The sequence below is a fragment of the Beta vulgaris genome, chromosome 8 (genome assembly GCF_026745355.1).
Source record: "Beta vulgaris subsp. vulgaris cultivar EL10 chromosome 8, EL10.2, whole genome shotgun sequence".
Classification (NCBI taxonomy): Eukaryota; Viridiplantae; Streptophyta; class Magnoliopsida; order Caryophyllales; family Amaranthaceae; genus Beta; species Beta vulgaris.
Window position 1 is genome coordinate 61,858,075 of NC_079209.1, and position 72,089 is coordinate 61,930,163.

Below are 72,089 nucleotides of genomic sequence, written 5' to 3' on the forward strand. Positions count from 1 at the left end.
TGGTTTAAAACTATCAACAGAGGTTGGTGATGTTCTTGAAGATCCTGATGTATATAGGAGATTAGTTGGCAGGTTGTTATATCTGGGAATCACTAGACCCGATCTTTCTTATGCTGTGCAACACCTCAGTCAATTCATGCACACACCAAGAAGTCCACATTTGAGGGCTGTCATGCATGTGATAAGGTATCTTAAAGGTACAATTGATCAAGGCCTGTTCTATTCTGCTAGATCAGATTTCAATATTAATGCTTATAGTGATTCTGATTGGGGTGCATGCCAATTCAGTAGTAGATCACTAAGTTCATATGCAGTATTTCTTGGCTCTAATCTTGTGTCTTGGAAGACAAAGAAACAACAAACAGTGAGCAAATCATCAACTGAAGCAGAATATAGGAGCATGTCATCTGCTGCTTCTGAACTTGTCTGGGTTCATGGTCTTCTTGAAGACTTACAAGTCACTGTTGCTCTTCCTATATCATTACATTGTGATAATAAATCTGCAGAACACTTGGCCAAGAATCCTATGTTTCATGAAAAGACCAAGCATCTTAAGAGGGATATGCATTACATAAGGGAGCAAGTAGAGGCTGGATTTATACAAACATTTCATGTGTCTAGTGCTGATCAACTTGCTGATATCTTAACAAAGGCCCTGAATTCTCAACAGCATCATTCTCTTAGTCTCAAGCTTGGACTTACATCTTTGGTCCAGCTTGAAGGGGGTGTATAAGTTATATCTTGTAAATATAATAAATAGAAGTTAGTTAGTTATAACTAACTATAAATACTCTATTCTCTCTCTCTCTATTCTGTATTGTAAACTCATATTGTTAGAGTTTCATTCTCTCTCTATGAATAAGATTTATCTTCCTTCTCTCTAACTAATAGCAATATTGCTTAGCTGATTAGTTTCTTCAACTATTTTATTACAATTACCAAACTTTAATCAACATGTAACTGCGGTAGGGTAAAATTCAACATTATAATAACTCACGGCCAAGGATTGAACGTCCACAACTCGACACCATCTTCAGTTCCTGTCTAGAATCTTATGTTGAAATCACTCCCATCTTATCCAATATATGCAGCAATCTTTTATTGATTGCATTTGCATATCATGAAAACACAGCTTAACTCGACACTCGACAGGTAGAACTGAAACGAAAAGCAACCGTTTTATCATCACTCATACACCTCAATCATACACTTGTTTTACAAGTTTTCAAACTTTTCAACATCTCATCCCAGATATCCCTCTAAGCTTCGCCTTGTTAGCCCAGAAATCAGCAGGGAAACATATTACACTGGCAGAATAATTAACATTTACAGCTAAACATTGTTACAGAATACAGCTACCACATCTCTAATTAGATTACAACTTCTAACAATGCTTTACAAATATTTTGATTCACAAGAGAAAATTTTGGAACAAATACCAAACTTCAGGGTTGTAGTAGTTATTCATCACGAATCATTAGGGACTGAAATGGCACCCGCTTGATCTCCACAAATGTCGAGTATTCCTTATCAAGGGGCTGTTTCCAGGGCTCCCCATCCATCTGCATAAATGACTGTCTCCAGTCCCCACCTCTTACTTCAAACCTTATTGCAGCGGCCTGAAACACAACAATCAATCTCTTGAATGGAAGGCGCAGAAATTTTCTTTCTAGGGAGTGGATGCAATTTTTCGTTTTATAATCATATTTCCAAGCACTAAGCATATGTATTATACTCCCTCCGTTACACAAAAATTTACACGTCTTTTTTCCTATTTTGGGACATGAGGCCCACCATAATTTTTTACTCTATTGCTCACATCTCCTTTAAAATCTTCTCTCTATTTACCTCCACCTTCTTCAAAAATCTCCCATCAACTTTTCCCATATTTTCTTGGTTCTTGTGAAAAGAGAAGAGTAGCTATTTTTCGGAATCGTAGGAAGTCTCAACAAAGAAAAAGGAAATAGATTTGTAATCCAAAATTCTCAAGCTAAGTTGAAGTCTGCAGGTTGGTAAGCTTTGACCTGAGCCCAAGACTATATGCACGATTAGACTAAGCTCAGCTTAGTTACACCCTTGACTAGTAGAGGCTAAAGCAAATCTTCAAAGTGAATCAACCAATCAAATTGGATTAATGAAACATATCCGATATGGCTGTAATATACTAACAGAAAAAGAAAAATAACTACTGACCTGAGCAATGTGCTTGGCAGATATCAGTTCTACCATCACGAAAGAGGCGTGCCATCCATGCTTTAGACCAAAAACTTCTAGAAGACCATCATCAGCATTGGCCTCCACAAAACCTCTCTGCAGAAATAATGCAGCATGTGCAAGTGAGACAAGACGAGATTCAAAAACCTCGCTCCATGTCGTAAGATGCAAACAGCCACGTAAGATACTAGTTCATAGACGGAAGGGTGAAAGATATATAGACTATCACCTTTTCCAAGTATTCTGGTCTCAAATTACCCCATGGATGTCTTCCACTCGCATAACTATGAAGATTCAATGCAACTATTGATCTTACGCTGTAAAAAAAAAGCCAACAAGTATGAGCACAGACTAGAACTTGTATATACAAATGGATAACAGAGAGCCTCATGCTTTCAAATATGGCAGAAGGATATTAGCATATTGCAGTACAGAAAAAAGGCTTGACAAACAGCAAGATTGTCAAGCAAATTTCTCAAGGTTACAATATTTTAAAAGAGAACCATAGTCAAATTATTAATTACTTTGATGGGACCCGTATTTGCTCCCATTCTGAGCAATTGACCTTCTTGATATGAATCCTCAAGATGTTATTGAGTCCCCTGTCGACAGACAAATAATCTTCCAGATTAGAAAATTCTGCATGAAAGTTTTATATGTCCAGGCAACTTGAAGGATTGATATTCTAATAAAAATAAGAAATAAAAACAAATTAGAGACAAATTAGTCAAGGATTGAAAAGGTAAAAGTTGGTATTAGGCAAATCTAAACAGATAACTGGCATTAAAATCATATATATTGCAATGGTGTGGAATTACGTGGGCAATAGAAACACACATTCTATGGATTGTGAAGTTGGATGAAGAGGACTAGGCGTATGATCATGATCCTACTTAATAAGTAATATTATAGAGGTTCACGGAATAAACAGAGATCGTACCATAATCGTTCCAATAGCAGAAGTAAAATGTTGTCAATGCCTCATATTAAAGATCATAGAATCATAAAGGTTAAAAAGGGGGTGTAAAAAGTAAAAACCATGCAATCATTTTCATTTGCTAAGTAGAAGCTGGTCATATAATGCCTACAGATTACATAGCGTGTAACATAAAAGTATTAGAGCACATTTCTCTGGTTGGGCAGTGCAATCATAAGGATCCGATATATAATCAAAATCTAGAAGGGTTTTAAGCATCCTAAAGAAATCAGATCCTGTCACAATCCTACGAAGGAAAGTTGTGGTATGATATCAACCTGTCTAATGACCTGTGTAGGGCTCACGATTCCACCAACAACTCCACCATTAGTACGATATTCTCCGCTTTGGGTCAAGCCGCACGGATTTGTTTTTGGACTCCTTCCCAAAAGGCCTTATACTAATGTAGTTGGTGAACTCTTTAAACTGGGTAACTCCTTTCTATCTCCACGATATGGGACTGAAGATGTATAACCAACAATCCTCCCTTCAGACCAAGACCCACAAGTCTTCCCTCTTGCGATAATTCGTCTAATCATCTTGTACTGTCGCCAACCTGCGAAACCACCACAATATCAAGAAGACTTTCGACACAAGGCACCAAGCACAAATTTCCCATCACGAGATCACACTGAGACCTTCCACATCTCCTCATATCTCCTGCACCACCATAACATGTTTCCGCCCCATGCTTCCAGGGGGGGGGGGTTTGACATTCCTGCTCTACAACTGCTTGTCCATGCATTAACTGAGTCAACCATCTTCGAGAACCATACAAAATACTACAAAGACTTGCACCCATGCCCTAGAACTACATGCTCTAGCAAGCTAACCACGGGGTCCACCATTCTATGCGTGTTCTCCCAACGAAATTGTTCCGCCGCGTATCTCATGCTTCGTGATACCATTTGTAAGGCCCATGAATCCACTTACAGCTCCACCATTAGTATGCTATCGTCCGCTTTGGGCCAAGCTCGCATGGATTTGTTTTTGGGCTCCTTCCCAAAATGCCTCATATTAATGTTGTTGGTGAACTCTTATAAACTAGGTAACTCCTTTCTCATCTCATCCACCAAAAAGGTAGTAATAGAAAGTATATAGCGTATACTTGTTCATGATAATCTATAACATTTTATGTGCATTTCAAAAGTTGTAGAGAAGAATCTTTAAGAGGCGAGCACATAATCAATATCCTAATTAAGATCCAATAATTTTTGAATTATAACCTTCCATGATTTTCATGCTCCCTTTCTTAATTTTTGCTCCTCCACCTTACAACACCTATCTATGACCCCTCTCCCAATGTCACCTATCATGTACTCGCAACCTATATATCTCTCACCTCTCCCTACAAAGCCAAAATTCAAGCCAACGACTCGACGACATCTCTTTTGCCGACTTTACCATTTATTGAAGGATATGACTTCAATGGAGTATAAACAGAGGTAGCACGACCAAAGTGTGGATGAGTTAGAATAGTTATGAATTGGTTGTAGGACATATTGATAACAACAATGAGGATAACACATGGGTAGAACAAAAATAGCAAGAGCACGAAGAGAATGAGAAGAAGCAGATGTAAGGCATTTATGATTAGATTAGCATAATTATGATAATTAATGGGGAAACAAACGAGGATTCTAGATGGTGCTAGCTTAGATCATCAGTAAGGCTATTTTGCATGGGATAGAATTCGCCTAACGGTTATCCCAGATAACCCAAAACCAAATGGTCATTTTGGGAACTTCGTTGAGTTTCACGATTATTATAGATAATAATTAGATATGATAAAGTTATTAAGAAATATGATAATAATAGTAGTAGAATTATGATAAATAATGGGGAACAAAAGGAGGATTGAGGACAATGCTAGCTTGGATCATCATTAAGGCTATTTTGCATGGGATAAAATTAGCCTAAGAGTTATCCTAAGAAATCCCAAAACACAAATGGTCATTTTCAGAACTTGATCTAGTTAGAGTTCTGGATGTTCCCACTCAAAAAAGAGGAAGTCAAATCCAGTTCATCCATCTAGGTGAAGGGCAAAGGAAGCTAGCTCAGGATATGGTTTATCCAGGTCTTTGTCAGAGTTTCCTTCAAGCCAGGCAGTATCATTCCAGTTTATGGCTATCCAATGTAAGTCTCTTTCTCCCTCAAGTTATGTTACATCGCCTTCCATTCCTTCTCCGGGGAATCCTTCTTAGCTAGAGATTAAGTAAGGGGCTCTGGCTCTTCTAATGAATAGTGCTCTATCTAGGCATCTTAGCTTGATTTTAGGATAGCAGATTCGTTTTCACGCCTTTACTTTCCCCTATCTAATAAAGATAGTATCTAAGTTTCAAGTTACTATAGATAATAATTAGATTTGATAAAGCAATTAAATAATACAATAATAATAATAATAATAATAATAATAATAATAATAATAATAATAATAATAATAATAATTAATAATAATAATAATAATAATAATAACAATAATAATACCCTTTCGTCCTCCACTTATAGTTATGTATACCTTCACAAGTCCATAAATAATTAGCCTATTACCTTAAATGAAATTTTTACTCCACCCAACGCACTCATATGATGTAATTCCCTCTACTAACTATCTTTGTTTCACACTTTGTTCATATTTAAGTGATGTCGATTGTTTGGCCCTCCACTAACTCTCTATCATTTTTTATTCTTACTTTTACTTTTTGCCACCAAAAAGTCCTATACTCCCCTACTAGTTACTCTTAATATGCGAGTGCAAACCTTAGATGAGCACTACTTGATTACAGAGGGGTAATAAATAAACAAATAACTACCAGCATCAAGAGTTGGGTGCTTAATTTAATTTTAAGCAATAGACATGTATGATCATAAAAGTTGGAAGAGTATCTCAACAACCAAGTCCTTTATCAGCTTCCAAGCAACAATAATACTGACGTTAAACTCGGTCATTGTCTACCTATGCAACTAATATGGAATGGAAGAAGTATTAGGAAAGGCTAAACTAAATTGTATCAAATTTAGTTTGGAAGCTTCAAAATAACAGCAATATATTAATAATGATAAATAGCAACATAATCGAAGTCTTACCTTAAGCTTGGATCACTTACACAAGGTGTGAAGAACCAACCCTGCGTACAGCTGTATCCAGAATAGATCAGCTGCAGCGTAGAGAATTCTTGTCAAGCAAAAGACAAAGGGCCGAACCCTGCTAACCTTTATCTAAATTACAGCAGCCAAGGAAACTTGAACGTATATGCTGTAGGTATTAAATGAAGCAACTATGCAGATCTGACCACATAATGGCTGGATATCAAATTCTCAGTTTTAGATTACCATTTTACAGACCATAGGTGAAGTCTTAGCTAACTCGGTTTTGTTAAATGCATATGTAAGTTTCAAAAAAATATCGGGTTCCTCTGATTTGATATGAAGCAATGACGAGATCAGATCAAGATCAACTTACATGATAATTATTTAACACATACTCTATGTAAGCAGGAAATGATCCCAGTTAAAAAATAGTTTGTATACATTTCTTTTATAAAAGAAAAGTTAGGCACACACAAGTGACATATTATGAAGAAAACAGCCATATGAAGATATCTAACAGAACTGGCAAAGAAAAAGCACCTGAGTGAAGAGTTCAAATAAAGTATGCTGTCTTTCAAAATGTCAGGGCTTTGTATTGGCAAGGTACAGCTGAGAAAGATAAATCAAACAGAAAGATCTATAGCCTCAAATAGTCTGGCCTTGCATATATCATTAAGATTAAGCAGGACCATGGCTGGGTGAAGAATTAAAATAAAGTATTCAACGTCAAGCTGGGTGCTCGTTCCAAGTGCATAAGAGTTAAGACAACTTCAATCTTGAATCTGTAAGTTACCTGGACTCGTTAAAATAAGTCAGGCTCAGATTTGGTTTCCAGCACAGATATGTCTAATATTTCCTAGGTCTTAGCCATTTTTGTATCACATCCATGACTGGCACATGTGTGAAATGTGTAAAACATTAATACAATGAGGCCGGTGGAGGATCCGAGTAACATAGTTTACTACATCAATAAAAAGCACAAGTGGACATAATGAGGCCAGACAAACAGCTAGGTCAAATATATAAGCATTGGTCCAAAACTTGAGATGAGAGATCGAACAGGAAAATATGAGCAAACATGGTGATCTAACACCGCCATATATATGAGCATACATAGAAGAGACAGCGGAGATAAAATTGAGAAGGAAAATAACAGGGAGAAATCCAAAATTACGCCATCAACGCACTAGCCAGACCTTATTTGCAATTGGACCTTGTGCAAGGTACGGCTTTTCATTCCGCAAGTTATGGAAGCCATATGCAACTTGTGCATCCATGCCTGTAGAGCCAAACAAGAAAGATTAAGGTTCTAAATAACTGAAAATCTTTCACAAACTTCCTCAATAAAATGCAAGAAAATATTTGGAACTTAAGACCTAGCCAAGTTCATGATTCATGCAAGCTAAGCCATAGTTGTGGATTCTCCACAGCAGCTTTAGATATATAACTGGCGTCCTCCAGATGAAAATAGTAACTTTACCATGTCCATTATATACTTTAGAAGATGATAACTTTACAAAATGGTAAACAAAGTCTTGTGTGAACATTTTGGACTGCATTTGGACTCGATATAATTTGGACTGGATGGATTTGTGAAAAGTTTTGGAACTTTGGACAAGATTGGGACTCAAATTGTCGAGTAAAAAATATTTTGGGCTATAATTTGCAAGTTTTGAAGTCCAACGCAGTCCATCTGATTTAACTAGACTTGATATTCTATTGATTACGCCTGAAACAAGAAGCATTCTTACACCACTTAAGCAAGGAACCTAACAGCAAAATTTGCACATCTAGGACAAAGCTCTTCTAGCAGCCTCACATTCAGAATGGTTTTCTCTTGAAAAAACATAGTGAAGAATATGAAGCTATGAGGGGAGAAGGGAAAGAAAAAAAAAAGGAAGAGGAGACCAAAACCATAATTGCACATGCAGAACAAATTGCAACTGCTCAAATCATAGCCAAAGGCCCAAAAGAGGTATTTACCAATACTAAAATAATTGTAGAACACTCCGTCGTAGCAAGTCACTTTCTCAGGAAGTCGGCCAGCAAGCAGAAAGCCCTGCAATTTTCCAAACTTCCAGTTGAGAAAGATATGACTAACTCTGCCAGAAAAATAGTATAATAGAAATCTATGCATGTACTCCGGTAATATTTTATTCAGAAACCAGCAGTATAGCAGTTGAAGAGCAACTTGGCACCATAATTATAGCAAAACTGGAAAAATTGCAGCTTCATTCACTTCAGAAGATTGTCCAAGGGAATATCAAAGAAAAATATGTGATGCCATTGCATTTTAAAATTTCCCTTTCCATCATGTATTCTTTTCTTGGGGGGAGGTGGACTTTGAGTGTGTTGACTGCCGAGGAATAGGGAAAGCCAAAATAACAATCAAAACTGACATTAAAAGAAGCACGCAATCCCTGTGATACAAAGATGGTTTAAAAACCTGATCAAGAGTGCATTCTCCTGTTGACTTCAATGAATGAGGTAGCTCCATAACTTCTCCAGCTGGCATTGTTATTGATACATGCCAACTATAGGGAAAAAGGAGAAAAATAATAAGTAAAAAAAATATATAAGAAAGAATAGCAAAATAGAAACCAAAATACCTATTGAAGTATTGAACAATTGAAAGAGAAAATGCAAGTCCAGAGAGATTTCTTGTTTAAACAGATAAAAAAGCCACCAAAAATATCATAGCTTTATCACAAATTAAAGGATCGCAAAAGATTACAGGTAACAAGGCCATTATTTCAAACCCATTACTCAAATTCACCCATTTTCCTGGAGCAGTAGCTATCCCAGCAGAGGTGCACATTGGTCCCTTATTTCAGGTACATCCATTATCCAAAAGATGATAAGATCCTAAATTTCAAACAGCAATTTACCAGTTGTCTATTCTTTTGTCGACTCACTAAACACTAGATAGATAAAGGCCTAACAATCAATTCGTCCAAAATTTTTATTCAAATCCTCAATAATAGTATCTTTGTACCTTAGTAATAGATGTTCCTCAAGAACCGATCAACTTTGTAGCATTTAATTGCAGAAGAGCTAAGATGCAGGTTCTCAGATAATTATTTGGAACATATGACAATGATCATCTCAGAATAGCATATTAATGGCATTCCAAGCTTACCAGCAGAAAGTACTTCAGTACAATAATAGATGGTACATAATGTCTTATTCAGTAATTTTTGATTTGTGGATTCTGAACGGCTACATGTAGTCTAATTCAACAATAAACACTCACAGGGAGCTAAAGTTTTCACTTTCATGTTTAAACTAGGTTGCAGACAGGATCAGGCGAAACTAAAAGCTGGATCCAAGCAAAGGCTGACAACCAAATACAGGGAAGTACTCTACTTGTTAACGACAACCTTGTGACAGAAGTGGAAATCACAAATAATTAAAACCCAACACAATGATGGAGCCAAAAAAAAAATCACAAAAAAAAAACAAATCTCCCTTGGCCATTCTTCAAAAAAAATGATGATCTTCCTTATGTATCACATATACAAATAATATAAATACAATAAAAGGCACATGACAGCCAGAAAGATGGCTGAGCAAGTTCATCAAGAAAACATCTGAAAAGATAATAACTTATAAGTAGGGAAAAGTATAGAAAAATGAGAGAGAGTGAGGTGCAGAAGGCATGCATAACTGATTGATATTAAACCATATGCGAGCAATTCAAAGTGGAAAAACAATTACCTATCTAAACGACATATAGAGCCCGTACTAGCCTTATGAAGAGACCTTTTGATAGCTGACTTCCAAGCAAATGGAAAGGAGCCACCCTGTTAGCAGTCGATTCAAAACCACAAAAAAGGAAAAAAAAAAACGTGGGTAAAGTTGATAAGGTCCTGTTCTTACTAGTATTGAATTATTTAAAAATTATTATGTAAATAGATTGGTGCAACCACAAACAACAAGAAAATGAAAAAGAAGAGAGAATCTACCCAGCCAAAACTCCTGGACAAATCATTCCCTGTGCCAAGGGGAATGATTGCTACAGGAGGCACCGGAGTTCTAGCATCTTTATGAAGTTCACCCAGACATCCAAGTACCCAACCAACTGTACCATCTCCCCCAGCAACCTGCCAAACAACCAAACTCAGATGAGCAACCAAAGCTACAAAAATGCAAGCATGTGGCGTCCATGAGTTACTTTCAACAAAAGAAACGTGGCCATAAAAACAACGCCCCTCCCAAATTTGTGTACACACATTTAAACGAATCTGTCATTTCATAGGCTATTAGTTTCAGATGATGAAAAACACACTTTATTTGGTAACATTTGTCCATGACCCTCCCCCCCCCCCCCCCCTCCCCCCCAATAGCTCCAACTCTGAGCAACACTGGAATCACTCTAGTACAGAGTAGAGATAGTAAAAGAGTCTACATATCCAAGGAAGGCAAGGAAATTGAGATGAGGAAAGCTTTGAGGGTAAACATACCACTACTCTCATTCTATCCCGAATCTCTTTCGCACAAAGATCACCCGAAGTGGCCAACTGCTCAAGGCAAGCCAATCCATACTGGACAAACTCATTAGGCTTCACATCTGAAAGATCAAATACCTGAGGTAACCAAAAGACAGTAAAAAGAAAAGGGGTTACTTTTATTAAAAGTCTTAATCAGCACAATAAAATACCAACGAAAAATGCAAACCACATGTAAAACATAACAAGCTTCGCTAGAATTGGATTCTAGCATATTGAAACAAATGTTTTGAATATACATTAGACAGTAGGCTGCAATGATTGATTCAAGTTTGAATCTAAACACAGCGTAGGAAGAACAAGTTGTTTTTAGTTTTTACAGCATGAGACTGGTGACGTATCTTACTGAAAGCCAAGCATATGTAAGAAGTATGTCATTAATTAAAAGGCCACAAAAGGTAGGTAGATAGTAGTTCACCAAATATACTCTCGTGAAGAATTAGAATTAGAATTAGAATTTGAATGACCATAAGACTATAAATTCCTCTGGAAAAAATTGATTGAGAAATGAAAAAAGCCCTAAATAATAAATATGCATGTTGGGTGAGCTGACCTGTTCTTCACCCATTAATTGTTGAAGCCTTAATTTGAGTTCAGGGCCATGTCTTCCACCACTCCTGGAATTAATAAAAACAACCATGGGAGAAATAGGCGGTAAATGCACCTCCTCTGGAGTTTCAGCAGCTAAAAGATCCGTTGAATGAACATCTTTAGAATTTATAGCACGGCGCATAGCCAGGCGTAGATATTGTGGGATGGATATACGAGTGCGGAGGTCCTCTTTATCAATCCTAATCCCTGATAATCCGCAACCTCGTAATGAATCAATCATCGATGATCTTGCTGTTGTCGATGTTGATGTTGATGTTCTGCTTGAATCTACGGTTGATCCATCACCGGAAACCACCGAGGTTGATGCTGTGGACGACGTCGCCTCCATTTTAATATACCCGGGCTGTTATCGGGTTCAATCAAAATGGGTTAACAGCCCGGTGAAAGATAAGAGATAAGAGATGATTTATGCCTTATTGGTAATGCAATGGAGGTTTCACTTTCAGTTTTAATTTTTGATTTTCTGATTTCTGATTTGGCCGTTGGTGGTTGGATATTTAATTTATGAGGTAGAATCCAGCTATACATACACTCAGGGAGGGTATGGGCCGTGCGCCACTGGGCCCTGCATGCTCAAATTTCTTAGTTGTGAAATTCTCTAAAAATACTTGTTTGGAATTGTACCTTGTTTGGACATCAAGTTTCACAAGTCATCATTGCTGTAATGCTGTATAATGTATTGCCTCTTTTGTCTTTAACTTCATTGCAAGGAGGACTTTAACTCAACTAGTCAGAGCTCCGACTTTATAGCTCCCTTAATCTTCCTTGGGTATAATAATTAGTACTAGCAGTCTAGCACTAGTTCGTAAAATATTTACCTATTTCTAAATATGTGAATATTTAACCCAATTTCTGTCATTGATGGGCCGCTTCACAATGATCATGTACGTTTTTATGTCTTTTTTCAAGTCCAATTCCTTTCATATAAATAAATTCATATAACGTTTTTATTATTTTGCAAATACGGTGCAATGAGAAGGATTGTGATGGCCCTTGGAACCATTTTTAGGAAATACTCTCTCCGTCCTTTATTAGTTTACCACTTTCTTTGAGGCACATTTGCCGAGATACTAATTTGAACCTTAATATCTCTAATTTCCGATAAGCAAAAATTACAAAAAGTTGATATTTGTATAATACACATTGAGACGAATCCAACAAGATCTCACATGACTATATTTTTCCTTAAATACAAATTACAAGAGATAGTCAAAGTCATGTATGTGAATCGTGTCAAAAGTCAGAAGGAGGACGGAGGAGTATTGTTTTAAAAAAAGTCAACATTTACATAGTCTTCTCATTTTAAGTCTACATGTTGATTATCCCTGATTAAATTAGGCTTATGTATATTTTCTTTTATTGAGTTTTTTAACCTGTTTGTGACTTGTTTAATAGTTTACATGATACGTGTTACACCTCCATCCTCGCTTGTTTTAGAAGAAGAGACATTGTAACAATATAACATTTACTATTCTGGACCTACCCACATCCAAGAAAGTTCACTTCCACTTATACGCCCTTTTGTTCTTTTTGGTAAGACGGTCCACCGACAATTTTTTTTTTGGGGGGGGGGGGGGGAAGGGTTGTTTCAACCTACCACCCCAAAGTTTATGAACAAACTCTTCCACATTAATGCAGCGAGAAACTATTTTGCTTTGAACAAGGATTTTTATATTTTCTAGACTTGCAAATTAAGGGTGTGTTCTATTCAACTTATTGGCCCTGAACTTATTGGACCTTATCTGAACTGAACTTATTGAACCTGAACTGAACTTATTGGAACTTATTAAACCTGATTGGACCTGATTCAACTTATTGGACTTAATTGAACCTGATTGGAACTTATTGGACCTTATTGGAACTTATTGACCTTATTGAAACTTATTAGACCTTATTGGACCTGATTGAAACTTATTAGACCTTATTAGACCTGATTGAAAATTATTAGACCTTATTGGACCTGATTGAAACTTATTTGACCTTATTAGACAAAAACATTGACCATGAATAACATAAATATTACCACTAACGTAAATACTACCCTCAAAATTTTTATGGAGTAATAATTATTAATAATTCGTCCTTTAAAAAATAATGATTATTAATTATCTCTTATGATAATTAATTTAACAAAAAAATTTACTATTTATATATTTGCCTATACATAACTTTCATCACTAATATATCTAATAGTCTTGTTTTAATTTTATAAAACACTAGTAGAAAATCAAAAATTGATTTAACATTTATTGCTAACAAGTTAAAATTGGCACATATAAAAAATTCTCACTTCACTTTCATTAATGTGAAGGTAAGTAGATAACATTAACATTTATTGCTAACAACTCCTTCCTTCATTTCTTCTTCTTCCTTCTCCTTTCATTTATGTGAATGTATTAGAAGAAAACATGTCATCTCTAGTTATTTAAAGACGAATTGCAAAATATTGTAATTATAATTATTATTATTGTTAACATTAATTATTTGACCATGATCATAATATTATTTAATAGCAATATGAATAATCAAATAATAGACAATAATACAAGTATAATACTATACATTGTGGTACTTTAATAAAAAATTATAATAATAACATAATCAGCTAATAGTAATATGAATAATAAAATAATAGACATAATACAAATAAATAATAAAATAATAGACACTAATACAAGTATAATACTATATAATCATTGTGGTACTTTAATTAAAATTCTAATAATAACATAATCCGCTAATAGTGATACGAAATTAGGAATAACAAAATAATGGACAATAATACAGATGTTTATTAAACATTGACTATTTGGACCTTATTGGTCCTTATTAGACCTGATTGAAACTTATTGGACCTTATTAGACCTGATTGGAACTTATTACACCTGATTGGAACTTATTGCACCTTATTAGAACTTATTGGACCTTATTGCACTTATTAGACCTTATTGCAACTTATCTGAACTTATTGGACCTGAAACTTAATTTTTTAAGTTGAATAGAACGCACCCAATGAGTCCATTTCTAATAGTTCCAACATATTGCACAAAAGCTAAGTTTCTCCCTTCTTTCTCAAGAGACAAATCTTTGAAGCTGGTTAATAAGATCAGCATCACAATAATTTTGTGTACACAGATTGTTTTCAGGTTTGGTCTCATGCCAATTTCAAATTATCGACAAAATGTATAACAAATTATGGAAAATACAAATTCATGGCATGATATGCCAAATTGAACAATTCGATGAGTTCACGTAAATTGACTATCTAGATTACTTCATATTCCTTTATGTTGATTTCGACGATGCCATGTGCCCATGTAGCATCAAAAAGTGTCGGCTTATAAAAGCTAGTGAGAGAAACTTAAAAGAAAACCTGATTAATATCATTACAATGAGCTAATTATGCAAGTTTGTCCTTCCATATAGTGTAATTGCATCTACTTCGATTACCTCCAGGAAGACTGGAAACGGGCGATACACTGTCTACAACAACATCGCCTTTACAATCCATTATATAAGATATGTCTAAGCCTTCCAAAATAAGATGATAAACCACAAGACTAGGATCACAGTTTTTGGTTACAAGATCAAAGGCTTCTTCACCTTCACAGTATTCTGCATATGGAGAAACATCAACTTCTTCAATGTTTCCTGCGGTCAGTAGGGTTTTATGAGGCCGATGTCTCTGTGATGATGATCGTATGTCCCATGAAAGAACCTGCTCAATCAATTTCTTCACCTCACCAGGTGATGAATACAAACTACTTTTTTCCTGACAATAGATGAATTAGCAAGTTAATCACATTGTAAAACAGGACACTCAAAATCATCCAAACAACATTATTTATTATCGTTTCTCATGAACAATTAATCCTTGACAAACAATATGTCATCCATGTATAGCTCCAACTTCCAAGTCTCCAAGATAATTCCAACCATGTTCAGAGACTGCTTGAGCAAAACTTCTGTGGGATGTATAGCTTCATTTATTCTTTAATGGGGAAATATGAGATGAATTTACTTGCAACCAAATTAATGTCATATACATATTTTTTTTAATGATAACTATATACATGTTTCACAGTAGATGAACTTTTTGATTGTAGACATGTGAGGTGAGCATAATCAACATTAGAGTTGTCAAATAGGTCGTCATTTTTTCGTGTTTGTTTTATTTACTAATCGTGTTAAAAAGCCCCACACGAACCCCACCCATTCAAAGTGTTGATCTATTTAACCTATTTATTAAAAATACCTAGACAAAGTAAATAGTAAATTGATTGTATGTCCAATATTTATCGATTTATTGCTTATTAGAAAGATTTAAAGAATTCATTAATGTTTTGCCAACTTATACCCTAAATGGTGCTAAAATGTTAAATTTTCATATATGTAGGCTTAACTTTACAGCTAAGAAACTAAAAAACAAAAGACTATACACCTATACAAAAGCAGCACATGATCCTAGGAAGATACATGTGAGTGACTTATCCTTTGTATTAAAAATTCCTAGAAAAAGTTAATAGTAAGTTGATTTTTATGATAAATATTAATCGATTTATGGTTTATTAGAAAGATTAAAGAATTCATTAATGTTTTGCCAACTAATACCCTAAATGGTGCTAAAATGTTAAATTTTCATATATGTAGGCTTAACTTTACAGCTAAGAAACTAAAAAATGAAAGATATACACCTATACAAAAGCAGCACATGATCCTAGGAAGTAGGAAGATATATGTCACTTATCCTATGAAGTCAGGTGCACATAACAAGTTGTGCAGCCTACATTACACCATTATATACTTCATTTTCTCTACCCCGGGGCTTGTCTTTCGAAAGCCGCGGACGAGTGCGAAGGGCTTGTTCACCTGCACCAGGTCCCCGGAACATCCGTTCACGGCAAGTAACGAGTACGCACTCAGAAAGCCGCGCAAGCGGTTAGCAAAGGGTTTGCCTTTGGTCAGTAAGGAGGCTAGTGTATTAGTGGATGGTAACCCTAGGACCATCTGTTCATGGTAAGTAACGGATATGTCTTTCGAAAGCCGCGCAAGCGGTCGGTAGGGGGGCTTGCCTTTCGAAAGTCATGTTGTGTCAGTAATGGGGCCCCCTATCGTTTTGGTGAGATGGTGATCCTAACTAAACATCAGTTGATGGCCATCTTCAAGCAGGACTTGAGGAGGAAGACACAAAGAATATGATGCTGCCTAGGACACAAGAGATTTGTCATGATATCAGCTATTTGAGAAGCAGATCTGATGAAATGAGTAGAAAGGAATCCTTGCTTCAAAGTGATCTCTCACATAATAGTAGTCCACCTTCAAATGTTTAGTCCATAAAAGATAGGACAAGTGGTGAGGTGCCTTGTTGTCACAATGAAGTGGAATGGGTTCAGGAATAGAGCAAAGTAGGTCTTCTAGAACACCATCCACCCATACAATTTCAGAGGTGGTTTGCGACATACTTCTTCCAAGAGATCAAACATTCTCCAAAATAGATGGACCATCCTATTAGGGACTAGCACTGAAAGCACAGTCCCTCCGATCACAAAAGCTTGTGATTCTAAGCTCTCCATTGGAGGGATAGAATAACCCCTAATCTTCTATGCCCTGCAGATATCTTACCACATGAATGACTGCATTTGAATATGAAATTCTGGAACAGCTCATAAGGTGGCTGAGTAGTTGAACTGAGTTGGAAATGTTAGGCCTACTCAGATTCAAACATATGCTTCACGATCTTCTATGATGTCTCCTTCATCTGTGGAGAGCTTAATATGTTGAGGAAAAGGAGACTTACAGGGTGTACCGAGAGACTTGTAGGGTATGCAATTGATAAGACCAATGTCTTTTACAGTTTCCTTCACATACTTCCTCTTATTCACCAGTGTCCTTATCACTTCTTGCTATTTCTTATCCTAGAAACATTCTCATTTTTATCTAGATCTTTAGTAGTGAATTCATCACCCAGCTCTGCTATGCATGCACTGTCATTACCTGTAATCAACAGGTCATCTACATATACTAAAATGCACACATCTTACCATTTTCTTATTTGCAAAACATAGAATAATCCCTTTTTGATTGAGTGAATTTTCTCTGCTTAAGAAATTTAGTAAGTTAAGGGTTCCATTGCCTTGAAGCTTGCTTCAATCCATACAAACTCTTCCTCAATTTGCAAACCTTCCCAATTGGAGCTTTTTACATCCTTGAGGAGCCTTCATATATAGATCCTCATCTAGATATCCATGCAAAAAAGCATTGCTTTTATATCTAGTTAATGTTTTGGCCATATAGTAGTAAGTGATATCATCAATCTGACACTGGCAAACCTGGCTAGAGGAGAAAATGTTTGTTTGTAGTTTTTACCCTTCATCTGCTTGTCTCCCGCGGCAACCAACCTAGCCTTCAATTTCTCTACATTCCCATCTTTGTTGAGTTTAACCTTGTAAATCCACTTGCTATCTAAGTAGCTTTCTTGTCTCCATCCATTCCCATGTTTCATTTTTTATTAAGGCTTCTAACTCTTCTTCCATTGCCTTGTTCCATCCTGCATCTTTACAAGCACATTCTATCTGTTTCATTGCATTATTCAAACAAGTAAAGTATTCACAGAACTTGAAGCTTTCACATGGTCTGTGCGAGTATTTCCAGGGAGCTCGTATTCAAAATCCCGTAGTTTAGAAGAGATTTTTCTCTTTTTTTTTTCTAACTTGCATCTCACTTTGGTCAAAATGAGTCTTTGTATCCTGCTGTGGACTATCTTCCACATTCAGTTCCTCATTGATCTCTTGTTCCATCATATCGTCTTCTAAAAATTTCCACAATTGCTGTTAGCCTGTTCTACTAGCATATATGTTATCTTGTCTCATGCCTTCCTTTTCAACTAAAGAAATTTCATTCATCACAATATTCATATTACTTTGCTCATCCAGTGTCAACAAGAAAGGATAAACATTTTCCTTGAATACATCCTCTCTACTCCCGAAAATTCTCTTTCTTTCCAAGTCATAATTCATAATTCATAATTCCTTCAAATTTATCTCCCTTCTTGTCATTGCTGCTAGCATAGCATAAGCAGCCTATGATTTTTAAAAGACATCAATCTTTCATAAGGAGTCCCTCAACCTATTAAAACACTTAGAAGACAGTTTATAAGTGTGTTGCACCTCGAATACACTCTTCCCAAAGGTATTTAGGTAGGCAAGCATGAATTATGATGGACCTAGCCGTCTCCAGAAGAAACTTATGTTTCCTTTCCACTCTACCGTTATGCTGGGGAACTCCAGGTACACTTTTCTGATGAATGATCTCTTTCTTGCTGAAAAGAGAATCACACTCTTTCCTCACTTTTTCGGTGCCATTGGCACTCCTCACTGGTTTAACCTTGCAGTCAAATTGGTTTTAGGCAAGAGCTAAAAATCTTTCAACCAGATCCTTCACTTCATCTTTGGTTTTTAGCAAATGTGTCCAAGTAGTCCTATAAATATCTACTATAGTTAGGAAATATCTACCTCCTAATATGTTTGGAACCTTGTAAGGTCCCCATAAGTCAGATGAATCAACTTAAATATATTGTTAGCCATATTTTGACTGGTAGGAAAGGGGAATCTATGATGCTTGGCGATGCAACATGTATCACAGTCAAAACTCTTTACATTTTTGCAATCCCAAAAACTTAAATGTTTTAGCTTAGACAATGAACCATGACCTAGCCTGGCATGTATAACATTTAAGTTTACATTACTACTTCCTCCGTTTCAAATTGCTCGCTACACTTTCTATTTAGGAAAGTTTCATATTATTTGCTACACTTCTTTTTTCCCCTTATATGGTAAGTTCTAAGCTATAAATTTACCAAACTACCCTTACTAAAAATATTAGACAACACTTCATTATACCTAACCATAAAAAATTCATTTACAAACAAAAACCCACCACCCATCCCAAGCTTTTCCCCCAAACATTATCAACAACTCAACCCCTTCTCTCTCCTACATTATCCCAACCCCTATGTCTCTCCTCTCGCCACCACTACCACCATCAAACTCTTTTTCTATTTCTCTCTTTTCACTCTCACCCACCACCACTTTCTCTCTCCTCTCTCTACCACCACCCACCTCTTTCTCAACCTCTTCACCTCACTCTCTCTCCTCTTCACACCACCACCATCTTCACGCCACCACATCGGCCACCTCAACCGCCACCACCGCCGTGCACCTCGACGCTCATCCTCTTCACCTCTCCTCTCTACTCGCAATGTTTACCACCACCACCCATTTTTCTCTCCTCCAACACCACCCACCTCTTTCTCTCCATTCTCTACCACCACCCACTTTGACAACCACCACACCGAAATTCGACCACCACACCACCTTAATTATGTAATTAACCACCCCCAAAATTCTAGATGTGGGTTTGAACTTTGAATTAGTGGGTTTAGAACTTAGAACCACCATCCTTCTCTCTCCTTTCATTATCTTCATCATATTTTTCTTCAGAGTATTAAGGAACTTTTTTCAACACACCTTCTGTCATCTGTTTGTGTGTTTCAATTTGTTAAACAAGGTGATAAGCCCTGTTAACAATAGGTGAAGAGTACATTGAAAGAATGTTTCCTCTTACATTCTCATACTTCTCACTTAGCCCCATCAAGAAGTCATTCAACCTGTTTCCCTCCAGCATCTCCAGCATCTCTTTCTCAATGACACAAGTGCATTTGAGCATTGCACCACAGCTAAACTCAGGCATAGTTTCTAAGTCATTCAATTGATCCCAGTCTTCTCTCAGCTTACAATAGTAATCACAAACTGACATTTCATTTTGTTCTAAGCCACTAAGCTCTTTCTTTAACTTATAAATTTGTGGTGCATTGCTCTGAGCATATCTGAGCAATTTCTTCCCATAAGAGTCTTAGCTGACTTGCAGATTCATCAAACTAGCAACAATATTTTCTTTCAAAGATTTCAAAATCCAAGATCTAACAATGTTATTATTCCTATCCCGCTTGAAATAGTCTACTGATTCTGGCTTTGGTCTAGGCAGTCTTCCATTAATAAAGCCTAGTTTGTTTTTAGATGCTAATCCCATTGTAACACTCCTACTCAAGTTTAGATAGTTATCTCCATTGAAGATCATTGCTCCAACTTGCAGAGGTAGTTGTTTGCAGAAGAAAGGTGGTAAGGATCATGGTATCTGCTACCTCCTCCTCTTTCTCTGCTTCCTTTCCAGCCATCTCACAGTTGTAATGAAGGCTTCAGACTTTGAAAAATTAAAAATTTATACTCTCTAAGATCTTATAGACCTTGCTGCTTTGATACCATGAAGAAAGTTTAGCACCTTCAGATTACTAAAATCATTAACAGATATGGGCTAACTACCCAGGTTTTTTGTTCCTTTCTCTATTGAATATGGCTGCGCCTTTTGTGTGTGTTACAACCTAATTTCTGCCTCCAGCAGCTACTATACCTCTCTATGTATATACTTCTATGTAGGGTTAACTTTACAGCTAAGAAACTAAAAGACAAAAGACTATACACCTAGCAGCACATGATCCTGGGAAGATACATGTGACTTACCCTATGAAGTCAAGTGCACATAACAAGTTGTGCAGCCTACATTACACCATTATGTGCTTCATATTATCTTTACCATGCTTATATCAGTAAGGACAAGGAAAAGATATTGAGCAGACAGATAAATGTATGGAAATATCTCCTGGAGATGATACAGCAAACGTTCATGTCACATTCATGAAAAAAGGGCAATGATAGGCACTGCATAATGTTCAGAATTCGCCGCAACAATATAGGACACCAAAACCTTTTCGGCACCATGTCAGATGCTAGTCGAAATTGACAAAAAGGTCATCAACTTTAGTGTTTTGTTTCTCTGGAGCATAAATAATCCTTGACTACATCGTCTCCATCAAGGAGATGAACCATTATGCCAGTATTTGACATCCATGAAGATAAGGTAATAGGTTGGAAGATTCTAGTTCTTGCTCAATATAAAGGCCTGGGAGATCATTGGTTCTGAGGTATGTGCAGCCATTCAGGATTTGTTCATTACTAGGACATTGTTGAAGAGCAATAATGCCACAGAAATCAATCCATTTCCATGTAGTGAGATCCTCAGGATCTTGAGCATTACTGCAACGAAGCTAAGGTACTCATGATGTTACCACAGCAATCACTCCAGTCCTTTTCTGACACTTGAAAGAGTGTGCTAATATACTAATCATGATTGCTTACTGGTAAGACTCCGCATTTCTAAAACTCCCTCTATATTAATACATCTATAGTCGGTATTATTGAGTGTTCTAACTAGAAAAGGTCAAGGTACACATAGACCCAAAATTGGTACAGGTTTAGTTCCTTGCAAATATTTTCAGCTGATATGGGGTAAGAATTGAAGAGTAACCTTGAAGATACTCTTTCGTCGATTTCATTTTAATGACAATGCAATCAAGAAATATGAAGACCAAACTGTAAAATGTTCAGAATTTTGATATAATGCATTTGACAGATATCCACAATTAAATTACTGAGTCTGTGATATCTTAATCAACACTAACAAGAAGATCTGATGGAGACTATCCCAATAACTTTATGATGGTTTAAGACACAATCTCCACAAATTTGTTAAAAGCTAATCAACACGGCAATAGTAGACGTTGATCTACTACTCAGTTCATGAACTAAGAAGAATAATACGAAATCCCAGATGTCACAGCTTACTATTCAAAAGAAAAGCAATCACATTAAGCACCAACGTAGGACTAGAGAACTTGTAGGGATAAAGAAGTTACCACTAACTCCCAACAAATTGCAAGAGCCGAGTGAAAACCGTCAGAGAAGGTAACAGAAGCTACAGTTAACAAGTTGTCTTCCTGCAAGATCAAGAAAAGGAATAAGGACAGTTCTGATCATGTAATCAATGCCAAACTTCATATGAGGATACCAGAACGGACGCATAAATCAATTCCATATCTTTCTTATGCCTCTGATACTTCAAAGCCAGTTCATAAACTACAGTCAGAACAAAGGCAATTGCATCTTTACATAATCAAAGCAATCATATACACTTCCTCCATTCCTTTTTAAGTGACTAACTTCCCTTGTTTGGAAATGTCACAATAAGTGACTGTTTCTCTAAACGGCAAAAAAGTGGTCCCAACTTCGGTTATTTAATTGTTTCACCTACTTATTTCATTCAATACTTAAATTTGATTGGTTAAACAAGTGGTCCCAACTTTTTCTCTCTACCCTCCTTGGTTTTCCCCGAGTTTCTCTCTCAGACACTTAAATAGAAACGGAGGAAGTACAAAACAAACAATTTATTGAACAACACGCATTTAGTTTACAGCAGGGACAAGCAGAAGACAAAACGTAGAAGAACTGACAAGTGAGAACACAGCACATTTAGTTTACAACAGGGACAAGTAGAAGACAAAAGGTAGGAAAACTGACAGGTGACAACAAACCTAGGAAAAGTTCACAAAATTCTTCCATTTAGTTATAAATGACTTACATGCAAGAACTCAATTCCCCAACTGGTGCACCAATATTAAATTATTGACCCAATCCGTTTAGTCCTTTTAGAGATACTTTACGCTAAAGGATTCTATTAAGGAGCAAAGGGACCAATAAACGGGCAATGATAGGGGGTAATGTAGGGATGGGAAAGGAAGTGATGATTTTTAGAACATAATGGAGAAATCTACTACCACAATTTGGAGTATCTTATTACTCTTTGAGGGGATAGCCGGATAGGGGAAGCTATTACACCCATTTGCAAGTAGTCTTATTACCCTTCCTAACAGCTTAAATGTTGTTTATCGCTCATAGTAACTCCAGAAATTAATATTAGCTCCTAATCTATTCCCCAGAATGGCCTCAAAGAGTCAAAGTAGACTACAAAACAAAAGAAAAACCTCACAGGATATGAATCTTAACTTTATTGCAGAACAAAGGCATTCAAAATGAATATGTCTACAAAAAAGCAAGCCCACACGTTCTGCATAGATCTACTTCAGATTACACAGGATCTATATGAAAATCATGGACCGATTAAGGAAAAAATGTATTATTAAGTAAGCGAAGGAAAACAACATGGCAAAGCAAGCATTGATAAAGGAAAGGAACCAGTAATGAAAATACAAAATATCAGATGTCAACATATATGACTAATCTTAATCAGCCACACATTTTTGCTTTTATTTATTTTATTTGGGAGGTTAGAAGCCCACATGTTGCAAGCCTGCCATATGCAGCTTGAACTGTCAGCAACCACTACAATTACCATGAAGGAGCAAGATTAAGAGATAAACAGCGAAAATTTCAATGACCAGGAGACGTGGTGGATGAGGCATTGACAGGTGATCTCATATTGTAATGCCCAGTCCCTACCATCTTTCTCCACACTGATAAACTGGGACCTTTTTTTTCCTCACGTATGCCTAAAAACAAACGAATTATGATTGAATGGGGAAGCCCCCATCGATTTCTTAGAGGGTGAAATCATTTTATTATACCTGAATTGACACAAGAAAAGAAAAGAGAAGAAAATTCTGGGATAAGGATTTAAACAGAACAAAGAACCAAAGCAGGGACAGATGATCATATATATAGTTCACAATTCCTCTTCAAGCATGCATTGCTAAACAGCCAGAGAAAATGTACCTTAACCCATTCTGGCACCTTCGATTTTTGGATACTGTCGCAATATGGAAGATAAGGCTTCACATCAAGGACTGGCTGTTAGCAGATTTAGAAATATAACTTCATGTCATACTTGAAGTCATCACAGGCTTGGCAAGAATGTGAGGAATAAAACACTTACTGTCCCATCAACCAAATCCACACCAGAAAGTAAAATCATGTGCCCTTGAACTGCCTCAACCTGGAAAAAGAAAAATGGTTACTGCCTAGAATTAGCGTGCTCTTGTTCAGTCAACTACTGTTCCATGCAGGATTCATTCATGTAAAATTAGAAGGCGTGCAGGTATGATCTAACTATTTCATACTACCAAGAGTATCATGTTTGTTGCCTTGCCTTGATATTTCAGGAACATTAGGAAGTTTCTTGGACCTAGTAGGGATGCTAAAAACAAAGGAAAAGGAACCATTTAATTTTTGCTCCAGGAGACTTGTTTTCAAAATTCACTTCAACACCTCTTTGGTCAGTAAAAAACTGAAAACATGCAACAAATTAACCTTGCCCTCCCATTGTGCTGACCTATCGCAGACGTGGCAAGAAAGGTGTCAAGGAAAAGGGAGAGAATTAACGGTAACCTGGGAGAAATTCAGAGAATGTCAGAGCATATTCAAAGCATATCCAGAGTCAAAGAAAATAATGAGCTGTAGGATGAGGTGTGAGAATTAACGGTAACCTGGGAGAAATTCAGAGAATGTCAGAGCATATTCAAAGAATATCCAGAGTCAAAGAAAATAATGAGATGTAGGATGAGGTGTCCTGTGAGGTGTCCTTTTCACATGTTATTAGGAGAATGAAAGCTGTAGCTATATATAGAGGCTAGATGGTAGTAGTATGGTATCCAGAAATTGAGAGTAGTTTTCATACTAATTTGGGAGAATCTTGGCCTCTCGAAAGCCTTGAGGTAGTTTGTAATCCTTTGTTTGTTCTATCAAATAGACCTCAGCTCTCTGTGAGTTTTCTCTCATAATTGAGGAAGAAGAATTCTGCCATTGTTATCTGCTTGTGTGTGTGCAGGACCCTGCAACACACCAGGGGGCTAGACCTGTTATACGATTCACTTATTCCAGGAGAAACAAGAGGGCTAATTAAGTCATTTGTTAAATGCTGAATTCTTATATTAGTAAATATACGAAAATAGAAATATGCTGTCAGAAAAGTTGTTAGGTGGTTATAGATCCTATTCTAGAAGGTGGTACAGTTGTATAAATAAACAATGAGGTAAGCAGAAGAAGGTATCCAGAAATACAGAGAGAGAAACACATTAGGGAGAGAACTCAGCCCTCTCGAACGGTTGAGAGTTGTAATTGAATTTCCTGCTGTCAATACAACTATTATCCTGTTACTGATCTTGCTGTGTTAATTGTCCAGTCAAGTTCATAGCAAACTTGGTATCAGAGCAGGCACGATATACTCACGGGAATGGCCGGATCTTCACAGAGGCTTGACAATCTCGAGTCAGAATTAGCCAACCTTCGAGCTACCATTACGGGCGAAGTTACCACCGCCATTAGTAATGTAGCGAAGGGTTTGCAACATCTTACTGCCAGTTTGGAAAGAATGAACTCACAATTCCACGACGAGTTGCGAGCCAACACAGTGCGAATGGAGGAAGGATTGGAGCATTCTAAGGAGCAGACAAATGTCTTGGCAGCCCAGATGAAAGGACAGATGGAGAAATTGCAGACTGAACTTAGAATGGCACGAGAAGAATTTACCCCACCCTCTGGAGAAGATGAAGGGGATCTGGAGGAGAGAGAATCGCCTCACTATATTAGTCCAGGAAGAGGAAGTTTCTACACTAAAGGTGGCGCATTTGGTAGAACGGGCGAAGAGAGAGGAGGAAGTTATGGGGGATCCGGTTGGAAGCATAAAAAGTTAGATCTACCTCTTTTTGAAGGTACCAACCAAGATGGTTGGATTTTGCGTGCACAACGGTATTTCAAATTTTAGCGGTTGTTGGAGGAGGAGAAGATGGAAGCTGCTATGGTGGCATTGGAAGGAGATGCACTCCTTTGGTTTCAATGGGAACATGCTCGGAGACCCCTAACCCGGTGGGAGGAGATGAAGAATCTGATCTTGAGACAATTCCGGCCGATTGCATCTGGAAGCCTCCACGAACAGTGGTTGGCTTTGAAACAGGTGGGTACAGTGATAGAGTATAAACGGAGATTTATTGAACTAATGGCCCCTCTGGTGGGAGTTCCAAAAGAAATCGCAAAAGGTCACTTCATAAATGGGCTCAATGAAGAATTAAGGGCTGAAGTTTGTTTACATGGGCCCAAGAGTGTGGACCAGGCTATGGATGTAGCAATAAAAGCTGAAGATAAAATGAAATGGACCCTACAGAGACGTTCTGGGTCGGGTTCAAAACGATTTCACTCTTCTAATTCATTTAACTCCGCACCATCCAGCCAAGCGTTGGTTAATTCCTCCAAACCCATCTACCCATCTGCAAAATTCCAGGGAGAAATAAGAAGATTGAGCGAAAGAGAACTTCAGTTAAAGAAAGAGAAGGGACTCTGTTATCGTTGTGATGACAAGTGGGCCCTGGCCACCGTTGCAAGAGGAAGGAATTAAGTGTGCTGCTCACGGCTGACGAAGACGGTTTCACGGAGTTAGAGTAGGATCCATCATCACCAGACCTAACCCAGAGGTAACTCAACCTGAAATTTCTTGCAATTCTGTTATGGGGCTTACAAGCCCTAAAACTATGAAAATGGTAGGCACCATACTAGGGCAAGAGGTGATTGTTATGGTAGACCCTGGTGCTACCCATACTTTTATCTCTACTCAAACTATAGAGAAATTGGGAATTGTAGTAACTCCTACACATGCTTTTGGGGTATCTTTGGGTACAGGTGAAACTGTTCAAGGTACTGGAGAATGTTTGGGGGTGGTGTTGGAGATACAAGGTTTGACAATAGTGGAAGATTACCTGCCATTACCTCTGGGTAATTCGGATCTGATTTTGGGCATTTCATGGTTGGAGAAATTGGGCACTATGGCCACCAATTGGAAAACTCAAATTCCGAGATTCCAGTTGGGAGACCACACTTACACTGTAAGAGGGGACCCTAGCTTGGGAAGAACCAAATCTTCTTGAAGGCTATGTTGAGAACATTAAGAAAGGAGAAACAGGGTATCTTGGTGGAATGTAATTTGTTGCACGGGGAACCAGAATCAAGTGACAAAAATATGATGGCTAATGTTCCTGAATTTTTGCAAGGCACACTGCAACAATTCCAGCATGTAATTGAGTTACCAGTGGGGTTACCACCTCTACGAGGTCATGAACATGGGATTACACTCAAGGAAGGAACTGACCCAATAAGCCTCAGACCTTATAGATTTCCCCAAACCCAGAAAGATGAAGTTGAAAAGCTCTTCAGCGACATGCTACAAGCCCACATCATTCAACCCTCCCAAAGCCCTTTTTCCAGCCCCGTTTTACTGGTTAAAAAAAAAGATGGTTTGTGGCGTTTCTGTGTGGATTACAGAGCCCTAAACAAGGTGACCATATCGCATAAGTATCCAATCCCCATAATAGATGAGCTTCTTGATGAGTTAGGAGGCGCCACTGTCTTTACCAAACTGGATTTAAAGTCTGGTTATCACCAAATAAGAATGAAGAAGGAGGATGTGCGAAAGAATTATGAGTGGCTAGTGATGCCTTTTGGGCTCACTGACACACCTGCCACCTTCCAAGCCCTGATGAACAATGTTTTGAGGCCCTTTCTTAGGAAGTTCGTATTGGTCTTCTTCGACGATATTCTGGTGTACAGTAAGAATAAAGAGCAACATACGGAGCATTTACGGACTGTTTTGGAGGTGTTGGCTCATCATCACCTTTATGCCAACGGTAAGAAGTGTGACTTTGGCAGATCTGAAGTGGAATACTTAGGCCAGGTTATCTCCAGCAATGGTGTAGCAGTACATTAGAGCAAGATTGAGGCTATGGTGCACTGGCCTTTTTCAAATAACCTCAAAGAACTCAGAGGATTCTTGGGATTATCAGGGTATTACAGAAAATTCATCAAGGGATATGCTACAATAGCCCATCCTCTCACGGATCAGCTGAAGAAGGAGAATTTCGGGTGGAGTTCAGAAGCCACTCAGGCCTTTAATACTCTTAAGACGGCCATGACAAAGGCTCACATTCTTAAAATGCCAAACTTTTCCCAGCCTTTTACGGTGGAAACGGATGCATCGAGGAATGGCTTAGGAGCAGTTTTGACTCAAGAGGGGAACCCTATTGCATATTTCAGCAAGGTTCTAGGGCAACGAGCTCGTTTGAAGTCCATCTACGAGAAACAATTTATGGCGATTGTCCTGGCTGTGGTAAAGTGGAGACACTACCTCCTTGTAGAAAATTCCATGTGAAGATCGATCAACAAAACCTGAAATTTCTCCTAGAACAGCGGGAGGTAGGTACTGATAACCAGAAGTGGGTACGCAAGCTCATGGGATTTCATTTTGACATATGCTACAGGCCCGGGTCTTCCAACACAGTTGCTGACGCCCTTTCAAGAGAATTTGCTGTGGAGTTAGGTACAGCAACTGCCACCTACTGTGTTGACTGGACAGCCTTGCAAGCTGCCATCAACCAGGATCCCTTCATATCCCAACTCAAAGCAGATATACAGAGGTAGAGGTTTTACAGTGGACTTGGACACCCTGAGGTATAAAGGCAGGTTGGTAATCCCTCATCAATCTCCTGTTGTGATGACCTTGCTGACAGAATATCATGATTCACCAGTAGGGGGGCATGCCGGGGAATTTAAAACCTACCAGAAATTAGCCCATGAGTGGTACTGGATAGGTATGAGGAAGTCTGTGTCTACCTATGTTAAATCTTGCAATATGTGCCAGCAACAAAAACACCTCACGCTCCAACCTGCCGGGTTATTACAACCTCTCCCCATTCCTACCCGGATTTGGGAGGACATCTCCATGGATTTTATAGAGGGCCTTCTGAAGTCATAGAGTTATGACTCTATACTTCTGGTGGTAGAACGACTATCCAAGTACGCACACTTCTTGGGATTGAAACACCCTTTTACTGCTCACTCTGTAGCACATCTCTTCATTAAAGAGATAGTCCGACTACATGGTTTCCCCTCCACCATAGTAACTGACAGAGATAAGATATTCATGAGTATCTTCTGGAAGGAATTATTCAAGATGCAAGGTACTTCCCTGCACAGGAGTAGTGCCTACCACCCACATAGCGATGGTCAAACGGAAGTTGTTAATAAAAGTCTCGAGACGTACCTTCGGTGCTTCATTCAGGGCAAGCCTAGAACTTGGTCCAATGGCTACCTTGGGCAGAATTTTGGTACAACTCTTCCACTCATATGTCCACCAATAGTACCCCTTTTAAGGCTGTTTATGGGCGAGACCCTCCTCATTTAACAAGGTATGAACCTGAGAGCACTGCAGTCCATACTTTAGAAGAGTCATTACTGGAAAGAGATGCAATTATAGATGATCTCAAGGCTCACTTAGCTCGGGCACAACAAAGAATGAAGCATAAGGAGGATCAGAACAGGAGAGAACTGGAGTTTCAGGTGGGAGATCTAGTCTATTTAAAATTGCAACCTTATTGCCAGAGTTCCTTGGCTAAACGCCCTAGTGACAAACTTGCCCCGAGATATTATGGCCCTTATGAGATCATAGAACGGATTGGGTTGGTGGCCTATAAGCTACAACTGCCATCTTCTGCTCGCATTCACAATGTTTTCCACATCTCTCAATTGAAGAAAGCCATAGGGGCCGCTCCAGCATCTGCCAATATCCCTGCCGCACTCACTTCTGAACTGGTTCTGGCTGCTGAACCAGAGACCTTACTAGCAGTTAAAAGCTCATCTCAACCTCCCATCAGACCTCTGGAAGTACTCATCAAGTGGAAGGGGTTGCCCGACTTCGATGCTACGTGGGAAGACTATCACTCCATGCTCCACCTTTTTCCTTCCTTTCACCTTGAGGACAAGGTGGCTGTTTGGGCAGGGGGTAATGCAACACACCAGGGGGCTAGACCTGTTATACGATTCACTTATTCCAGGAGAAACAAGAGGGCTAATTAAGTCATTTGTTAAATGCTGAATTCTTATATTAGTAAATATACGAAAATAGAAATATGCTGTCAGAAAAGTTGTTAGGTGGTTATAGATCCTATTCTAGAAGGTGGTACTGTTGTATAAATAAAGAATGAGGTGAGCAGAAGAAGGTATCCAGAAATACAGAGTGAGAAACACATTAGGGAGAGAACTCAGCCCTCTCGAACGGTTGAGAGTTGTAATTGAATTTCCTGCTGTCAATACAACTATTATCCTGTCACTGATCTTGCTGTGTTAATTGTCCAGTCAAGTTCACAGCAGACCCTTAATTTGTTACAAAACAATACTCTTTTAATTATGCATATTCCATCCTTGTATGTATTATTCCTGACAAAATATTCAGGTAGTTGTCCTCAGCAGCATTCATATTTTAAGCCTATATGTTATTCATGGCCCTCTTGATTAATTATAACTACCTCAAAATGGAAAAATACTTGCCTTAGCAACCGTTAAACCAATAGGACACGGGCGATGGGGGGTTCTTGTTGCAAATACTCCCTTTTTTCCACCTTTTAGTCTTGGTACCCTCACCTAATCATTCATAGAACAATTTTCCATATGTATTGGGGGATTGAGACATAAAAAAACAAAGGCACATCAATTAAAAATAGTATATAATCACCATAACTTATGCATAACTTATCCGAACCTTGGCCTTGATCTTTGATCTGGAAGGTTCTAACCATAACTTATCCAAATCGGTATTTAAATGGAATATGTATATGATCCAAATATGAGAATACTCTTCAAGACCTTCCAAGGATGTCGGAGGAACCCTCATCGGGTCAAACATCAAACATGCTCGAGCAAGTGGCACCAACAAAGGTTGTCTGGGAGTGCCGTTCCTACATGGTATTAGAACTGGTAGTTAATAATTAGATAAACTAAGAGTAAGCCAAAAGATCCAGTTTTCAGTACATTGTTCTCATGAGTTATGCGATTACTAAATCACCAGTTAAATAGAAAAATGAATGGAAAAGGAGGGTCTACATATCAAATAGTAAAATCAACTCAAAAGTCAAAAGGCTGTAATGTAATATCTTCCTCATCTAATAGTCCAATCCTCAGGCAAGCATAAATCATTATTTGATGAATAGCCCAGCTCATATAGTGAAATGCAAAGCCTCATCAAGCACAATTGTACAAACGCATATAGACCACCAACCAGGTAACCATTATCTTCATTTAGTAAGCCATGCTATACAGATTTACAATTACGACTCCAGAATATTCATATAAACACTAAGCCTTCCCAATTGACTGCGAAAAAGAGCCTACCATCCACAAAGCATGGTTCAAAGAACGAAAATATAAGAAGCAGCAGAAAGGCAAACAGCAAGATCAATGAAATATTTACAGGAAGAATCCCACACTACGGTTGATAACCTGGTTATATTTTCATCTACCAACTAGAGACATGCATAACAACTTTCTTAGTGATGGTCTGATGGAACCTGTGAATGAACTTTTTTTAGGTTAATTATACAACTCTGATACAACAAGGAAAATAACTTTTCCAAACATTTTCCTTAGCTCGTTGAATTCACTCAACCTCAAAGCAGCATGCTAGTTGATCTGACACAGTTTTACTTTGATCATAGGTGGTGCTTTATGGAATCATGAGTAACTGTATCAACAATTACAAACACTCTTAAATTGCTAAAAGTATGGCTCCTTTTGCTCTTGTAACATAATGTAGCACATTTTTTGCTTCAAAGTTTATTGTCTGGTAAAATATGAAATACAAGTCTATGGAAAACAATCTCTTACTTTATCTAAGTACATGAACAACAAAACAAGTAAATCAAACTCTCTTCACTTGCTAAAATTTATTGCTCCTTTTGCACTTGTACCATTTAGCACACATTTTGCTACAAAGTTCACCAGCTGTTGAATAATGATGTATGAGTCTATGTAAAGCAACATCTTGCTTTACCTAAGTAAATGAGCAATAAGACAGCAACAAAGTAAATTGCAGACAATATTAAGTCCATGTACAATTTCTTTCAGATAGAGGCTCATTATCTCAGTCACAATAATTGGCCAGAAGAATAGCTATTGAACCAGATTAGATCATTCAATCATTGTTCCAATTTCCAGAACATAACTCATATATTTTCAAGTTGGCAATTTCTATAGCACTATAGATTTTATAACACAAATATGATGAGGCAAGCATGGTTGCATTTATTATTATAATTTTGTCTCCTTCAAAAATTTATACAAACTAGTCACACATCAATTTTACACATCCTCAAATACTATTTCATAGCCCAGCACCCTATAGTACCTGGTCGAAAAGCAAGATTGGACTGTACCAATTGGAATTATGGGATAAGATGTTGGCACCAGATCATCTTGCTTCTGTTGCAGCAATGCTTTTCTCAAACCCTAGAAATATATCAGATGAAACATCAACAACCTCATGCCTTAAGAGAAAGAGATATTCAACGAACATTCTATTTGTCAATCATTATGACATAATGTCGTAAAGAAAAATGATTTTTTTTTTTTGGTACAAGGATCGCATTTAGGCTAAGATGTAGAAAAATATGTTCATACTAATTTCCGAAAGAATCTAACTTGCAAGAGTTAACAAGAGCAAGGAAAACTAGACCCCTTTTCAGATATAAAGCTATTAGAATCATAATTAGAGCATGTTTGGTTCAATAATTTTGCGCTCCAAGAAATAGATTCAGTTATTTATATCCTTAATCCCTTTCTTCTTGCTTAGTTCAATCCCTCCTCAATCCATTACTTTTATTTGGTGGTAAAGAATTCCTCTAGTTTGTTACCTCTGATTCCTCCTCTAAGTAACAAAATCCATTTCTTGGTGGTGATGGTCACCATTCTCTATTTATTCAATGACTTGAACCAAACACCCAATAAAGGTAACAATCTTTGTTACCGTCTTTTCCATTCCATAATTTGAACTTTGAACCAAACAAACACTTAATAGCTCTGTTTGGCTAGTGTTCACAAATAGTGGTAATGGTAATGCATTGTAGTATAAATTTGTAAAGAAAATCCTATATCATTATCCACGGGCCATGGTAATAGTATCCCCAAATATCTATCTTTTTCCTAAAATTTTATTACCATTCATTACCACTTGGGAAAGTGGTATTTTGAAAATTCTATTGTGCTTCGAGGAGCATGGTGCACATGTGCACCCACTAAAATGAGTAAATGTTCTATTTCAATGAATGTTCGTTTTAAGCATATTTTTCGGCGAAAAAATATGTTCTATTTTTCGTGAAAATTGTTTCTATTATCACTAAGCAAATGTTCTATTCCAATAAATGTTCGTTTTAAGCATATTTTTCAGCAAAAATATATGTACTATTATCTGTGAAAATTGTTCAGTTTTCAACAAGTAAATGTTCTATTTCATTGAATATTCGTTTTAAGCTTATTTTTCAGAAAATTATGTCCTATTTTATGTGAAAATTGTTCTATTTTCGATAAGCAAATGTTCTATTTTAAAAAATGTTCGTTTCCAGCTTATTTTTCAATAAAAAATATTTTCTATTTTTTCCGTGAAAATATGTTCTATGTTTGATGAGCAAATGTTCTATTTAAGTAATTAAATTATGGTAATGTTCCACTTCAGTAAAATGTTCATTTTTGTGACTGAATTCCGGTAATGTTCCAATTTAATAGTAAAATGTTTGTTTTCATAAGTGGACTCTTATAATGTTCCACTTCAACCATCAAATATTCGTTTTCACAAGTGATTTCTTGTAATGTTTCACTTCAATAGTAAAGGAAAACTCATGTTTTGTCATGAAATTTGGTATTGATATTACAATTTCTTTACAAATTTACACTAAATTACACTAGCATTAGCACCTTCTAAATACATGCAACATCAGAAATTTTGCGCTACTCAAATACTAACTTTGACCATATCTCAAAGCTAATATATAAATACAAATGATATCATCTACTTCCTCGATTCCTCCGTAACAAAGTAGATGTTACACTTTCTAAATATGGTTATAGCAATATAGATGTTACACTTTTTAAATATGATTACAACAAAATAGATGTTACACTTTCTTTTTAGCCAACAATCTCTCTCTATCTATCTCCTATCACATGAGTCCCCTTTTTTTCTTTCTCTCTATCTTTCTCCTGTTCAAAAAATTGCCTAGAAAAGTGTTTCTGATAGTGTAACATCTATTTTGTTATGGAGTACGTAATATATTCTTTGATTAGTCTTAAAATGTATTTACAAAATATAATTTTTTAAAAGTTTTACTAATCAATAACTTGGAAACCGAGGAAGGACTATGATGAACATCCGACCCGTTTGTTTCAAGTACTAAACAGATGATGTTGCTATCCTAAACAAATTTCTTCACTAAACAGCTGTAGGCATTATCTGAATTTCTGAAAGTTTAGAGTAAGTAACCTGTTGAGCTTTAATGCGGCCTTGTCGTTCAGCGGCACATTTATCAAGAGAAGCTCTAAGGGATATCTCCAGGTCTCGAACTTTTGATTCCACGGCTTGCCATTTCTTCACCAGTAAGTAATAAGCTGCTCAAATTCGAAAAGTGCCACAAAAAAAATTGTCAGTCAAATTACATAAGATGATGTCAAAGATGCAATCTTGGAAAAAGAGAGAGAGACAGAGAGAAGCACCAGTAATGGCTGCAAAAGTGAAGATTAAGGTGAAGGTGGTGGTGGGTAGCCATTCGAAGTGTGATGTTGCTATGGACCCGCCCATGAACACAATGGTTCACGGGTTAGAAAGATGAAAATGAATTATGAAAGAAAATTTGAGGATAATTTGGTTTAAACTACCTTTTCTATAAACTATCTTCTCTAATTATTATTTTTATTTAACTACGTTTCTTATCTGCAAATTTTATACACAATGATTTCGTCCCTTTTGTGGGATCTACACTCGATTTCTCCCTGTTTTCTTACATCTTCCACTTGATTTTTCTGCAATTACGTACACCCTTTTATCAAACTTCAAAGACAATTAGCCAAAAGTCTTAAAATTAGTCTTCAAAACTTATGAATTGGGCTTTTGGTTACATTTCAGTACAAACTCTAGTTCTTTGTCTATTTTAGCTACTCAAGGTAATATTTAAGTTTCACTTTCGGAAATTAGGGTTTTTGCAAATTGAATTTTTTTTATTTAAAAAAAGAGCATTTTTATGAAATTAGGGCTTTCAATTCAAATGGAATCATGCTTACTCGGATATATATGGAGTGAATGATATTCTTTTCTAATGTACTAGAGGAGGATGACATTGTATTATAGAAAAGAATTACTCATTTGCTAAATGCCGCCCTAAATTTTCCTGCTAACGCCCTATATAAATACATATACATGTACTTATACTTTAACACTCAATATCCCACTCTCTTTCACCCTCCCTCACTCTCCATCACTACATCTCTTTCATCAACAAGGATCTCCCATCAAAAACTCCGGCAATTTTTCCGACAATAATAAATCCGGCGACAATAATTCCGACTAATTTTCCGGCCACATTATTGCATTATTAATATTAATGAAATTTTATAATTCTTTTAATACACAAAAATCGGACTATATTGACTTTAAAAAAAAAGTGTCCATGCACCTAAATTAGGTGCCCGAACCTGTGGTCAGGCGCCCAACCATAGGTACAAGCACCTAAATTAGGTGCCTGACCACAAATGTGGACTATGACTGGCAATGGGTCGGCTGGATTTTGGTTGAGATCTATAAATAGATATCCATTTTTTTATATTTTGAAACACTTCTTATATGTATAATATAAAGGGAAAAGAATTTTTTTCTTGAATAATGCAAAAGTGGGTTTTAATTTCCAAAATATGCCAAAAAGAAAATACCCTACGTACCGTCTATGTAGGACGACATGCGAGATTTTTTTTTTCTTAAAACCGCTACTTAAAGTAGTTAACCCTTTTTTTTTTTAAAAGTAAACCGCTACTTCAAATAGCGGTTCATTAATCAAATAGTGGTTTACTGAAATCTCCAACTCCAGAGTTTGATATGTGCTTGCAATATTTTGCCCAGGTAAACCGCTACTCAGGGTAGCGGTTTATATATATAAATCGCTACTTTGAGTAGCGGTTTACGTGGGCAAAAATAAAAACAAAAAAAATAGTTTATCGCGTGCCATCCTACGTGGACGGTACGCAAGGAATTTTTTTTTTGAGCATATTTTCGGAATTAAAACCCACTTTTGCATTATTCAAGGAAAAAATTCGAGAGAAAATAATCAATTTTGAAAGTGGGTCAAAATATAGAAAAATAGATGTTATTTATAGATCTTAAAAAGATAGAACTATTGGTGAAATTTTTATTTTTTTTTAATTTGTATTTTTTAAGTTATTCATATTACAAAACTTAAATTATAAAAAAGGAAAAATTGATTCTAATAATCCAACCTTTGGGTCGTTCGCTCAAAATCATCCAACCTTTTAATTATTATTTAATAATCCAACCTTTTATCCCAATTCGCTCATAATGCACCGTGAGACCGGTAACTTGTTGAAATGGTAATAATTTTTTTTCATTTTCCCCTTTAATCTCTCTTCCTCCCTCCCTCCTTCCCCTGCCTCACCAGTCATGAAAAACCCCCCACCCCCCACCCCCTACTCATGATCTCCACCCTAACCCCACTCCTTGTTCACGATACCTGCCCCACCCCCACCCCTTTGCGAACAACCCCTGCTCGTTGAGAAGACGGGAAGATGGTGTTGTGTTTGGCAGGTTGTGAAGGTGGTGAAGGTGGCTGGTATATGCGCCGGCGAGTGGTTGCAGATGTGGTGAGATGACAGAGGAGGGGGTGACACCTGGGGGTTGGTTGAGAGGCATGAGATGCCGCTGGAATGCAGGGGGATGGGAGGGGTGGTGGGGAGCGCAGATGGGCTGGTGGGGCGTCGATGCGGTGAGGATAGTGGAGGGCGGAGACGTAGTGGTGGTCATGCGCCAATAGTGCGCAGTGACCGGAGGTGGGGCTGAACAGTAAAGCCCACAGACAGCTCGTGGTTTGAGGGGAGAGTGGGAAGGGGGTGAAGATGATGGGGGTGGCAGTGGGTGGGCAAGGGTTGGCAGTGGGTAGGCAAGGGGAGGGAGAGAGGGAAGGGGGTGAGGATGGGGGTTTGGTGGCAGTGGGTGGGCAAGGGGAGGGAGGGGGTGGCAGTAGGTGGGGAAGGGGAGGGGGGATGGGGGTTGGTGGCAGTGGGTGGAAAAGGGGAGGGAGGGGATATTTAAAAAATATTTAATTAAATCACAACGAATTAGAGGAAGACATGTGTGCAATTAACCCATTCTCCTGGTCATCAACCGTTTCAATAGGTCACGGTGTATTGTGAGTGGATTGAGATAAAATGTTGAATTATTAAATAATAATCAAAAGGTTAGATTATTTTGAGCGAACGCCCCAAAGGTTGGATTATTAGAATCAATTTTTCTTATAAAAAATAATATTTATGACGCACTGACACATGTCCACAAATGGTTGACTTAAATAATAAGATGACCATTCATAATTTGTGTTATAGGATGATCCATCATGAATTGAGTCATAGAATGACCCAAATACAAACATTAAAAAACACAATCTCATGTTTTTTTTAGTAAGTTTCATAACTCAAATTGATGAAAAAAAACCATTAGTAATAAAATTATGACTCAACTATAATCATGGTAAAGTCCTTTTTCTTGAGTTTCAACCAAACAAGCTTTAAGCTTTAAACCAATATGGATACAAAAATAGAAGTTACTGCATAATATCACCTAAAATGGTGAAATCACTTCCATTACTACTTTTATACATCTTGTTTTCTGTTTTCTTGTCTGGGTTGTCTGAATTCTCTGCATTTGCAGACTTTGAGGCTCTTTCAATCAATACCCATCTAAATTTACATTCAAATTTTAGCAGGTGCGTCTTTTCTGTAATCAATTCTTGTAATTTATTTGCATCCCTTCCCCCCTTTTCAAGGATTTAGGGACTTTTTCAATTGTAATGTGAATTATCCCAAATATTAAAATGCAGTATGATTAACTCATTTTATATGCATTAACTTATAGTTACAGCAGGAAAGCAGCTGAAGTTCTGGGAAGAAGTACCATGTTTACAGTTCTTAAAGAAGAGTTCACATTTCCTGTTGATTCTCGACCATTTAACAACTGTCACGCTTCCACCATTGTTGAGGTCTAATCTTTAGGTTGTTTAATGATTTGATAAATTGATCTTGCTGTAGAACTTTGTAGCTGAAATTAGAGTTTTGTAGGCTGAAAATGACCATTTTCTGGTTGCTTATTTTGGGGGAACTGAGGAAGGAGCGCCTGATGTTAAGATTTGGTTGCAAAGATATAAGGTAATAATATTGCAATTACAGTGTGAAGTTGCGAGCTTTAAATGAAAAAGGAAAAGAAGGTTTAGAGATTGTTTGGAATTAAAATTGTTGACTGTTTCAAGCATTTTGATCTGGTTGTAGGATGGTTGTTGGAGTTCTCCTATTGTTGTTGATGCAGAACCTTCTGTTCCAATGTGGAATCCTGTACTTTTTAAAGCATGCAATCAGTTGCTTCTGTTTTATAGAGTTGGTCATAGCGTTCAGAAGTAAGTTCCACCCCTTTAATTATGTTTGCTGGATATCATTCTTGCTCATAGGACCCCAGATTAGGTCTTTATAGTTCGAGTTTGTTACGTACAAATGCGTCGAACTTGGGAAGTTTTCTATTTCCTGTGCCTCAAGTTCTTATTGTTTTTTTTCCATTTAGCCTCTACATATATAGTTTACAGACGTTGTCGAAATTTTATGTTTCTATATGGGGCTATCGCTTTTACATTATCGTTTTAGTCACTTCTTAAGGTAAAAAGGAAAATGTCAAAGGAGTAGTTGTTAGCCTTTGATTATGTTTGCTGTATATCATTCTTGCTTATAGGATCGTAAATTCTGCCTTCATAGTTTGACTTATTACGTACAAATGCGTCAAACGTAGGATGTATTCTATTTCATGTTTCCCAAATTCCATCATCTTTCCACTTAGCCAATTACTCTGGCCTCTAAATATATAGTTTGGTGTTGCCGAAGTTTTACATTTCTTATATGGATTGTCTCTTTTACATTGTCGTTTTATTCACTTCTAAAGGGAAAACGAAAAATGTCAGGAGTAGTTGTTACTTTTTAGACTTACCCTTAAGAAGGAACCATCAACAAACTTTGATGAAAAAGACCAAGAGCAGCAAATACAAGATTATTAATCTTAAGATCTTCACCATCTCCAATAAATTCTTCTTCTTATAAGTTGAATCCATGCTAGATTATCTATAGTTTCTTACCACCTATTTTGCACCCTAAAACCACATCACCTTGGATTCATCACCAAAGACCTCAGTTACAAACTGGTGTATACAATGAGATGGTGATGTAGTTAATCTTAATAATCCTGCATCTGATGGACTAAGAAACTAAGTCATCTGACATCCCACTGAAGTCGCCTTATAGTAGTATATGACTAACAGGCATGCATCTTTATATAGGTCACCCCTAGAAGTTACTCTTGTCCCATTAATAACCATCATTGTCTCACCTGACCTCTATATCATGCAAGACCTGCTCACATGCTCCTTGTGAATTCGAGTAATCTTACCTAAAAATTGAGTGGTGTCTTCTCTCATGCAGCCTTTTGTATAACATTGTCTTGCTGTTAAGATCCTATATTTGCATCAAACCTTCAGCAAACTGACTATAAAGCTGCTGAAATAATTGTTCGCTAGATAGTCTTACTAACTAACCAATTTTAGTTAAAAACTAGAACAAGCAATTTTCACTTTGCTGGCAGGAAACGTTTTTTCTTGCATCTTTCTGTAGTAGATAAGAATGCTTAGTACATTGAGTTTGTTGGGATCATCCAAGGTAGCCGACAGTGTTTATGTTTACTATGATTGTTGTACTTATGCTTGTTGCATGATAAATTAAACTTCAGTTGGACTGGATGTATGAAGCGTTCATTTGATGGAGGTTACACTTGGGCAGATAGAGAACAACTTCCTCCTGGTGTATTAGGACCAATAAAAAACAAGGTTTAAGAATTCGTCCCTGACACTTTTTTCTTGTTCCCATTACGATATCTTTACCTAGTATGAATGTGAATCACTTAATTTTCTTATTTCTTTGTCCCCGGTTCAGCCCATTTTGCTGGATGATGGGCAGATGATATGTGGGTCCTCTGTAGAAAGCTGGAACTCTTGGGGGGCTTGGGTGGAGGTCTGGCGTTCTAAGACCTTATAGAAACTTTAATATGCTAAGTGATCATATTAGCTTTGCCTTGATTATGCCTCTTTTGTGCTCGTTCTTCCCCAGGTAACATCTGATTTAGGTAAAACTTGGAAAAAAAAGGGACCAATATACATCCCTGGCGAGGGTCTGAGTGTGATTCAACCTGTACCTTACCAGACAGCCAATGGGAGTTTACGGGTTCTCTTAAGATCCGCTGTGGGCAGTGTTTGCATGTCTGAATCTCTAGATGGCGGCCGTAGCTGGAGCTATGCACAACCAACTCAACTCCCAAATCCTAATTCAGGTTGCAACAAGAAAGCATTTCCATAGTAGGGGTCTATTTAAGTCTTTCGGCAGCAATTTATCAATTTTTGTGAACCATTGGTTAAATGACTCTGTGAGTCTGAGTAACATAGCTATACTTGCAGGCTTGCAGCTGTTGAAAAACCCTTGATCGAAAGTATATTAAGATGTATACCTTACATTCTGTAAGAGAGTAATATGCATCTTAATCTATTTTCTGTCAACCTTTGAACTTGTAAGTTCACACTGTCCAGATAAAGAAAAATCATCCTCTTAAGAATGCTAGGTTCTCCGTGTAATTTGATTGGTTCTCCGCTTACTCAAACCAGAAATTTTACATTAACTAGGAATTGATGGGGTGAAGTTGAACGATGGTCGTCTTGTACTTGCTTACAACATTGATTCTAGGGGATTACTCAAGGTTGCTGTCTCGTGTGACGATGGTGACTCATGGCTTGATGCTTTGACGCTTGAGGATTCTTCAGAGATGGAGTTCTCTTATCCAGCTGTCATCCAGGCCAGCGATGGATCAGTCCACATCACTTACACTTACAAAAGGACACAAATTAAGGTATAGAGTATTTCTTTCTTTCATGCATAGCCTCTGTTTGTTGAATCATGGATGGAATATCCAAATAGCTGCACAAGAAATGCTAAAGAGAAAAGGAAAAATACAAATGGAAGGGAGAGGATGGATGAAAGAAGAGAAAGTTAAGAAATAAGTGGGAAATGTAGCATTTCTTTATTTAGAAAGGTAAACCTTGACACCTCGTTTGGTTAGTGGTTATAAATAGTAGTAATTGTTAGATGTGATCAATGAGAGAACCGGATATCCCACTCCAAGGCACGGAAACTACGGTTTCCTATTAGTTTAATTTCGCCCCTCTAGGATCACCGGGTTATCACGAAATAACTAATGAGATACAATGGAGAGAAACGATCCACTTAGATGATCTTCTAAGTGAATCAACAAGAACTTGTGTGTTTAGTGTATGTGAAGAACACTCAAGAGAAGGTTGCAAGGTTTCTCTTAAGCAAAGCAAGAAGACTTTTAGAGTATAGAAAATCTGATTTTCTTCTAACCCTTTACTCATAGGAATCCCAAGGTTTATATAAGAAGAAATAAACCTTTCATTGACTAGAGTAGTTAATCCCATAACCCCCATTTTAATCACCCATCAAAGGCCTTTAATCTAGTGATTCAAGGACCTTAAAGGTCATTAAAATGAGACCATAACATCACAACGGATATAAACCGTCAAGGCATCTTTTCACGTTCCAAGGCAGAAGGCAGGTCGCGACTCGCGAAGGAGCTCGCGAGTCGCGAGGCGCTGGTCGCGACTCGCAACGCCTGTCGCGACTCGCGACGGCCCTTCTGTCTCCCTTGGTTTATCAACGTGATTTTGCCACTTGATGTACTCTAATCTTTTGCATACTAGACCTCCTCCTCTTCTAGTACATTCCCATATGAGTCTCAAACCCATTACCCTATAAATGTTCCAACAGTAATGATAATGTATTGTTTAATGTAAATTTGTACAGAAATTCTAATTTCAATATCCATGGGCCATGGTAATGGAACTTCATCACAAAACATAGGTTTTTCTTTATAAATTTCCATTACCACCCATTACCACCTTATCAAGTGGTAATGGATGGCAATGAATTTTCAGGAAGAAAGGGATATTTTAAGATGAAATAACATTACTATGGTCTATGGGTGATGTCATGAGATTTCTTTTACAAATTTATCACCAATGGCATTATTATTACCACTATTTATGACCACTAACCAAGTGAGCCGTGAGAGAATTATTTTCCACCTTCTACAAACCAAAGAACATAAAACATGAACCACCTTTCTAGGAGAATATTTTCTCGCGACTAAATACTCTCTTAGTATTGTTGCAGTGTTCTTCCTAACAATTGTGCTAGTTTGCTGATTAGATTTTCTATTTCAAAATAAGTGCCAATGTTGGGACCCGTGGCATTATGCGGGTTGAGATTTGTTACAAAAATTATTATATATCCTTATTAACTTACAAAATACTTTGCATAATAATTGAAAAAGTCATTGAATAGTACAACCATTTATCAAAATTAATGGAAAGAGTATATGTGATTAGTAATTAAAAATACTTTTTGTATTCTCTAAAGATTCTTATATACTATAATTACCTATATCAAATAAAAATAGAAGTATTATACTAACCTCCATTTCTAAATAAGTACAACAGTTTGACTTTCACACTTGTCTATGCACAACTTTGACCATTAGTATCTCTAATCATGTATCTGTAAAAGTTATAAAAAACTTGATATTATGAAATTATTTATTGAAATAAATCCAACATCTTATTTGATCATTATTATTTTTATATATTAGTAAAATATAAGGTCAAAGTGAGGTGTATGAATAGTGCAAAAGTCAAAGTGTTGAATTAAAAAAGAAACTGAGGAAGTATATGGCTGGATGTATCAAATATTTTCCATAGATTTAATACAAATATACAATAACCTAAAAAAAATCAGGGATAGTGTTGATTCCTTGGTGAATCTATTAGTATTCAGTGTGATTATCACTTTTCAATAGTAACATATTGTGTTCAATATTGATACTTCAAGGGTACTTTATTAGATTAAGAAGGGTTTGTATCTAGCTATCTATGTTGTTTTTCGAATTGATGAGCCACGCAAATTACAGGACAATAGGTACTCTTAATATTAGATCATTTGAGACCTTCAGTTGGTGTATCTAGCTAAACCTTGGTCTTGTAACTCTTGTTTTATCCAGCATGTTGTTCTTCAACTCAATTGATGCGGTGAACCTTATATCTGCGGCAACCACTGCATGACAACTCAGGTATCTAATCTTATTAATTGAATGGTGAATGTTACTAAAACAATATGTTAAAAGATAGATTTTGTCAGACATGCACATCTGCTAGTTTGGATGTCAGCTAGTCAGCTGCCTTTGTCTGTATCTGCTGCTTGTAAAGTTTGCACCTCCAAATTAGAGATAATTTGTGTATTTTGTTGAGATCAAGTACAAATTGCTTCTTTTATGAAATTAAATTTTAGTATGGCAAGAAGAAAGAACCTAAAGGACTGAACATTTTTGTAGGTAGACCCAATCCAGACCCACTTCAGCTCTGAGCTCTGCATGTAGACCCAATCCCCACTTCCAACTTCCAAGAACCACAGCTAATATGGATTATACCTGTGAGGTGAAACCCATACCACCTGTACCAATTACTAAATTGTAATCTTTGTTGCATACAAGAGAATGGGAAACTTAATGTGTTGGTGTAGCTGTGATTATTCCTTTCATTTCATGCACGTCTGTGAAATGTTTCACCTGAATGGACATTTGACACTGTTTTGGAAAACCACTAAAATTTTCACACGATTGAACATTTTATCGTGTCTAATACGAGTACTCAGATTCGAGCAAACATAGAGCTATGTCACTCTCGAATATTCCACTAAGGGTGCTTATCGAGCGGATCAATCACTACTGACTTGTGTTTGACTTGTGCTTGACTCGACTTGTTAAGGTATCGAGTCGAGCTATTTCTTATCGAGCTTGAAGCTCTCTACCTCACCTTGAATACTTAATATTTCGAGTCAAGTTTAAGTTTCTCGCCGGCAGATATGCTTGATTAGTTTTCTTAAATTATTCGCAATAAAATTTCCTTTGTTTTTTTATTAGTTTATTACATTATGCATTTAATGTAGTTGTAAAGATCTTAATATTAACAGTCATTTCAAGTAACTTACATATAATCAGTTTAGTAATTTATTCTAAAAATAGTTGAGTTTTAAAATATAGTAGTATAATATAATGATTAAAAATTTATCAAGGAGCTCACAAGCTTAAAATCGAGTTTAGACTAGCTCAGCCCGACTCGTTATGTATCGAGTTGAGTTCGAGCTCGACTCGAACGTTGACGAGCTAAGATTGAGTTCTCATGAGTTGCTCGATTCAATTAATTATCTTATTCTTGACAATCCAATATGGGTATGTATGTACAATTATTTTGACATTTCATTTTGGAATAGTTTCCATAGTAATAGTCATAAAATAATCGACTCAGATATTTCGAATTGTACCGGTATTGAAGACGAGTACAAATTTCGTGTAAACATAGACATAGAGTATCATATATTTCTATGTGACTTGTCTGTCGCTACAAGGTACATCCCTACAAGTGTTGTAACTTATATCACAATATAAGTGCCTCAGTGGTAGTCATAGAGCTGGCCACGGGCCGTGCTGGGCCTGACCACGGGCCAGGCCCACGGGCTGAAGTGGAATACGGGTCGGGCCAGCCCCGTGTCCCATCAAACTCGTGCCGTGCCGGGCCGGGCTGAAATTGTGGGAAACTTGTCCATGGCCCGGCTCGTGCTCACCACGGGCCTGGTCCGAAAATCACAGTTTTTGAAAAAAAAAAAAATTCAGGCTCACGGGCCCGGGCCGAAATCTAAAATCTGCAAACGTGCAAGGCCCACGGCCCATGTTATGGCCAGCGGGCCGGGCCCATAGCGGGCTCGGCCGAAAACGGGCCGGGCTCGGGCAGCCCGCGGGCCAGCCCGGCCCATGGCCACCTTTAGTGGTAGAGGTGGGCATGGGCCAGGCCGGCACGAGCCTAATCGAGGCCCGGCCCGGCCTGTTGTCCACTACGTGGGCCGGGGGCCTGTCACTATCAAGAAATTTTATTTCAGGCCCGCACCGACACGAGCCCGCGGGTCGAACGCTCCTTTCCTTTTTTTAGCCTAAAACTGTCAAAAATACAAAAAAAAACCAACATAAAACATGGACCAGGCTCGAAGGAAGCACGAGCCCGGCCCGTGGAGAAATTTTGAAAATTTCATCCCCGACCCGCCACTCATGGGCCCGGGCCCGGCCCGCCATTTACCCAAGCCCTCGGGCCGAGCCTGTGAACAGGCCATGCCCACCTCTACTCAATGGTGTATAAATCTCCGATAGTCAGTTACATTCAACCTACAAAGTAGCAACTTCATTGTTTTTTTATTATATATATATATATATATATATATATATATATATATATATATATATATATATATATATATACATATACATATATATACATACATATACATATACATACATATACATATACATATACATATACATATACATATACATATACATATACATACATATACATATACATACATATACATATACATACATATATATATGTATATATATGTATATATATGTATATATATGTATATATATATATATATATATATAAAGACGCGTGTGGAATTATTGGAGATCGTCACCTATCATCTGAATGTATACATTGATATGGACTCGTGTGGTTTAATTATATTTATTAAAAAACTAATTATATACAATGACTTGAGATTGCCCGAGCTAACAACTAACTTATATTTCGCTATAATATAAGATGTATGTTTAGCAATTAACCCAGGCCAAAACACGTGCTTATAAAAATCGTAACAATAATTCTCAAAGAACTCAGGATGGATTATGCCTTTTCATATTTATTCTAAACCCATTTAGTTATTAGGATTTGAAACATGACTTTTGAAATGACATGTGAGAGTTTATCACTAATCCACTACAATATCAATGTTTAATTTTTTGAAGTAAAATATAATAAAGTTTTATAATTATATGTAATTATAAAAACATGTAGACAAATTTTTTGAATCTTTAACATTTCTATTAAATAACATTCTCTTACCCAAATTTCATTGAAATTGTTATTTTTATTCGAATTTCTTATATTTTTTTTTGAAAAACATATCATGTCATAACATACATTTTCTAATCTCGCACTAGACAGAGTATTTCGAAAAGCTAATGATATCAATTAAAAAAATTATGAATAATAATACATTTGTCAATTTTAATTGACCCGAGGCATCGTCTACACCAAAATACTAGTATAAAATCCAAAACACGTGCTTATAACACTCAACAATAATAATTCTTAAAGAACTCATGGTGGATTATGTCTTTTCATCTTTATTCTAAACTTTAATTAAAGCTAGATAATGATTCTCACCATGATATTCTATGAGTCAATAATTTAACTTATTTTAATCAAAAAGGGGAAGCCATGATAAATTTTTTAACAAGATAATATCCTACCCAAGATACCATAGAGATAGTACTTCTTTCTTTTTTTTTTTTTTTTTTTTTTTGAGGGGAACACCTCACCATAGAGTGATAGAGATAGTAGTTGGGACCCATAGGGAGTGCTCTTAGACAAATGCGTAAAAAAACCCTTTAGATAAAAATGAAAAATGCTTCAAAGTCCAAACATACAAAAGCTAGAATATAGTAAAATATAAAATGACCAGGGTCCACATGAAACATAGTAGTAGTCGCTACTCGCTAGTGTCTATATATCATACTTGATCATATCATCTCCATCCACAAAACCATCTCAAAGCAACAACGAACTCTGTCTGTGTCTGATATTGTGATACAAGTGAAGAAGATTGACAAAATAAGATTAAATTAGGAGACAGGAGTACACCATGGTGACGATAGTGAAAGAAGAGTTTACATTTCCAAAAGAATCTCGTCCATTCAACAACTGTCACGTTTCTACCATTGTTGAGGTGATTATTAATTTTTTATTGCTGAAATTATTAAAATGGTTTTGCATGTTTCTACCAAGGTTAGTTTAAGCGGATTACCTTTGAATTTTGATTGTTATAATGAAGAGAATAATTAAGAATTGTTTTTGTAGGTTGACAAAAATGAATTTTTGGTGGCTTATTGGGGCGGCTCGACGGAAGGAGCATCGGATGTCAAGATTTATACACAACGACTCAAGGTATGTTTTTTATTTGGGTTTTTTGTCCCAAACTACCTTTAACTTTCATGTTTTTGCGAGAAACTACCTTATAAAAATTTTATTGTCCTAAACTACCTTACTTTTAACATTTTGTTGTTGACAGCTACCTTATGCCGGTTTCCGGGGTAGACTTTTTTTTCCGATCATTTAATATCACATGTTTAGCACCAAATTAAAATTTGGCAAAAATTCTGGGTAAAATTTGATAATTGAGGGAATGAAATTAACTTGTCAGAGAAGAACCAAATTAAAAAAGGTTGAAGAACGAAAAGTAAAAATAATAAAAAAAAATACCTTACCCCATGTTTTGTCTTTGCTGCCACTTGAATTTCTCCAACCACCATACACTATAGTGGATTGATTGCAAGTGTGAAGTAAATGCTTGATGCTGCAATTCCAATTGTTTCACGGGAAAAAAAAAATTAGGTCAATATAAGATGAGAGAGATAGAATGAGAACAAGAAATGGGGAAAATGGGTTTGGGGAATTTTTTTAAAAAAAGTTTATAGAGATCACGTGCTAAGCATGTGATATTAAATGATCGGAAAAAAAAGTCTACGCCGGAAACCGGCATAAGGTAGTTGTCAACAACAAAATGTTAAAAGTAAGGTAGTTTAGGACAATAAAATTTTTATAAGGTAGTTTCTCGCAAAAACATGAAAGTTAAAGGTAGTTTGGGACAAAAAACCCTTTTTATTTTAAAAAAAATTTAGTTTTGTGTTCAACAACTCAAGGTGAATTAAATTAAATTATGAACTCTTATCATTGGCTCATGGACTGATTATTATTTATTTAGAATTGTTTATGTAGAGTGTTTTGGGATTTTTACTATAAGAAATAATATAGTCACGACATATACTTTTAAATATGCAAAATTGACCTCAATACCCTGAATTATAGCGTGGGTACACCACACATCCCTAACTACAACTTATAGTCAGAACACCGTCCGTATCATATAAATGAGATTCGTGAATTTTCACCGGCTATAAGTTGAGTGCTAGACATTGGGAAGCTATAGAAGCGTTTTACTTGATTATAGTTGAACTTCTAAGTAGTTTGTACCAGGTAATCGATGTTGACCATAAACCCTACCATTACCTAAACTCGTATTTGAATTCTTCTTGAAACTTAAAGATAAGCTGCACTCATTGTTTTTATGTGAATTTCAATCTTTCAAGATTTGTGCTTCATTTTGGAAGAAAGTGGAAATTTGGGGAAGTAAGAGGGAATTTGGGGAAGAAAGTCTTTGTCTTCAGTTGAGAAAGAAGAAAATGAAAGCACATACTTTTTTTGTTTAAGTAAAAAAAATTAAGGTTAAAAAAGAAGAAAATAAGATAGGGGAGAGAATTCGGTGAAAATTCTAGGCACCAACCTCATTTATGGTATAGACTACACTGATATTCGTACTTTGGAGTGTTCTGGTTATAAGTCGTATTTGGGGATGTTTGGTGTACTCGCGCTATAGTTCAAGGTGTTGAGGCCAATTTTGCTTTTAAAATATCAACTTTTTATAATTTTGTTTACTTCTCGGAAATTTGCAGATATTAGTGCTTAAAAAATATATATAAAAAGACATGTCGAGAAGTGTTTTAATTTTTGAAACATAGGAAAATATGTATAATTAATTCAAAATATAGACATGTTAGATCTTGTAGATTCATCTAGATATATTCTCAAATTGTTTAATGTTTATAAATTATAATTTGTCTAATAAAAAATATGAAAGGTCAAAGTTTTTTTTTTCTAAGTAAGAAATTTTTATTCAACCAAAAAAACATTTACAAGCTATACATTTCCTTAGGAGGGAAAACCAACTAAAGGTCAAAGTTAGATCTTGGCAAACCTACTTAGTCAATGGTACAACTAATATAAACTGAAATTTGTTGAGCAGCATGGTTCATGGAGCTCACCAGTTGCAATCGACGGAGAAACTTCTGCTACTGTATGGAGTCCTGTACTATGTAAAGCACATAATCAGGTGCTTTTGTTTTTCAGAGTCGGCCCATCCTTTCAAACGTTAGTTTTATTTTATTTTTCTGTCTTTTCATAATCATTTCTTGCTTATAGTAGTACGTATAAGCTTAATTTTTTCTGTCATTCATAGCAGGAAAAATACATTGTTGGATACCAAACAATTCCCTATTTAGTATTTAGTCGAACTTTGTACCTAATGAAAAAGGCTAAATATCAAACTTTAATTTGATGTTTGATAACAAATTTATGGAGTGCAAATTTTTGAATATGTTAATTTATTATACTTTTTGGATGTAATCCTATGTCTTTAATTACTTGTTGCATTATTGTGGAGACAAATATCTAGAAGGGGAGGAAGGGGTAGTGGGGACTGTAACTTTATTACAAAATGATAAATATTTTGGAAATATAGGTAGGAAAATGACAGGCATGAAAGGGAATGTTGATACATTTTGTTGGTCACGGTAAGCAATTAATTAAAGAAATACAGTGTGACTGTGTAGAAAGATATTCGTATGTGAAAAAAATATAGCAAGTAACAGAGGTAGTACAAGATAACTTATGAATGTACAAGATACAAAATTGATTATATATAGATGTACAAACAATTTTTAGATGTACAAAACAAAACTATAGAAGTGCACATACAAAGATAGATATTAGATCTGCAAATTTAGGTCGGGCTCAGAATTCCTGGTTATCCGGTCTCGGTCTTCAAGTACAACATTTCCAGATTCTAGTCCAGCGGTCTGCAAATTTTTAATATTCCGTTGCTTACCATTTTCGTTCGTATGTTTGAACCTAATTTCAGTTGGACCGGATGTATGAGGCGATCATTTGATGGAGGTTTGACCTGGTTGGCGCGAGAACAACTTCCTGCTGGCATTATAGGACCTGTCAAAGATAAGGTTCGAATTAATCCCTTTATCTGCCTCTTTAAGTTTTCTCCAATATAGAGGTAAAATGATGTTGCATTGTTGTGTATTGCTATTCACGTAAACCAGTACATACAACCTAAAGAAACTTATAACAGTAATGTTTACATGAATTTCATTCTATAGGGTTCTAAATACTCAAATAGTCAAACATCTCCAAAATTTTATTTTTATGCTAATAAATTTGAAGATTATTAACAAAATAATGGTCGCTTAATTTGTCCATGTCATATTAATTGCAATATTTGAAGTGGTATACCTCCCGGCACACAACTTAACTTATTAATCAAGTAATTTCTCCATTTCATATTAATTTCTCCTCTATGTATAATAATGTGGTATCGTTCGGGCTAACAACTAGTTACAATAAATATCTTATTAGAAGTGATTTTAACCGATAGGATTGTTATGCAGTATACTTATTAGAAGTGATTTTACTTATTGAAACTTATCTTTGCTGACTTATCTTAACTTTATCTGATACAAAGTACTTAATCTGAAAATTATTGTTGAGTGAACAGAGCTAACTAAACAATATTAGTACTTCTTCCGTCCCTCAATGGCTCAATAGACTTCTCATTGTGAATAGTGTCAAAATTAGAAATGACAAGTTGAGGGTCAAAGTAAGTAACTATTTTGTTATTCTGACATGTATTTTATTTCTCCTATATAGCCTCTTCTACTGAAAAATGGAGATTTGCTATGTGGTTCCTCTGTGCAAAGTTGGAATGCTTGGGCATCTTGGATGGAGGTTAGACAATATAGTATCAAAAAAAATGAACAACCATACATAAACATATAAATCAATTGTGGAATGTTTATCATGTCAGTATGCCACAAAATATTTCAGAAGTTTCAAATACTTGACATAATGAAGCTTTTACCCCATGATGGTTCAGGTGACTCCAGATTTAGGGAAAACATGGACAAGATATGGTCCTATAAGGGTTCCAACACACTCTATGAGTGTTGTTCAACCAGTACCCTACCACGCGAAACAAGGCCATATACGCGCTCTAATGAAATCTCATGAAGATATTGGTCGAATATGCATGTCTGAATCGCGAGATGGTGGATGTACTTGGAGCGATGCAGTGCCCACTCAACTTCCAAATCCTGGTTCAGGTTGTTAAATAACCCCCCCCCCCCCCCCCCAAAAAAAAAAAAAGATGTTAATTCATTGGCTTCTGCAGTCCTGTTTTGTTCATTTTTATGTCTTTTAACTTGAGCTAGTGATATTCATCTGTTAGCAATTGATGCTGTGAAGTTGTTGGATGGCCGCCTTGTGCTAGTTTACAACACTACTTCTAGGGAAATTTTGAAAGTTGGAGTCTCCAATGATGACGGTGATTCGTGGATAGAAACTTTGACACTTGAAAATACTTCAGGATTGGAATTTTCCTACCCTGCCATCATTCAGGATAGTAATGGATTGATCCACATTACTTACACTTACAATAGGACGCATATCAAGGTACATAATATTTATACATAGTCTGTCCATGCACATACATTTACATTTAATTGTCATACTATATTGCTATATGTTAATTTCTTGCACCGGCCTCTCTATTAACTATTGCATGAGTTTATAGGTAAATTTGTACGAATGTCGCATCTCAAAGTCCATAAGGCTTCTTATGGAGATTGATACATTTATGATTTACCCATTGGGTAGACTACCCACTAAAAATAGACAATAAAAAATAATCAACTTGTTAAGTTGTATTTCACTATTTATTAATGTCTCTAGTGGATGGATTACCCCAGGATAGAGAAGGTTTTTTCCACTTATCAAGGGGTAATTGAAACTTGTAGTGAAAGCACTCCTTATGATAGCATGGGACTCCTTTATGAAAAGGAAAGTAGACTAGAATAGCACAATTATATGGGAATTTTGCCATTTCAATTCACACTTTTGATAAATTCTCGGCGATCCCAACTTTGGACTATGTTTTACAAAATTGGTACCAACAGGTTATGAACTTGGTAAGGGTGTGCAAAATGAGATCGGAATTCGGACCACAATCAGAATTCGAGTTTTCGATTTCGGTCCGTTTTCAAACCTTGGATTTTCAGTAAGGACCGGTTAGACTGGAATTTATGTTTTTTAATCCAAAAAAAGTTTATGGGTTAAAAGTTTAGAAAATTGAAAATGTTATCTTCATTCGTAAATATTGAGCACACGTGTTTTCTTTAGGATTATTAGTTTTTATGTATCTAATTCATAAATATGTTTAAGTCTAAGCAAAAATATTATTTTAGAAAATAAAGCAGACCGGTCCAAAAACGATCGAATTGGACAAGAAAAATTCAGGTCCAGTCGGAACTCCCTCTCCTGTCACCACCTCCTCTGCCAATTCCTCCCTTTCCATTTGAAAAAAAAAAGTATTCAGTTGGTCTTGTAAGAGACCGACTACTTTTAGTTTAAAATTAGGCGTGGTTCAAACATGCCACCTTTATTTTTCTAATATAATGACTAGTTTAATCTATTTAGGAACCACTTTATTTTATTTTGTTATCGTTTAATCTATTCATGAATCTCTAACCCATTTAATGACTAGTTTAATCCGTTTAGTGACTAGTTTAATCCCTTCAGTAAGACTAACGAGTTATTTTTTGAAATTGTCTATTGTAGTTCGATAATCAAGAAAACAAAGTAAGGAGAAGAAAAGGGATGACTAGGACAATGTTGAGTTAGAGTGAAATGAAGTGGGCTTATTAGAAAATTTTAATCTTGAATTCGTCTAATTTTATGTTAAAATTAGACTGCCTATTCTAATAATTTGTGAAAATTGTTTTAATCTGACATGTTATAGTTACCCGACTCATTTTTGTAAAACATACCTCAAAAGTGAAACCATTGAGGATTAATCAAGAGTTGGGACTGATATTAGCGGAACATCTGTAGTTGAGATTATTCTTATTAATTTTTTCTTTATAAAAATACTTAAATTTAACACCTTCATTATTCAATACAACACAATAAATATTATTGTCAAGAGTACTCAAGTTACGTAAAATAAGTAAAACTTATTTTCTTTTTGGTGCAAAAAATAAGTAAAAATCTACTCGTGGTTAGGTATAGTAATAATCTTGGTGATTAAAATCAGTATGTATCACTGATCTGGCGTTTGCATCTACTATTATCTACTTATATGATTATGTCTTTTCTCCCAGCATATTGTGCTTCAATCTTCACAGTCTCAAATTGATGGAAGAAACGATCACCAGACTCATGGAAGGCATAGGGGTGGTAGGAACGGTCACTATCACCATCGTTGCTAATAGCTAAATGTGTTAACATTGAGGGATTATATCTTACTCTTGGAGAGCAAAAAGATTAGAGTATATCTGTTGTAGTACCTGTTGATCTTTAACTTTTTTTTTTTTTCTTCTCTTTTGATAATAAATTATGCTCTATTTTTGTTCTGTTGTTACATATATGTGGTTCCGTTGTTACGCCGAAATTTGAAAAACTCGGATATATTAGATATCAAAGTGTTTGGCGGAGACACGTCTCAGTCGTAAGACTAGTTTTAGTTTATGACATTTTTGTATCAGTTTATATCATCATTAGTTATGCATCTATTAGTTCAGTCATATATTTATCATTTTATGAATTAATATCATTTAACAATTTTATTTACATAATCTATCGATATATGAACATATTTGACCAATTTATTAATATTTTTAATCAGTTTACAAATAATTTCAATAAGTTCATAGATACTTTTTATCAGTTTATTGATACTTTTCACCAACTTATAGATACTTTTATTAGTTTACACATGTTTTTACATTTTTTTTAGAAAAAGATTTTATTATTAGTTTTGGATTGATTAATTTATCTCATTATATGAGTCGGTTGTATATACCAATTCAACATATTTTACTTGTAGCGCATTCCACGTAATTCACACGGCCCAAAAAGTTCGGAAATAAGCTTATATAAAAAATGCTTATAAACATAATGAAGATTGGATTGGTTGTGGTGGTGTATTATAGTCCACGACTCTGGGCACTCATGGCTGGGAACCGGTGCTCATGGGGTGCACCCAAGGGATGTGATAGTCCCTTGGAAGGCACACTCGTGCCTTGGAAGGGGCATATGTCACCATTCGAAGGCCTTATGAAGTAGAGCGAGGGCAGTGCCAATCGAGTCAAGGGAAGGCCAAAATGGGCAAGGAAGGAAGGTCCAACTCACCTGGGACCATCCTTAAACAGCCAGGGACCCCCAAGAAGGTCCGGGCCGAAAAAGATCGTCAGATTCGGAGAAGTCAAAAATGGCTTGACAACGAGAAAAAGTGTGGATTATAGTCCACGACTTTGGGAGGCCGAGCACCGGTACTAGATGTCCTACGGAGCAGAGTGAGGGCAGTGCCAAACGAGCCAAGGGAAGGCCAAAGTGGGCAAGGAAGGAAGGTGTGATACACTCGGAGCCATCCTTAGGCACTCTAGGGATCCTAAGAAAGTTTGAGACGAAAAAAGTCATCGGGCTTGAAGAAGGCGGAAAATAGCCTGAAAACGAGAAAAAGCGTGGAATATAGTCCACAACTTCTGGCTCCCACCGGGGGCCGCACACCGTTACTCATGGGGTACATCCAAGGGTTGCGGTGATCCCTATGAAGGTACACTCCTACGATGCCATTCAGAGGCCCTACATAGCAGCACGAGGCCGGTGGTGCTAAGCGAGCAATGGGAAAGCCAAAGTGGCAAGGAAGGAGGGTTCGAGGAACCCGAGGCCATCCATAGGAACCTTGAGGCTCTATAAACGTCGAACACGAAAAAAAGTCGTCGGGTCCGAAAAAGTCGAAAAATGCCCAAAAATGGGAAAGACGTGGATTATAGTCTACGACTTATGGCTCCCATTGGGGCTAGGAATCGGTGCTCATGAGGTCACCCAAGGGTTGTGGTGTTCCCTTGGAAGACACACTTAATCCCTAGATGGGGAATATGATGCCATTTGGAGGTTCTACAGAGCAGGACGAGGACAGTGGCAAGCGAGCCAAAGGAAGACGAAAATGGGTAAAGAAGGAAAGTCTGAGGCTTCCTGAGCCATCCTTAGGCATCCCGAGGCCCCTATGAAGATCTCCGACGAAAAACGCCGTCGGGCCCGGAGAAGTTGAAAAATGTCCCCAAAACGGGAAAAGGAGTGAATTATAGTCTACAACTTGCTTCCATCGGGGCCGGCCACCGGTGCTCATAGGGTTCAGCCACAAGGTGTGCTAGTCCATTAGTACGACACAATCGTGCCCTAGAAGGGGAATACGATACCATCCGAAGGCCCTACGGAGCAAAGCGAGGGTGTTGTCAAGCGAGCCAAGGGAAGGCCAAAGTGGGCAAGGAAAGTGTGAGGCACCCGGGGACATCCTTAGGCATCCTAGAGCCCCTCGGAAAGTCTGGGACAAGCAAAAATTACAAAAAGTTGATATTATGAAAATATACATTGAGACGAATGTAACAAGATTTCACATGACTATATTTTTTCTTTAAGTATAAATCAATAAATATAGTAAAAGTTACACATGTGAATAGTGTCAAAAGTTAAAACTTGTTATTAAAAAAGAAAAGCTAACGGACTCCCCGGGGGAGCTAGATAAAAAATCTTAATTACTCATATTTATATAAAATAATATAATAATGTATGATTTCATTGCAATGCATTTAAATGTTTTGTATTGGAATTAAATGTTTTTTACTTTCCTTTTGAAAAACATTAAATGCTTTGTATTGAAATTATATATTATTCTATTATTTTGTATAAATATGAGTAATTAAGTAGAACGATATATTTTTGGCCTTGTTTGGTTGTATATAGGAAGTCATACTTCCTAGGAAATTATTTTATCCATGTATTTGAAATTCTTAGGAAGTGTAAAATTGTGTTTGGTTGATAATGGGTCTACTTAGCTAGGGGGACCTAGGTAAGTAACTTCCTCCATTTTGGAGGAAGTTCGTTCCCATGATTTTGCCAACCAAACAACTTCATATACTTCTACTTCTTAGGAATTTGCACTTTTTATGATTTGTTTTGTCAATCAAACAAGGTCTTTATCTAGCGCTTCAAGACGTTTCGTTGGTCGGATCATCAAAGAAAAGGAGGAAGTATAATACAAATAGGGAATTCCTGGAATACAGCTCTGTAAAAATATATGGACTTTTTTGTTTTTGAATTAGTGTTTTATGATGTTAAAGTTTCTGGGTCAGTCAGGCTTTTCGGTGAGAATGGCACATTTTTCAAGGTATAGTTAGGTTAAATTTCTTTAGCTTTTTCAGTTAAAGCAAACTTTTGTAACTTGTAAAGTGGAATAGTTCTTTCTCACTCTCTCTCAAAATCTGAGGATAGATTTCCATTCTTACCTTTGCATGGCATGTTGGCATGCTTAATGTCTTGGTTCAAATATTTTAACTTTCAGTAGGAATCTCTGTAGGCATGCCAGTCCTTTTCCATGTTAGGTTATTGTGCTTATTTGTGCATTCCTTTCTCATCTGTATTCTGTAGCTATTCACCGAGAAACTGTGGTCATCTTGAGGTCAAAATAATATTTTACAGAGGAAATATTGACATTTTAGGCAAAAAGGTTAATGATTAATACATAAAGTCGGTGCTAAAGTTCATTAAATTTGGTATAAATACTAAAGTAATTCTTACTAGTACCAAAGTAAGAATTATCTTGATAACAACTTATATAAAAATTCATTAAAATTGAAACCAATATCAAAATATAAGTAAACTTTGATATCCAACTTATATCAAAGTTTAATAAAATTGATACCAATATCAAAGTAACTCTTATTTGGTACTAAGCTGTAAGTAAACTTTGGCATCAACTTTGAGCTTTGGTACTAGTTATACTTACTTTGGTATCAACTTTGAGTTTTAGTATCAGTTATACTTAGGACATGTTCTCTTCGACATAAAACAACTGAACTGAACGGAACTGATTGCAACTGAATTGAACTGAACTTATTGCAACTGAACTGAACTTAATTGAACTGAAATAAATCAAAATTATAACTAAGAAATGATAGTTGGAGCTGAACTGAACTAAAATGATTTCAACTGAACTGAACGGAACTGATTGCAACTGAATTGAACTGAACTTATTGCAACTGAATTGAACTGAACTTATTGCAACTGAACTGAACTGGACTGAATTGAACTGAAATAAATCAATATTATAACTAAGAAATGATAGCTGGAGCTGAACTAAACTGAAATGATTTCAACTGAACTGAATTGAACTGAACTGATTGCAACTGAACTGAATTGAATTGAACTGAAAATGAAATGGGGAGAACAAACCCTTCCTTTGTTACCTCCAGATACCAAAATGAGAGGTCATTCTGGCCTCTCACGATAAGACGCCTAATGAATCTCTTGTTTTCATGTGGTCTAGTATATATACTTATATTTTTATTTGTATCTCTACTATCTCTCTCTCTCTCTACTCATATTTTTATTTGTTTTCGTGTGTGTGTGTGTGTGTGTGTGTGTGTGTGTGTGTGTGTGTGTGTGTGTGTGTGTGTGGTGTGTGTGTGTGTGTGTGTGTGGTGGTTGTGTGTGTGTTGTGGTGTGTGTGTGTGTGTGGTGTGTGTGTGTGTGTTGTGTGTGTGTGTGTGGTGTGGTGTGTGTGTGGTGTGTGTGTGTGTGTGTGTGTGTGTGTGTGTGTGTGTGTGTGTGTGTGTGTGTGTTTAATTAGGAAATTAAGTCAGCTCAATGACTAACTCTTATCCTTGTATCTCTACTATATATGGCAACTCTTGATATTTTTTTGTGTCCATCTTTATTGACTAATGTATCCTTAACTAGAAAAGAAAACTAAAACACTTACCACTCTATCAGTTTTAAAATAAAAATAAAACTAAAAAATCGATTTAATACATTGCAAAACAGTAATTATTCATCCTTCGATCGATTTCGCACGCATAGCGTGCATATAAAGACTAGTAAAAAAAACTTTTCGCACGAAATACTTATTCTAGTTATTTAGTTTTAAATTATGAGATCAATAAACCACATTCGAGATATTTTGAGGGTGGATCTTTATTCTCGAGTAGGGATGGCAGTGGGGTGGGACAAATAGGAGAAATGCCCCCATCTTCGTCCAAATCGGGTTGGTAACGGTCTAGATGGCGGGGATGGGGCGGGGATGGGAATGAAAATCGTATCCGTAATGGATGATGGAACGGGTGCAGATTTTATGTTATACCCACCACATCCCCATCCGCCTCGCCCCATCCGCCTCGCCCCATCCCCACCCTCCCCACCCCATCCCCGCACGCTCCGTTCCTCCTTCATCTCATACCCTACTCTCTATTAAAAAATATATTAAATATTAGAATATTTATTATCAAAATCCAATTTATATACTTATAATATTAATAGTTTTATTTTGCAATTATACAACAGACAAATTATTGGGATTATTGGGATGGTAGTTGCGGTATGAAGTGGTACGACGTGGATATGAAGCGAACGCGTGTACCCATGCGGGTAGTGAGACGAGGGTGTGTTTAAAATACTTACCTGATGTGGCGGGGATGGGTATGGAATTTTCCTTCACAATGGTGGTGGGGGGGGGGATGAGAATTTTATGCGAGTGTGGATGTGGAGGGACCGTCCTCCACACATGCCCCGCCCAATTATGATCCCCACTCTCAAGGGACCTTGCCAGCAAAGTCAAATTGGGCGGACCTAAGTGAGGTTCCATTTCGATATATCGCCTTTTCCTTATTGTAAAAAAAATATATCGTAGTTGTGTTAGACACCCCTATTGCCAACAACCCTGTATAGACATCAGTTGTAACTTGTATAACACAATCAACTAACAATGTGACTCCCAGTCAAAAAAATTATAATAACGTACAATGTGACTCATCATGGGTAGAGATGGGAAATAGTCGGGTCATGTTGGACCCTTAGACCAGACCTGGACCCTAAGGGTCTGGAAAAATTGGACTGGGACTCGGACATGTAGGGTCTATGGTACGAGTCCAAGCATATTTCTTTATTTTTTCGAGATTTTCAGCTAATAATATGACCTAATCAATTAATCTCACGAATCTTCAATCATTGCATAGGAAAAAACTTTCACGAATCAGATAAAAAATGCTAAAAAATTCAAATGAATATGACTTAATTAATTTCACACTCTTATCCAAACTACAGAATTATTAAATCATCGAATATGATAAAACCTTCACGATCATCAAATAAGATACAAAGTATCTTAAATTGTGACTCCCCCCCTCTCTATCTTTCAACGATGGCGTGAATTTACAGCGGTGGCGTGAAATTCAACGATGGCGTGAATTTACAGCGGTGGCGCTGGTGGTGGCAACTGGTGTGAAGAGCTTTATGATGAGTGGCGTGAAGATGATGGTGAGGAGTGAGGAGATGCTGGCAAGGACGAGGACTGAGGAGATAATGGTAAGGACGAGGACTGAGGAGATGAATGGTGACTCCCCCCCCCCCCTCTATCTTTCTCTGTCTCTAAGTCGGCTGTTGAGTTAAAATAGGGTTTTCAAAATGAGGAGTTGTGTTTCAGTGTCTAGGTCTTTATGAATTCAGTTTTTATTGAAAAAAAAAAAAGGTAAAACTTATATATTTAATAATTTTAGGGTTTAAGGGTAGGGTCTGGGTAGAACATGGGTCTAGAATATTAAGATGGACCCGAACCTTAAAAATTTCACCTAGACCCATTCTCGGACACTTAGGGTTTGAAAAAGTTGGATCCAAACCCCTTAAATTAATGTTCGGGCCCAATAAGGTTTGTATAGGGTCACGGACACCATGCCCATCCCTACTCATGGCATATAAGAATTTGAGTATGGATGATTCATATTATTGAGAGACTGATGTCCACATAAACTTCACAAAGTAGTTTTAGGAGACCTCTTTCTTTTTTCTTGTTTGGTTGTATTTGACAACCAATAATATTTTCAATCATCATTTAGTAAATAAGTTAGTCATGGAGTAATATTTGAAATTTATTATACAACAAATTTCTTTCAATATACTACAATTTTAATACCAATAATTAAATAATTGCGGCCTTAAGGGTGGTTGTTGGTGGGATAGCGAGGAAAGATGAGGGAAACGAAAGGGGATCAGAGAAATCCATTTTGCGGTGACTTCAATATTGGTGGTTAAACCTCATTAACGGTCATATGATATCATATTGAAAGAAATTTGTTATATAAGATAGTTTTTTTAAAGAAATTTTTTAAAAGGTGCTTTTTTTAACAATAGTTAGTTATAAGGAGTAATTTTATGAAATTTTTCTTGTTGGTATTTCCTTGGGATAAATACAATCTTTTTATCTTATCCTTTAAAAAAAATGGTCTGATAGAAAATTATACTTCCTCTTTTTCAAAATTACTACAAGACTTGCCTTTGACATGAAATTCTAGAAGAGAGAGTTGAAAGTGGGGATATTGTGTTGACTTTTATGTTAAATTAAGAAAAGCGAAACATTGTTAATGTACGTGGCATGGTCCCATATATGACAATATGTTTCTATGCATAGAAGTGTTGTATTTATTAAAAACTACTAAAAAAGGCAAGTGTTGCAATAATTTTGGAGCGTAGGAAGTATTCTTAAACTATTTTCAAATTGTATATTTGTATTGCTTTTTAGAAATCATATTATTATTAGGGCCTTTTTATGTTCACATTATTTTCACTTGTTATCAAAAAAAATAAGTTCAAATAAAACTATATAAGTTCAGATAGGTTTTGACAAGGACTAATAAGGTCTAATAAGTTCAAATAAGTTCAAACAGATATAATTCGGCAAAATATAATAAGGAGAAATTGTAAAATAGTACCTTTTTTAACACTAATTTTATGAACTAGTACGTTGTATGTTTTATTTTGTCATTAGTACCTTATTAAAGAACTTTAATGTTTTATTTTCGGTACATGTTTCAAAAATCCGACCAAAATGATCAAGTTCTCGACATTGACCTTGTTTTTAGCTCCAAAACTTGTGATTTTCGTCTCCAATTTGTGCGGCTCTTCCATCTCTAGTTTTAACTCCTTTCCCCACCGACCATCACCTCCCTTTTCGCTCTTCATCTTCTCTACTCTTTTTTACCTATCCTCACCATCAGTAAATTCATTCACATATTATCTCACATCCCCCCTTCTTTCTCTCATCCTTTGCAGTGAAGAAATCATTTGTCTCTCTTCATTTGCACTGAAGACATCATCTCTCTTACACGTATTCTCTCCTAACGGTCCATGATCTCTTTTCAACAACCAGGACACATCCACATTTCTTAGGATGTTTGACTGAGCAAGATCCAGACTCGGAATAAGACATACTTGCATAAGATGTGAAAAAAATTTGCGCTAATTTTTTCAAAATTGAAACCAAAAGAAATAGGAGAAGTTGTAAAATTGGAGAAGAATTACCTTAGAACCCGATTCCATATATCTGAATTGCCTTTGATCAAATAGAATTTGAAGATGGAGCGCAAAGTATTGGTAAATGGGGAAGAAATGGCCTTGAAAGGGTGTTTAATACGCCGAATGGGAGATTTAAATCCAACACAAACATTTGCAGCACACACAAGTTTTGAAGAGAATAACAAGGTCAATGTCGGAAACTTGACCATTTTGACCGGAATTTTGGAAAATGGTACTGAAGATAAAATATTAAAGTTCTTTAAGAAACTAGTTAACATAACAAAACATAAAAGCTAATATTTCACAAAAATAGTGTTATAAAAGGTACTAGTTCACAATTTTTCCAAAGAAAAAAGCTATATGCAACCCTAAAAAAATGCATTAATTAATCATTTATTACATCGATTGATGCATAATTTTTCCATAAATTCACAACTTATTTTCATTTTGGATAGTGTATTTATAGCATAACCCTTTCCTAAATAATAAGAAAAATAAGGTATGACAATCTTAGAAAAAAAAGTGAGGTTGAGATGGTAGTATAATGGCATCACTTCCATCTCGTATCGTAGAGTTTTTTGGATCAAACTTCACAAGACTCGTTTGAGAAATTCCTTATCCCCTTCTCAACTAAGTCTCCTTCATCTTATTTTAACAAAATTCTCATAAAATAAGACTAATAAGTTCAGACCAACAAAATAAGTTGCATAGAACATACACTTACCCAATAGTCAATACTACCTCTGTTTTTTATCTTTCTCACTTTCCTATATACATCTTTTAATGCACATTTTTGAACTTAAATATATTTCATTATATATTAGTAAAAATTATAACAATTGAATATTAATAATGTATTAATTGAGACGAATCAAACAAGATCCCACATGACTATTTTTTCTTATAAATTGAAAAAAAATTGAGAAGATTTTCTCTAAATATGAATAGTGTCAAGATTCTAAGTGAGAACGATAAAAAAAAAACAAAGAAAGTGGATTAGAGTGCTAATAGATGTGTTATATATCTTCGTTCTCAACTATAAAGAAACAACTTTAATCCCCTTTAAAGTAATTATTTGTACATGCCTTTCTAAAACAGAAGATAACATATGTAGCAACTTTAGAAAACATATCTTAATTAAAGCCAGACTTTCTGGGTTTGATAAACGCCATTAGCAGTTCCAAGCGCACTTGATGTAAGCTTTATGTACTCTCTCACTTAGGTATATATTTTGCTTTTATACAAGGAACCAAAAGAGTCATTTACTCTTGGAGAAAAAACTACTTTTCTTAATCTCTCATATAAAGTTGATGCTTCTGGGTAAAGTCTAAGTTGATTAGTGCCTGATAAAGACATATTTATATGATCATTAATTTTTTAGTGAAAGATAAAGTAGCTTTCCTCTCGGCCTCTTCTAAGTGGGGTTTTATGCAATAGAATCATGATGATTCCCTTAAATTTTTGAAAAAAGCTAAAGAATAATGATGCCATATTTTCCTTATTACAAAAGTTTTTCAACGTCAAGTTTGGCATCTTTTCAAATGTACCCTTTTTTATCGACTATGTAGATACTAGTTTGTTCTGCAATGTCATTACACCAAGACTTAAAACTCTAAATCTAGTTTAACATGATGTTATTTTAAGATACGATGTTATCAACATTTCAAGGTAGTTATTTGTAGACCTACTATAACACACTTATAAAAATGTCTCTTGTTGATGCATGTAACAGTCGTTAAAGAAGAATACATGCCTTGACCTTTGACGATCGAACAATAAATAATATTACACACTTGCATATATGGGATTCTTTGACGAGCATGGGTCATTAAAAGAAAAAAGTCCAAAGACTACGGTCAAAACGAGGGCAAGGGATGCTTTTTTTTACCGCAACTCTTGGACTAGCAGCCCTTGGCATCTAGAAAGAGTTGCGGTTCTTAACCGCATCCCTTAGCGCGTTAAGGGTTGCGGTCAGGGAAAAACTGCAGCCCTTGGTGCCTTAAGAGCTGCGGTTAAGGGGAAAACTGTAGCCTTTGGCGAGTTAAGGGATGTGATTTTGGCCCTTAATCGCAGCCCTTAAGCCACCAAGGCTGCGATTTTTGCGCTGACCGCAGCCCTAGTGACCAAAAAAATAATTTTCTTTTTTTGAATTTTTTAGTCTTAAATGATCCAAAAACAGTTACATATATATACAAGTATCACTTTTCATTGCATATCATATTATTCATACAAATATAAAGAAAATATTGACCAAGTTACATTATGAAGATGAGATACAATAAGAAATGGGTGAATTCACCATTCCTCAAGATCCTATAGATTTTTCTTTAACATTCCAAAGCTGCAAACTGCCTTCCTGGCTCCCAAAAATAACCTCAACATAAATAGATCTACAAAGCGTTCAACAATATTAAGACATGAGAAACAACAATATGATCTTTACCTTATTCAAGTATATGGATGCACAAGTAGGGGAAAGTTTGCCTTCCAGAAAGATATGGTTAAGTGGCTAAGTACGATAAACGAGCATTGTAGGGGGTGCGAGGGATGCAGGGGGTGTGTGCAGAAGGAGGTGTGTGTGCAGCAGAGGGGTCTGTGCATGAGGGTGCATGGTTGCAGGGGCTGCGTGGGGGGGGGGGGGTGAGGGACTATGGAGCAAGGGATTGTGCATGGGAGCGGAGGTGTGTGCAAGGGTTGTAGGGGGGGGGGTTGGTGTGTAGGAGATGTTTAGGGGATGGGGTTCTCCATATAGTTCCTTCATCATTTTATCTCTCTTTGCATTCTTTTGAGCCCTCATGTACAACTAGGGTTGTGCACAAACCAGTCCCGACCGGAATTTGGACCAGACCGAACCGAAGATTCCGATCCATTTCCCGGTGTGCTGAATATCAGGATTCCGGTCCACCGGTCCGGTCCAGTCCAAACCCGAAAATTTTCGGTTCGGACTGGTTGGATTGGAATTTTTATTGTCTTAGTAAAAAAAAGTTATACTTATGTTAAAAAAGAGAGTAGAAAGTTAGAAACTTAAAAACCTACTATTTATTCTTTTAGGATAATTGTTAATTTGTTATTAAAATTATTAATTTTTAATATATATATATATATATATATATATATATATATATAATTTATAAATATATTTAAATAAGATAAAAAAAAGATTTTTTTTTTGGGGAAAAAAAAATTCCAGTCCGATCCCGGTCTAAGAAAATCTCGAATTCCGATCCACCGGTTCGGTCCGGTCCTGGACTGGTGCACACCCCTACTCACAACAAACAAACTCCCACAACATTAATTAAATATAGCATATGATCTCAACTTTGAATCTAAATGGCAATTTTTCAACATTAAAGAAGATAATCTCAGCTGCTCATATACTAACAATCCAAGGTAGAAGATTTATGCTCGGCAAATAATAAGGATATCTCCGTCCGATGGACTATTGAGCAAATCCGGGATCTTGCTGGCACTTTTACTACATGTCAGGTTCTCAAAGTATCCTGTACACAGGTAATTAAGGCAGGCTATACTGCTAGCACAATGGTGTCGGACAACATCGGGTGGATGTAGGTTACGGTTTAGCTTGTTAGCGGTCTTCTCGTTTTAGTTCCTTAATTCCTGTACTATCCTTCGATGTAAAAAAAAGCAATCCAAGGTATTACCAAGCATACTATATTAGTTTATTCATGTCAATTTTTTCATGTATAGCTGTTTGAATTGTGCCCCACGAAGGTTGAAATCTTGAATACACCTTTTCATAATTATGAACGAGTTATTAGGCCTGGGCTATGCCCTGGGTAAGAAAAAATTTCATTTATTGATATAATACTTTATGATAATAACACTAAATACAACTTGGCTTGGTGGTTAAAACTTTAGTATATGCACTTGAGGTCTCGAGATCAAACCGTATACTACGCAATTTCTAAAAAAAATTATTGTACATGGATTACATGAACTAAAACTCCTAGGGAGCGCGCCATGTGACACAGTTTCTTGTTTATGCACGCCTTTTAATATATTTGTATAGATGTTTGAAATTTCTATTATTCTCTTAAATGTCAATCCAAACAAATATTTGAAACTCTCTATTAAAATATGTGTTTGCAATGATGTATTCCCCAACCTACTGAATTCTCACCAACTAAGGCTATGTTTAGTTCACCTGAAATTTTCTGATCTGAACTTATCTGATCTGAACTTATTTTTTCTAATCTGATCTGAACTTATTTTTTCTGATTACAAGATCTTATCTTTTAGATTTTTCTCAATATATAAGAAAAAATATAGTCATGTGGGGTCTTGTTTGATTCGTCTCAATGAGTACTTTATTAATATTCAATTATTATAATTTTTACTAATATGTAATGAAAGATATAATGATTTTTAAATATAAGCATGATCTGAACTGTTCTGATCTGAACTTATTTTTTCTGATCTGATCTGATCTGAACTTATTTTTTCTGATCTGATCTGATCTGATCTGATTAGATCTGAAATAAGCAAAAATAAGGTGAACTGAACATAGCCTAAGAGGGTGGGTAAGGCTAAACATCCTAAAAGCTCTACTGCAACAAAATTAATCCCCAATATATATATATATATATATATATATTGTTGGGATGAAATTTTGAATCCTGAGCAATATCCTAAATTTAGGGTGATACTCTAGTAAACTAATGCCCCTCCCTCTACTGAATCCTTTTTTGATAAGCTCTATTGTTGCTTGTTCATCAAGCATCAAAATTCACGTTTTGCACCTCAATAGTCTTTTTTTATCTACAATAACAGTATGTTTATTTTTTTATTACATTCTGAGAGGGGATAGCCAATTGGCATCTCTTGCTCGATTAGCTCCTCGTTAATTCACTCATGTTCATTAAAAGTAAATGTCTCTTTCGTTTCTCTAATTACTTTTTTATGGGCATGATGAGAGTGTTAGGCAAAGTAATACTATTTGTATAGGCAGGAGTTTTTTTTGGAAACCTTTTATAGGGTTCGCTTTTACAATTAGTTCTTTTCTCACTGTGTGAGACTATGAGTGTTTGTTGTCATATCTTTTGCTTAAAGTTTGACCCAAGTGACATGATTGTCCTCAAAGTGAATGAATATATATGGCACTTGGATCTTTTGGCTTGCACTAGTGAAAAGATATATGGGTCTCCTTTTGGATGATGATATTCTATCATTTAGCCTTTAAGATGTTTTTATCAATCGAAATTATTTCGAATATGAACGTCCAAAAGAGTTTCTTAGGTATTTAGTGTATGTATCTTAGAGAAACAAACTTTATAATAAATCTAAAAAGATGTTTGTGCGTTTTTTTCATTTGAACTATTTATAGGAATTGTGATAAGAAGAGCCTTTAGAACTTTATGTATAAGAGTATGAGTATCTCTTAAACCCTTTTTTTCCCTCAAAGCACCTTATAAGAACTTTTACATGTTAGATGGCACCTAAGCATCAGTATCTCACCGAAGAAGTTGACATTTTGGCGATTCAACATAAAAAAAAACATTTAGTTAGAAAACTTAGAATACATATTAATCAGAATACAAAAACACATATTCAATTGATAACTTTTACTAATCGTATGAGAAGTGAAAAGTAATTGAGAGATATAGGCAATATGATCTGCCCCTATAATAGAGACGTATTGGGCCTAGTCTGAGATGCAAATAGGGATGTTAGTGGGTAATGGACCTTACTCTGATCTGTGGATCCAAATCCGTTTTAGCGAATTTGGATCCTCAAATTTTGGACCCTACGAATCCAGTATGATATGGATCCTGTTTTCTGAAAACGGATCTGGACGGGGTCCTAAATTATTACCCGGATCCATTACTCGTTTTTGAAAGTTATTTAAGATATATAATTAAAGAGGTAAACATTAATGTTAGAACTTTTAATTAAAGAGGAACATGAAACTTCCAAAGCCAAGCAAATTCAACATTTTCAAAGTTCGGTTATGAAGACCCTGAGCCAACATGGATCCTGACTTGACTGAATACTCCCCATCAGCTGTCAGACCCCACACAAGAGTATCAGGCTGAGGATTAGAAGGAAGAAAAGAAGAAAAAATAATTGAAGTTATATGGGGAGGGACAAGAGAAGCAATTTTCTCCCGATCCTAGTGCCCGTGATCATCAATCACATCACTCACTTTCAAGTGCTCCGACTCATAAGTGGGAAAAATAATTTTTTTAAGGGGATATTGAAAGATCCAATTATCATCCCAAAATTTGATCTCTTTGCCATCCCAGCCCCTGTCTAACAGGGGTCTAAGAGACATAAGTTTTTTCCACTGCCAAGAGGCTACTGAAGAGACTTTATGAGATAGAATATCATGACTTTTACTATACTTGTTCTTAACTAAATTTACCCATAGATTGTCTTTTTGTTTAACAATTTTCCGAAGAAGTTTCATTTAAAGAGCAATATTATTAACACCTGCCTTCCGAATTCCTAAACCCCCGTATTGTTTTGGTAAACAAATTTTATTCCAACGTATCAAATTAGCTGTCTTATTTAGATTATCTTTATTCCAAAAGAAATTCCTATAAGTTTTAACTAAACTTGAAAGGACTCGTTTGGGAAGATAAAAACTTTGCATCTGGTAATTGGCTTTAGTAGCCAGATTAGCTTGAATTAAAATCGTCCTACCAGCTTGCGAAAGAGAGTTGGCTTTCCATTTGGAGAGTTGATTAACAACCATACTATATACTTTCCCAAAAGTTTCTTTGGTAACCCTTGAATCTATAATTGGACAACTCCAAATAATCCCCTAAACAATGACAGTGTGCAACAACAGTGGTGAATGTTGTGTGTGTGGGAGAGATAAGTTTAGCAAATTAAAAGAGGTGGAATTGAAGGTTTGTTCTATCCAACTTAATTTTCTTACTTGAATTAAACTGAATTTATTAATTCTTATTAAATCTTATCTGAACTTATTTGAATTTATTAGACTTTATTAGTTCTTACTTGACTTATCTTGAACTTTTTTTTAATAGATATTGAAAATAAGGTGAATAATATAAATAAAGGAAACTGGCGAGGTGGAAATAATATGAAAGGGAAGGGTGACTCCTGATAAAAAAACGATGACACTTAACATCTTTTTAATTTGAATCTCAAATTAATAATATAATTTAAATTAAATAGACTTTAAATTTTTAAACAAACAACTCACATTTTATAGACTAAAGCTGAGAAAGGAAAAAAAAAATGGTTGAGTGATCACCAACTCTTAATAAAACGTTAAAAACTAGTAATTCTTAATAGTAAGTTAGATTTTACCATACCTTAAATTTTACTCACTCCGTTTCATTTTAATTGTTACACTTTAACATTTTACATTATTCACACATTGCACTTTGACCCTCGTTTGTGATTTATACGTGAATAAAAACATAGTCATGTGGGATCTTGTTAGATTCGTCTTAGTATGTATTTTATTAATATGTACTTTTTATAATTTTTGCAAATACAAAACTAGAGATATATATCGTCAAAGTTTTGCATTGGCATGCATAAAAAGTGTAAGTGTGTAGATTAAAATGAAATAGAGGGAGTATTAGTACTGAAGCTATGTTTAGTTCACTTTACTTTTTACTTATTTAACATCAGATCAAAAAAAATAAGCTCATATTAGATCAGTTAAAATAAGTTCATATCATGCTTATATTTTTTAGAGGTGATCAAGATTAGGCCGGCCTAACCCGACCCGATTTGGTCAGGTTATGGGCACGTTTTTTCAGTCTGTGGCTCGGCCTGGTCCGTTTTTTGTGCAAAAAACCCGGATAACGGGCAACCTAGATTTGGAAAAATAGACCAAAATTCGGCCTGGTCCGATTTTTTGTGCAAAAAATACGGATTACGGGCAACCTAGATTTGGAAAAATAGACCAAAGTTTGGTCTGGTCTAAAAAGCTCGCTAGGCCCGGTCCGAAAATATCAGGTTTTTGCGCCGATTTTTTTGCTCCAACCTTGGCCTGGCCCGCCACTTTGGTCCGAAACGGACCACTTTTTTTTTGCCAAAGCCCGGTGCGGCCCACGACCACCTCTATTATATTTAAAAACTTATTGTTATTGTTGTTGTTATCATTGTCATTCATATTATGATTACTATTTTACTAATTTTATTATGCTTATTGTAATTATTGTTAATGATGTTATTATGATTACTACTACTATAATTGTTATTGTTATTGTTATTATTACTATCATTAGTATTACTTTATACAATCACTATTCCTATTAATACTATTATTTACTAGTACATTTGTTCAAAAGGATTATTATTATTGTTATTTGTTACTCCCTCCGTTTCCTAAAGATCTTCCCTCTTTCCGTTTAAGGGTGTTTCCAAAAGATCTTCCCTCTTTTGCTTTATTCCTTATTTGGCAAAACAAATTTCCCTATTTACCCTCTCATGTCACTATCATATGGTCCACTATTACATTATTAATTCAATTTTACTCCCTTTCTCTCTTCTACTTTAATTCTTTTTTATTTGTTTATTTATCTTAACCCATTTCTCTCTCCTACTTTACTCACACCATGCCCCACACAACTTGATTTTCCTTGGTATCTGTAGGAACAGTAAGTGGGAAGATCTTTATGAAACGGAGGGAGTACTTATTAATTATAAAATATAAAAAAATTTGGTTATAAAATATAGAAAATTAAAATTCATCGTTATTATTTCAAGCTATTTTTTTAACTATATGCTATTTTAGTCTTAAAGGTATGTTTTTTTTAATTTAAAAGGTATGTTCTTCTAATTTTTTATGTTCTTTTTAATTCAAGAGGTGTTTTTATATCTCCTCCCAAGAATCAAACTCACTTGTTCTTATGAACCTTTGACCCACGATCTTATGTAAACTGAAGATATTGGCTTTGAACTTAATTTTTTCAAACTTAATAATTTTATTATATTATATGATTCTATTGCCCCTTGATTAATCATCAAAATAATTTATTTAGACTCATTTTCCTAAATTAGAGGCAATATATATACAATCATGTCACATTATCGTATAAAATGTAATTTAGGTACACACAAAAAAAAACATTTTGTTTCAAAATAGCATAGTAGCATTTACTTGCTGCTACTACTAGTTATGATAGTACTAATAATAGTAATACTAATGATGAAATACAAAAAAACAATAATATTAGTAATAATATGTTTTATTAAAAATAAATTCAGATTAAATTAAAAATAATAAGTTTAAATCAATTTAAATTAACAAGAATAAGGTGAACTAAACCTAACCTAAACAAACACTAAATATCCTAGTGAATAAACCCACTTGTATCCATTTGGTGAAGTGGTTCAAAATAAGCGTAAAAGGTAAGGGAACTAGGGAAGGGAATAAACCTAACCTAAACAAACACTAAATATCCTAGTGAATAAACCCACTTGTATCCATTTGGTGAAGTGGTTCAAAATAAGCGTAAAAGGTAAGGGAACTAGGGAAGGGAATGAGGCCATGAGGGCGTGCGTTACCAAAAGGGAATATATGATGATGATTTTTTGTTTGTCACAGACTTCATAAAAGTTGTGCAATTTTCTCTCAAAAACAGGAAAAAGAAAAAGGAGTACAATAAAAAGAAAGTAGGCAAGAAAGTAATTTACAAAGGTGAAAATTTCAATAAAGTTACTACTGCTAGGACCTGAATTAACATTTGGTTCATATGATTATAGTATGAAATATAAGTTTAAAATAAGCACAACTCAAATTTAGTGTTTGTTTAATAAATCACTCTCTTTATATATATTTACAACTCAAGATAAATAAATATCATGTTGCTACATGTACTATCTCCTATCCCATACAATCAAATGAGATATTAAGCAATATAAATGTTTGTTTCAAAACTCGAACTCATGACCTTTCATTTGATATACTAATGCACTAACCAACTATGCCACAATACTCATGTTGGTCTTTGTAAGGAAAAAATCATTTAAAGACAATATACTATTCTATTTTTGAAGACTTCAAATGCACGTTGGTAAAGAATTTTGGACATATCGTCCGGGACAAGAACTAGTTGATAGATTTTAAACTCATACCTCAAAT

At 36.0% G+C, this 72,089-nt stretch overlaps 4 protein-coding genes across 14 annotated transcripts; 2 read left to right on the forward strand and 2 right to left on the reverse strand.

Annotated features, from left to right (window-relative positions):
• Positions 1-1,159: 1,159 nt before the first annotated feature.
• LOC104902434 (diacylglycerol kinase 7) lies at positions 1,160-11,939 on the reverse strand. The gene is made up of 12 exons (XM_010690215.4): positions 11,342-11,939; positions 10,744-10,866; positions 10,246-10,383; positions 9,998-10,083; positions 8,727-8,814; positions 8,264-8,339; positions 7,477-7,559; positions 6,278-6,348; positions 2,739-2,816; positions 2,444-2,531; positions 2,194-2,310; positions 1,160-1,619 (listed from the first exon to the last, which is right to left on the reverse strand). Exons 1-12 carry the CDS (start codon positions 11,726-11,728, stop codon positions 1,461-1,463), a joined length of 1,494 nt encoding a protein of 497 aa, XP_010688517.1. The 5' UTR covers positions 11,729-11,939; the 3' UTR covers positions 1,160-1,460.
• Positions 11,940-14,647: 2,708 nt separating this feature from the next.
• LOC104902435 (uncharacterized) lies at positions 14,648-35,498 on the reverse strand. Of its 2 annotated transcripts, XM_010690216.4 has the most exons (9): positions 34,881-35,496; positions 34,651-34,775; positions 32,524-32,624; positions 30,883-31,078; positions 30,672-30,764; positions 24,241-24,300; positions 24,081-24,155; positions 22,208-22,288; positions 14,648-15,172 (listed from the first exon to the last, which is right to left on the reverse strand). In XM_010690216.4, exons 1-9 carry the CDS (start codon positions 34,963-34,965, stop codon positions 14,801-14,803), a joined length of 1,188 nt encoding a protein of 395 aa, XP_010688518.1. In that variant the 5' UTR covers positions 34,966-35,496; the 3' UTR covers positions 14,648-14,800. The 2 variants fall into 2 exon arrangements, with proteins under 2 accessions (XP_010688518.1, XP_010688520.1); XM_010690218.4 differs by lacking the exon at positions 30,672-30,764 and having other exon boundaries at positions 34,881-35,498.
• Positions 35,499-37,923: 2,425 nt separating this feature from the next.
• On the forward strand, positions 37,924-47,647 carry LOC104902436 (hypothetical protein). Of its 10 annotated transcripts, none has more exons than XM_048634291.1 (10): positions 37,924-38,012; positions 38,095-38,149; positions 38,299-38,422; positions 38,502-38,588; positions 38,709-38,833; positions 40,204-40,300; positions 40,407-40,484; positions 40,581-40,800; positions 41,147-41,370; positions 43,924-44,254. In XM_048634291.1, the coding sequence occupies exons 3-10, from the start codon at positions 38,339-38,341 to the stop codon at positions 43,966-43,968; spliced, it is 960 nt and encodes a 319-aa protein (XP_048490248.1). In that variant the 5' UTR covers positions 37,924-38,012; positions 38,095-38,149; positions 38,299-38,338; the 3' UTR covers positions 43,969-44,254. The 10 variants fall into 10 exon arrangements, 8 of the variants coding, with proteins under 8 accessions (XP_048490248.1, XP_048490249.1, XP_048490245.1 ...); XM_048634292.2 differs by having other exon boundaries at positions 37,930-38,012; positions 38,305-38,422; XM_048634290.1 differs by lacking the exon at positions 43,924-44,254 and adding exons at positions 43,594-43,662; positions 47,561-47,647 and having other exon boundaries at positions 37,937-38,149.
• Positions 47,141-54,093, forward strand: LOC104902437 (hypothetical protein). The gene is made up of 8 exons (XM_010690224.3): positions 47,141-47,429; positions 47,561-47,647; positions 49,563-49,687; positions 50,457-50,553; positions 51,254-51,331; positions 51,480-51,705; positions 51,831-52,054; positions 53,761-54,093. The coding sequence occupies exons 1-8, from the start codon at positions 47,346-47,348 to the stop codon at positions 53,866-53,868; spliced, it is 1,029 nt and encodes a 342-aa protein (XP_010688526.1). The 5' UTR covers positions 47,141-47,345; the 3' UTR covers positions 53,869-54,093.
• Positions 54,094-72,089: the final 17,996 nt, after the last annotated feature.

Excerpts from the sequence above, each read along its gene's own strand:
- LOC104902437 (XM_010690224.3), top strand. The coding sequence starts at position 47,346 with ATGGTGACGATAGTGAAAGAAGAGTTTACATTTCCAAAAGAATCTCGT. Across the intron at positions 51,332-51,479 it reads CTTGGGCATCTTGGATGGAG|GTGACTCCAGATTTAGGGAA; the intron begins GTTAGACAATAT and ends ATGATGGTTCAG. Across the intron at positions 51,706-51,830 it reads ACTTCCAAATCCTGGTTCAG|CAATTGATGCTGTGAAGTTG; the intron begins GTTGTTAAATAA and ends TTCATCTGTTAG.
- LOC104902436 (XM_048634287.1), top strand. The coding sequence starts at position 38,010 with ATGGTGAAATCACTTCCATTACTACTTTTATACATCTTGTTTTCTGTT. Across the intron at positions 40,301-40,406 it reads TAGGACCAATAAAAAACAAG|CCCATTTTGCTGGATGATGG; the intron begins GTTTAAGAATTC and ends TCCCCGGTTCAG. Across the intron at positions 41,371-43,923 it reads ACAAAAGGACACAAATTAAG|GTAGACCCAATCCAGACCCA; the intron begins GTATAGAGTATT and ends ACATTTTTGTAG.
- LOC104902434 (XM_010690215.4), bottom strand. The coding sequence starts at position 11,728 with ATGGAGGCGACGTCGTCCACAGCATCAACCTCGGTGGTTTCCGGTGAT. Across the intron at positions 8,815-9,997 it reads TCTATATGTCGTTTAGATAG|TTGGCATGTATCAATAACAA; the intron begins GTAATTGTTTTT and ends TTTTCCCTATAG. Across the intron at positions 2,311-2,443 it reads GACCAGAATACTTGGAAAAG|AGAGGTTTTGTGGAGGCCAA; the intron begins GTGATAGTCTAT and ends TTATTTCTGCAG.
- LOC104902435 (XM_010690216.4), bottom strand. The coding sequence starts at position 34,965 with ATGGGCGGGTCCATAGCAACATCACACTTCGAATGGCTACCCACCACC. Across the intron at positions 32,625-34,650 it reads GCCGCATTAAAGCTCAACAG|GGTTTGAGAAAAGCATTGCT; the intron begins GTTACTTACTCT and ends ATATATTTCTAG. Across the intron at positions 24,156-24,240 it reads TGGATTTGGTTGATGGGACA|CCAGTCCTTGATGTGAAGCC; the intron begins GTAAGTGTTTTA and ends ATCTGCTAACAG.